Source organism: Chionomys nivalis, chromosome 5 (genome assembly GCF_950005125.1).
Source record: "Chionomys nivalis chromosome 5, mChiNiv1.1, whole genome shotgun sequence".
Taxonomy (NCBI): Eukaryota; Metazoa; Chordata; class Mammalia; order Rodentia; family Cricetidae; genus Chionomys; species Chionomys nivalis.
This window is the reverse complement of record NC_080090.1, coordinates 10,351,170-10,421,391: the sequence shown is the minus strand read 5'-3', so window position 1 is coordinate 10,421,391 and position 70,222 is coordinate 10,351,170. Positions and strand designations below refer to the sequence as shown.

The 70,222-nt window shown below is 46.9% G+C and overlaps 4 protein-coding genes across 7 annotated transcripts in view; 1 reads left to right on the top strand and 3 right to left on the bottom strand.

Moving 5' to 3' along the window:
- The window catches only part of Batf3 (basic leucine zipper ATF-like transcription factor 3), an 11,621-nt gene extending 8,565 nt beyond the window's left edge, over nt 1-3,056 (bottom strand). Inside the window, exons 1-2 of the mRNA XM_057770705.1 lie at nt 2,911-3,056; nt 581-685 (exon numbers count right to left, since the gene is read on the bottom strand). Coding sequence (XP_057626688.1) covers nt 581-685; nt 2,911-2,979 — 174 coding nt within the window. The 5' untranslated portion in view covers nt 2,980-3,056. The remainder of the gene's footprint in view (nt 1-580; nt 686-2,910) is intronic.
- Nucleotides 3,057-17,644: 14,588 nt separating this feature from the next.
- Nucleotides 17,645-35,379, bottom strand: Nsl1 (NSL1 component of MIS12 kinetochore complex). The gene is made up of 6 exons (XM_057769880.1): nt 35,141-35,379; nt 33,132-33,210; nt 29,915-30,045; nt 27,925-27,979; nt 20,644-20,711; nt 17,645-19,668 (listed from the first exon to the last, which is right to left on the bottom strand). Exons 1-6 carry the CDS (start codon nt 35,372-35,374, stop codon nt 19,387-19,389), a joined length of 849 nt encoding a protein of 282 aa, XP_057625863.1. The 5' UTR covers nt 35,375-35,379; the 3' UTR covers nt 17,645-19,386.
- A 106-nt stretch (nt 35,380-35,485) lies between these two features.
- Nucleotides 35,486-55,917, top strand: Tatdn3 (TatD DNase domain containing 3). Of its 4 annotated transcripts, XR_009057140.1 has the most exons (13): nt 35,486-35,593; nt 37,594-37,626; nt 38,636-38,709; nt 38,973-38,993; nt 39,662-39,746; nt 42,711-42,773; nt 43,871-43,980; nt 44,335-44,390; nt 45,983-46,095; nt 47,786-47,866; nt 49,776-49,945; nt 53,624-53,719; nt 54,819-55,917. XR_009057140.1 is itself a non-coding variant. In XM_057769796.1 (11 exons), exons 1-11 carry the CDS (start codon nt 35,531-35,533, stop codon nt 49,917-49,919), a joined length of 843 nt encoding a protein of 280 aa, XP_057625779.1. In that variant the 5' UTR covers nt 35,486-35,530; the 3' UTR covers nt 49,920-54,241. The 4 variants fall into 4 exon arrangements, 3 of the variants coding, with proteins under 3 accessions (XP_057625779.1, XP_057625781.1, XP_057625780.1); XM_057769796.1 differs by lacking the exon at nt 54,819-55,917 and having other exon boundaries at nt 49,776-54,241; XM_057769798.1 differs by lacking the exons at nt 38,973-38,993; nt 54,819-55,917 and having other exon boundaries at nt 47,789-47,866; nt 49,776-54,241.
- On the bottom strand, nt 53,813-60,094 carry Spata45 (spermatogenesis associated 45). Its single transcript, XM_057769799.1, has 3 exons — nt 60,014-60,094; nt 56,463-56,771; nt 53,813-53,832 (listed from the first exon to the last, which is right to left on the bottom strand). The coding sequence occupies exons 2-3, from the start codon at nt 56,731-56,733 to the stop codon at nt 53,813-53,815; spliced, it is 291 nt and encodes a 96-aa protein (XP_057625782.1). The 5' UTR covers nt 56,734-56,771; nt 60,014-60,094.
- Between the last annotated feature and the right edge of the window lie 10,128 nt (nt 60,095-70,222).

Sequence of the window (70,222 nt, the reverse complement as noted above, 5' to 3'; positions counted from 1 at the left end):
CATCACTGCCCCCAATAATTTTTCCTTTCTTCCTTCCTTCCTTTCTTTTTCTTTCTTTCTCTTCTTTTTCTTTTGCCAAAATCACTATAAAGCCAAGGCTGACCTCGAACTTGTGGCTCTCCGCCTCTACACCTGAGAGCTGAGATTACAGGCATGCACCACCATGCCTGACTTATGTGGTGCCGAGACTCAGACCCAGGGCATCCTTGTGCAGGCCAGCGCTCCACGGAACTGCTTCCCCAGCACTTTAACTATTGTTATTGTCATTTATTGAGACAGTGTTTCTGTAGTTCAAACTGGGTATCCTCCTGCCTCTACCCCCTCCCTCAGTGCCAAGTATAGGCGTGTGCCACCATATTCGGCTTCTGTTTGGTTCTATAGTTAGAGAAAATGGAGTGTGGGAAGCACCCAGAGCCTGGGATTGAAGGGAGGAGGCCCGGGAATAAAGAAGCAAGACAGTGGGCTGGAAAGACCTAGCAGATGGGCAGAACCCGTGACGGACACTGTGATGCCATCCCTGGGACCCTCCCCAGGGCACAGGATGGCTGTCTCTGTGGTCCTGCCCTGATCACAGCCTCACCTCATGGAGTTTGTCAGCTTTCTGGGTCTGCTTCTTCCGGCTTCTCTGAGCAGCAACCCGGTTTTTCTCTCTCCTTCGAACCTTCCTGTCATCGTCCTCGGGGCTCTGGGGAGGACACGTGGCAAAGAGACATGCTCAGTCCGCTTGGCTTTGTTCCCTGGGCTCTGCCTTTTCACCTGCTGCTGTGGACAGTACCCCTGCGGCCCCTCATCAAGGGGCCACCCACTCAGTGCTGGCAGTGCTGGGGCTTTGCTGTATGTCAGGCTCAGCCCCCATCCCAAGACACGTACAATGAGACTGTCATTTTTCAAAAGGTACCACGTTCGTGCAGGATATGTGAGGCTCTGTGTTCTATACCCAGGACCAAAAAAAAAAAAAAAATGTACGAAGAGATGAGGAATAAGAAACTCAGGTTAGGGAAGTTCTCCAGGTATCATGGCCAGCATGGCGGTGAGTGGGAAGTGGAACTCAGGTCTGCTGGTCTCCAAACCAACGTTCACAAACCTCTACCCCACAGGGCGTTTGCCTGGAAGAGCTGTTGAGGCACTGCTCATCTGAGAGTGGGAAAGACCGGGGTACCTGCTCTCTAGAATATTCTGCACAGCTTTTATACTGCCATACACCGGCAAGTCCTTTTTGAAACTGTGCAGACCAGAACCATGCATTTATTACTAATTGTAACCACTCAACTCTACCAGGGCTCAGAGTTCTGGACCACCAAGGACGATATGCTGCCTTGAACATCGGCTGACATTTTCTTTCAGAGGTCAGGGTTATTCCAAATGCAAATTTGTGATGTATCTTGGAAGTTATTACCAAATATCCAAAAATTCTTCGTGAGGTGGCATAAAATGGTGCAGGCAGAAAAATGCACCTACCACAGTGAGAGCTCACTCAGTGGAAAGGGTTTGCCTTCCAGAACTGCCTCGGAACCAACAGGGGAGAGAAAAAAAAATATCCTTCAAGACTGGCTCCAAAAGGTGTCTAGAGGGGAAGTAACTGGGTGATAGGGCTCATGTCCAACCTGTGTGAGGCCAGGGTGTAATCCCCGGCACAGGTAAGAAGAGAGAGCACACACACAAGGGGAGTGGCCGCATGGAGATACTGTTCAGGAGAACACGGAAGGGTCTTGAATTTTGTCTTCTAGAAGTAGTCTCTTTTTTCTTTTTTGAACAGAATTTCATATAGCCCAGATTGGCCCTTAACACCCCACCTTCCCTGTGCCTCCCTAGCTCTGGGATCATAGGCCTGCATCTCTGCATCCAGCAATCCAAAGAGCCTCGGTACATCAAGGGGACAGGCTGCATAAACAACAGAGTTTCAGCTCTGCACCCTCGCAGATCCTACCATAAACCCAACTCACCCACTCTTCCAACGTATTATCTAGGAAACTGCCACATACTCAGAACCCTGCTAGGCCCCGGGGACAGCTGACCCCAACAGTGGCAGGTGAGGCTGGCCTGAGATACACTGACCTCACTCGTGCTTGACAGGAAATAATACCTCGGTATTCTCCAAAGCCAACAGGTCTCGGGGCAGGGGACAGCCTGCCTTCTGTCCTCAGGATCTGTCACTGCAAACTGGACGTATCACCTCTCCCAGGTGACCACACCTGCCCACTCAGCAGAAATCTTGAATGGAGACACAAATCCTCCTTGGCTCACCTAATCCGTGCAAACACCCTCAGGAGTTGATGCTATAGGGTTCAACTTATAGATAGGAAAACTGAGGCTCGGAGAGGCGAAGCAAATGGTACAAGGCGACTCCACCTAGGTGGCTCAGACTTCAGGGTCACCCTGGGACACTACGTGTGAAGCATAGAATTGGGAGGCGGGGGACTAGGAAAGATAAGACCAACTGTTGCTAACGCAACTAGCTGGCTAAGAAGTGTCCCAATAGCTGTCTCAACTTCTTGTGGTGTAGCTGTGAGAGCTGGGGACAACACAGGGGGCTGACCGAATGGGATCAAGGAGTTTCCACCCGTGCTGGGGGTGGAGTCTGCCCACTAGAGGCACAACCTCACACCCGCAGGCTGACCGGTCCCACGGTCCCTCGTTCCCCATGCGAACCTTAGCCGGTGGGTTGGATACAGGGACGAACCGCCCCTTTGGGCTGAATTCCCAGTATCGGAGCTCCGGCCCCCTTCCTCCAGCGCGGGCAGCGGGCAAGAACGCAGTGGCCCCTGGCAGCGCGGACCCACGTGTCTGGCGCCGGCGAGTCGGGAGGGACTGCAGTCTTCCCAGGCGCCCGGGGCGCACGGCGGGGACGCACGCCAAGGGGTACCCTCACCCTCCACTCCCCTCCCCGTACCCGGCCCCCGTGTCCACTACCTGCGGCTGGTTCCCAGGAGCTGCCACATTCCTCTGCAGGACGCTGCCCGCCGGGGGCCCTTGCGACATGCCGCGCGCTCACCACACGGGGCGCCCTGAACGCGGGACTCTGCTACCCGCGCTTCGCCCGCATCCCCGCACCTGCCGCCCCGCCCCGCCGCTTCCCGCTCTCCGGGCTCCGCCGCGCCCGCCTCCCCACCCCGCGCGTCCCGTCCTGTCCCGTCTCCGCCCCCTGCTCCTACCCCGCCCCCATTTCCTCCTCTCCCCGCCCCCTCGCCGCACCTCGGGGTCCAGGATCCCACCCAAGTTGCTGTTTTCCGCTAAGGGCCCCCGCGCTTCGTGGAAATCACGTGGCAGCTCCGAAGCCCACCCAAGGGAGGGGACGCCGGGTGGGTGGGGACGGGGTGCTGGCGAGGCACAGCCCCCGGGGTCCTCCGGCCGCTCTCGGGGAGTTCGGGTGAGAAGCACGAGTGAGTGGCTTCCCTGTCCCAGCGCGGGTCACCGGCGATGGGGGACTTTCTTCCGGGCGACGCGGCACCTGGACCACTCTCACTCCCTTCGCAATACCCGAGCAACGGGCGCCCTAGGGCTTCTCTACCGCAGCCTCGCCGCCTCGTCCCGTCCACTAGGAGGGAGGGGGCGGGGTGACTCGGAAGGTGAATTCTCATGGGGGGGTAGGGAGGAGGAAGAGGAGGGCGTGAGCCAAAACCAATGAAAGACGTCCCAAGAATGTATCTGCCACGCTAGACGGCTCTCCTCGCTCATTCGGGGATCTGGGCAGACCATACTGAGGTTTCATGGACCAGCTACTATTGCTTCTTCATTAAGGAGGCACCTGGCAAAGGACTACGATACATGGTTGCTATGTTCATGCCAGACCAGGTACAGAGGCATAGCGCATCCCCCTTCACCTGCCTGCCAGTTTTAAAACTGCGAAGTCAAGATGATTGTGCCCAGCAAAGAAAAACAAAACAAACAACAACAAAAAACCCCTAGCGGTTGCAGGTTTGTGGTCTGCGCCTAGGGGAGGAAAGCTAACCGCGAGCTGGTGGTGGGTGGGAACCAGACTAGAGGGGTCTTCCTAGGGTGTTCATTTTGGCCTTCTGATTTCTGGGCAGTAGGAGAGGTAATCTTTCTGAGTCCCAACCCAGTGTGCATGGGTCTCTGCCAGGATATAAGAGGAGCTCGCTAGAACCTGGCTGCCTGGCTTCCGGCACCAGAGATGTGTTAGTATGTCGGAGGGTGGATAGTGTCCACCTACCTCACCTGACCAGCAGAGCCACACTCCATGCTGGGTGTCCTGCCAAGATTTCAGCTTTGACTCCCTTCCATCAACAACATTGTGTGTGGGGGGGGGGGGGGGGAGACAGAGACAGAGAGACACACACAGAGACAGTTACCACACAGCATCCCGCGCATTGTGTAAGGGGCAGCCCAGGTCCCTGAAAATGTAAAGTGACTCTATTGAGTGTTGGTGGCTCAAGCCTACAGGTCCTCCACTCAGAAGGCTGAGGCAGGGTTTCCGTGAGTTCAAAGCTAGCCTGGGCTAAACTTTAGGCTAGCTAACGATACATATCAAGACAAAATCTCAAAACAACTGCAAAAGACTAGTAAAATAAGCAATTTTTTGGGCAAATGGTCGTAACTTTCAGAAGCTTCATTCTCACACGTTTAAAAATGGGGGAAATTCCTGGACATATTGCCCGCCCCCCAGGCCTTCATTCTAGCATGGCCCCTTTCCTGTTCTTGCTAAACTACACCACATTCTAAGTCCTCTGGGGGTGCTCCTCACAGAGCCTGGGGCTTGTATCCGGAGAGTCTACTGATGCGAGTGCTCTTTGTAGCCAGGCTGGCCTCGAACTCACAGAGATGCGCCTGCCTCTGCCTCCCGAGTGCTGGGATTAAAGGCGTGCGCCACCACTGCCCAGCATTTTTATCTATTTATTTATTCTCATAATCCTATTATAGTGCTAAGCTCATTTGCCAGAACGCCAACCCTTTTCTGACCAGACCTATGATATACATCAAGTTCCAGGTCAATCAGAGCTACCTAGTGAGACCCTTAAAAAAAAATCTGGGTGTGGTAGCACAGGCCTTTATTCCTCATACTTGGGAGGCAGAAGCAGGTGGATCTCTGTGAGTTTGAGACCAGCCTGGTCTACATAGTGAGTTCAAGGACAGCCAGGGCTACAAAATAGACAGACCCTGTCTCAGAAAACCTAAAATAAATAAAGAAATAAATAAATAAATAAATAAAGAAATAGGAGAGAAGGAGGAAAAGCAAATTAATGTCTCAAATATCTGTTTTAAAAAATGTATTTTTCCCTTGAACTGGGAAGACACATGGCAAGATGTGTCCACATTCTAGTTATGTTAAGGTGACCCTGATTCCGTCCCTGGGGGTGAGGGTGCCGGAGGTCAGAGCTGGGTGAGGGGGTGCTGGAGGTCAGAGCTGGGTGAGGGGATGCCGGAGGTCCCAGCTGGGAGGGGGTGCTGTAGGTCTGAGCTGGGTGTTTTGGTGATTCACTTCAAAAGAAGACAGCTCTGTCCAATACCAAGCAGCTTAGCTGCCTGAAAGTCCCGTGAGCCAGTCCCTCCTGCTGTTCTCTTTGGGAACCACACCTTCTGCTAAATGTCCTCTCATGGCTTTTCTCAGAAGACAATCCTGTGGGCTTCTGGGGAGACTCCAAGAGAACCCCAGGGGTAGAGAGACCTGCTACATTCACCAGAGACTAGCCACTGTGTGTCAGCCACACCTTGGGGAACGCACCGTCCAGCTAGTCGGACATAAACACCATGGAGTACTTTAGATGTGGTCTGCCCCATGATGATGCAGAAAAGCAAGGGCTGGCAGAGAGGGTGCACTGGAAGTAGTTTTAAAACAGGGATCTCAAGCAAGGCTCCTGTGCAGGGCTGTGGGGACACCTGGAGGACATGGTCCAGGCTGCACCGACACATAAATAAGCAAAGGCCTTGTGGAAGAGCCTGACCATTGAAGAAACTGCAGAGACTCCTGGGTCTGGAGTGGCTAGGGAGAGGTGAGCGCCTGGCCCTGACAAGGTCAGAAAGGCAGTGAAAGCCCTTCACCCAGGGTGGCTTTGTATTTGGAGTAAGGTGGAAAGCTCGGGGCGTCTGAGCAGAGGTATGACAGGAACAGACTTCAGATGTTATGGGGTCAGGTTGGTCACCTCACAAAATAGTGCCACCAAGTGGAGATCAGGCATCTGAAACAGGAGCCTGTGGGTGTCCTTCCAAACCGGAACAGTGACACTTGCAATGGGATTTTTAAGTCCTAGGAACAAACAGAAGACAATAAGGTGAGGACCAGGATCTGAGAAAGCTGGGGTAGGGTTGGGAAGACAGTGGAGGCCAAGGCTGGGCTGCAGGGAGTGTGTTGAATGGGAGGCTCCTGGTGCCTAACTACCACAGGCCCATGCTGACCCTGTGTGGGCCGTACCTGTGTGTTTGCCTGATGACATGTGTTCATGAATGCATTGGTCACTTTTGCCACACAGCAAACAAAATATCCATCAGGACAACCTAAGGGGCCTCGGGAGATGGCACAGTGGTTCAAGCGAGAGGCAAACCATGGTGTTGTGGGAATTTGACTATTGGATCTAATGACCAATGGAATGACCAATGGGCAGGGTCTTCTCTGAGGATACATGACCCTCTGAGAAGGGAGGAGGGTCGTTCTTAGATTCCCAGAATCCTTGTAAATTGGGAATGAGTGTGGTGGTCTGCCTGAGGTCCAGCCTTCTGAGGCAGAGATGGAGAACAAGCAGGCTAGTGAGACTATCCATCTCACTCAGGGAAAGAGTAACCAAGATTAATTCTCTACATCAGCCTCAGGCCTTCACATGCACCCACACACGTGTGCCCCACACATGCAAACATGTATACAAACACATACACGTGTACACCACAAACACTGACCAGAAAATGGAATAAGGAAAGGAAAAAACAGTAAGGAGGGTAGACTTGTTTTGGTCTCTGAGTTCCAGAGGCCCCAGTCAGCCATGCCTCAGAAGATATAGAACAGTTCCTGCCACAGACTGGTCACATCACTGCAGAGAACACTAACTTGAACCTAGGGTGGGCACAGCTTTCAATGGTCTGGCCCTAGAGACTCAGTCTCACCAGTGTGACCCAACCTTCTAAGTTCCATAGCATCTCAACGTAGCGCCACCTACTGGGAAAATCATTCATAGCAGGAGCCTGTGGGGGATCATTTCCAATGGTTAACATAGCTGTAAAATGAGATCTTTAAACCACAGATAGGTAAGACCATTGTTTTTTTTTTTGTTTGTTTGTTTGTTTGTTTTCCAAGACAGGGTTTCTCCGTAGCTTTTGGTTCCTGTCCTGGAACTAGCTCTTGTAGACCAGGCTGGCCTCGAACTCACAGAGATCCGCCTGTCTCTGCCTCCCGAGTGCTGGGATTAAAGGCCTGCGCCACCACTGCCCGGTCCATTGTTTCTTTTCAACTCACTATTCTTTAGCCTCCTAGAGTCTACCGGTGTTGAGGTGACTGCAAGCATCTGAGGGACCCCAGAAAAGAAAGGTTTAACCAGGGGAGTCTACACATGGAGATCTATGAATGTGATTTACAGACACTTTCGTGTAGAGACAGGGTTTTGTTTTTTTTTTTTTTGTATGACCTCCAGGAATATTTCCACTGTCTTCTGTGCTAAACCATGCAATAGCATACATTCTGCTAAGACAAAAACACCTCCCACACATCCCAGCACCAGAATTATGTGGGTGGTAGAGGGGAAGTCAGATTTGAACCAAATGCCCCAAGCATCCAGTCTGAAATTCTGTGTCATCAAACAGAAATCTTAGTTAAGTGTCAGAGTCTTTCTTGTTTACAGAGATTGCTCTTGCAGAGCTTTAACACAAAAAGCACACACGAGCATGAAGCCCCTCCTGGTGTTCTCATGTGTTTCTTGTTAACACAAGTGATACTTCACCAAGTTTGAATATGACTTAACCTTTTTATTATGATTTAAAGTGAATGAGTGTTTTGCTTGAATGTGTGTCTGTGCCTGGTGTTCATGAAGACCAGAACAGGCCATTGGATCCTCTGAACCTGGAGTTACAGGTGGTTGGTTGTGAGGCCACCACATGGTTGCTGGGAATCAAACCTGCCCCTCGGGAAAATCAGCCAGTGATCTTGGCTGCTGAGTCATCTCTCCAGCCTCTTAAACATGATATTTTAACTGTGATTTGGAAATACATTAGACTATTTCAGAAAACAAGTTAACAGAGGTAGACTCCTGATCTGTCTGTCCATTTCTGACGGACATAACATGTGTCCTTAAATTGTTTATATATTAAAGAACTGGAAAATTTTAAATTTGTGAAACCAAGGAAATGTAAAACAGAGACAACCAGAGGGAACTACAATCAGTAGACATGTCAGTCATACCCATAGACCAGTTATGAGAAATCTCAGATTATGCAAGAGCAAACTGTTCATTTAGAGAAGATCAAAGATGATCGGCTGTTGGATGGTCCAGTTGCAAGGAAGAGTGGGCTGTAAAAACACAAAGGCACTCACAGTTCTCCCTGCTGTCACCCGAAGCCCTCTCGGGTGAGGAAAACACCCTGCCTGAAAACCTCTGTCCCGGAGACACCAGTGACTAAACACCAGTTCTAAGAACGTCAACATGAGTCACAGGAAAAGAAACCATGAAATGTCCTGAAAATTACAACTTAGATATTTAAAAAAAAAAAAAAATGAACATGGACTTTTCCAAGTCTGCCAACTCTTACAAATTACACGATGTTCCCTACACACACACATTATTCCACACACACACACACACACAGTCTTACCACACACACGACATTACTACACACACACAGTCTTACCACACACACATGACATTGCTCCACACACACACACACACACACACACACAGTCTTACCACACACACATGACATTGCTCCACACACACACACACACAGTCTTACCACACACACATGACATTGCTCCACACACACACAGTCTTACCACACACACATGACATTACTCTACACACACACAGACACACACAGTCTTATGGAGTATAAAAATTATCTAGATAGTTATTAAATTATCATGCAATTATATGGGCTGAATTATCTTTTTAGTCTCTGTGGAATGAACCTGTTGTACTTAGAAACAAAGCAACTAGTTAGAAATGGATAAGAAGCCACCGCAGAAATACCATGAAGTTATTAAATACACAGGGTTTTCTTGATTTTTCATCTCTTTAAATTTATGATGAGCTGTGCCTTTACTTTTAGACTTATTTCTCTTGTACATGTACATGTGCCTGGTGGTTGGAAGAGGCATCAGATCCCGGGAGCTGGAGTTACAGACGGTTGTGAGCCCGCGTGGACCCAGGTCCTCCAGGAGAGCAGCGAGTGCTCCTAGCCTCTGAGCCAGCTCCGCAGCAATCCCGCCAGCTGGTTCCACACCCTTGCTGACTTTCCTGTCCTGTTAATCCTGTTTATTTTTCTGGTTTGGCAAACTCACATTTCACTCCCCAGTCGTCTTAATTTGCTTTTCCATGCATTTTTAGCAAAACTGATCATGGAATTTAACATTCTCTCCCTTCTTGATTTTACCTCTCCAAACATGCAGCTGAAGGTTTTCCCAGTATCCAAGGCTATGTGAACATGTCCATATGTTCATGTTCTGTGTTCACATGTGTGCACTTGCATGTGGAAGCCAGAGAGGTAAACCTCAGATGTCATTTCTCAGGTACCTTCGACTTTTTTTTTTTTTTTAAGACAGAATTCTCAGTTTCCTGGAATTCACCAAGTAGGCCAGACTGTCTGGCCATTGAGCCCCTGGTATCCTCCTGTCTCAACCTCCTTAGTGATGGGATTACAGATTTAAGTCATCCTGGCTCTTTAAGGTAGGTGCTGGGGATTAGACTCTTTCTTGCAAGGTGAGCACTTATTCAACGAAGGAGCCTCTCCAGCCATTGTTAGTCAGGCTTAATCCTTTGAGTGAACTCTGCTCCAGTTCACCTTTGGGCTTGTTTCCGCAGGGGCCTCGCGGATGCAGCCCAGCTTAGAGGACCAGACCGTGTCTCACCCTGGCATAGTGCAGTGACACACAGGTAAAAAGTCCTCATTTCCTGATCTGTAGATTTGTAACTAACTGTCTAAGGCCTCTCTTTGCGGTGTACTTCGGGTCTACCTAATTCATATGTGCCTATGCCCCACCATGCTGCAGTCCACAGTGCTGGTGCTGCAGTTTTTCACGATTATTTTTGGCCCCACATGCTCTTCAAATGTATTTCCTCTTACTCTCCCTTCAGTGGAGGCAGCAAGGTACCAGCCCCTCTATCTGCCAAGAACCGTCAGAGAACTGCCCAGTCTTGGGCGCTCCACCGAGCTCTCGGTATTTGAGCCCAATTTTCCAGGTTGGCTGTTTCTGTCACTCAGGCGTTGCATCTGTAGAAACTGGCCTCTCTGAAAGCCAGACGCTCACCCTCTCTGACCTGGTTTAGGATTATCCTGTGACTTCCTATAAGAGCCGCAGAACAGGCCAGTTTCTCAGTGAATGGGGGATCAAGAAGGCAAAGCAGTATAGATTTCCTGTTTCCAGCCGTCCTGGAAAGCCTGGTTACAAAGGACAGGCCAGGACCCACGGGCTCCTAGGATGGGTGCCTAACAAGGGACATGTCTGGGGACCATGTTCTTAGAGAGCTCTGGCCACCAGCTGGGGTCGTAGCTCAGTTGGGAAAAGGCTTGTCTAGTGTCCTAATTTCCTTCCTGTTGCTCTGATAAACACTGACCAAAAATAACTTGGGGAGGAGAGGCTTTAGTTCATCTTATTCGGTTCATCACCGAGGGAAGCCAAGGCAGGAACCTGGGGGTGGGAAGTGAAGCAGAGGCCATGAGGAACACTGCTTACCGCTTACCGGCCTGCTCAGCCTGCTTTCTTTTTTTTTTTTTTTTTGGATTTTTCGAGACAGGGTTTCTCCGTAGCTTTTGGTTCCTGTCCTGGAACTAGCTCTTGTAGACCAGGCTGGCCTCGAACTCACAGAGATCCACCTGTCTCTGCCTCCCGAGTGCTGGGATTAAAGGCGTGCGCCACCACTGCCCGGCCCTCAGCCTGCTTTCTTACCTCCTGCCCCGGGTGGTACCACCCACAGGGAGCTGGTCCTGCCCACATCAATCATTAATTGAGAAAATGCCCTGCAGGTTTGCCCACTGGCCAATCTGATGGGGGCGATTCCTTAACTGAGGGGCTCCCCTTCATGACCCTAGTTTGTGTCAGACTGACAAGGATCAAGCAGCCCAGCTGACATGCTCTCATCCCTGGGTTCCATCTCCATCACAGCATAAGCCAATTGCAGCGCATCCCTGCCTGCTGAGGACAGTCATGACAAGGGCGTCAGGGTCATTCTCAGCTAAGCCACCCCTACTCCCCTCCCCCAAAAGAAGCTCTGGTTTCTTAGGGGCAGCTTGGAAGCTCCAGGAAGCTGAAGTTCATTTGCTCCCTCCTGCTTCCTCATTTCTTTGCGAGCCACTTCTAAATGTAGCGCCACTGGGTACCAGAGAACTAAGGGATACAGCAGTGGCTACTGGGGCCTCAAACTGAATCCTGCCGTAGCAGCTGGGAGGCTGTGTGCACAGAACCCCAGCAGTGCTGACAGTGTGGATGGGACACCTGGTGGGAACCCAGCCTTTGTCCCAAGTGGCCTTCCAGATTTTGTGGAGGGGTTCCTTCATCTCTATCATTGTCTGGCTCCTGGGTCTCTGGGTTCTATTCTACTTCCTTATTTTACGCTACCTAGCTCACACCTCCTTCCCAAAACCCACAGCGAGCTTTTTGTGTCCTCCCACTATTCAAGAGGATCTTGAAACCACCTCTTCTAGGAGGTCCTCCTTGACCAGCCTGAATAGGAGACCCTCTAGGCATCGTAGGCATGGCCAAGCCCTCCTAGAGCGTCTTGTTTCCACAGGATGTACATCCTGCAGTTTCCCGATGAGCTCATTGTGCGTCTCAAATGGATTACAAAAAGGCCCTGATCATAGAGACGGCCTTCTGAGAGGCATGATGGTGCATGACTGGGTATGCATATCAGACTGGCAAGGCTGCTACTGCAGACGTGACTGCACAGATATCTGCCGACATTTTGCCCATGGAACACAAACTGCATTTCCAGCAAGCTGCTGCTCATGTGTGCAGCATGTGTGCTTACCTCGTGTTTGTTCAACGGCGTCTGGGTAGGGATCAATGGGAGTCAGGCGTTAAGTGCGGGGGATGGAGTCTCAGTGAAACTTGGGGGCTTTATTTGTTGTTTGTTATTTTGAGACAGTCTCACTAAGCAGCACAGTCTGGCTTCAAACTTCTGACCTCTCTGCCTTAGTCTCCTGAGTGCTGGGAGTCAGGCGACTGTGGCTTTTTCAAATTTTATTTTACACACATAGGTGTTTTGCCTGCATGTATGTGTGTGTATCACATGCATGTCTGGTGCCTGCAGAGGCCAGAAGAGGGTGTTGGATTCTGTGGCATTTCAGACAGTTGTGAACCACCATACAGATGCTGGGAATTGAACCCAGGCCCTCTGAAAGAGCAGCCAATGCTTTAGCCACTGGTACTACTCTCCAGGTGTAGTTTTTGAGGCTGTGGCAGAGGGCTGTGAATCTGGTGGGCACAGTAAGTCACTCTTCAGTATCCATGCCTTTGTGGGTTTCCCTGCGTGTCGTGGAATATTAGCTTCAGATGTGCTGTATTTGTTTATGCTGCTGGATATTTGTTTAATGATGCAAAGATGTGTTGCATTCTTTTATGTTGCATTTGTTTAATTCCATAAAGCTGTGTTACTTTACCTGTCTAAAACACCTGACTGGTCTAATAAAGAGCTGAACGGCCAATAGCTAGGCAGGAGAAAGGACAGCGGGGCTGGCAGCCAGAGAGAATAAAAAGGAGGAAAATGCTAGGGAAGAAGAGCGAGGAGCCAGAAAAGGAGGAGAGAGAAGAGGACACTAGGGGCCAGCCACACAGCCAGTTGTGGAGTAAGAAGGAAAGAAAGACATACAGAATAAAGAAAGGTAAAAAGCCCAGAGGCAAAACGTAAAGAGAAACGGGATAATTTAAGTCAGATAGAAGCAAGCTAAGTAAGGAAGTGGCATTCATAAGTAAGAATAAGTCTCTGTGTAATTTTTGGGGGGAGCTTGTGGGGCCCCCAAAGAGTTAAAAACAAACAAAAAACCACAAAACTACACCTGCCTGGCCCAATTCTGAGTCTGGGTGGGCCTGTGGTCTTTTACTAACAGAACCGAGTGGGGCTGGAGAAATGCTCAGTGGTAAGCTGCTACTGCATAGGACCTGCATTCCATTCCCAGCCCCATATGGAAGCTCATAACCACCTGTAACTCCTGCTCCAGGGGCTGTGACCCACTCTTCTGGTTCTGTGGACACTGCACACACATGCTGCACATACATGCATGTGAGCAAGACACGTAAAAATAAAATTTTACAAGTAGACTTGAAGTGAGGAGTCATGAGAAGGCCACCAGGCCTGGGTCTTCGGTGTCAGACCGGGTGAGAGGTGGGATGCGGGGCTCATATTGCATCTGTCAGGGCCCGTACCAGCCAGCCTTCACAGTTCCCGAGACTGCCCCGGCAGGCTTAACCCAGGAAGTGAACGGAAGTCGGCATGATGTTCTCAAGGCAATGTACTTGGAAGACTGGTAACAATGGTCAGCAGTCCGCTAAAATGATGGTTAGAAATTTAGTTTCTCTGAAGAGAAAGGATAATTGCTGTGAGCCACAAGCATTGTACAGTAAAGGACAGCTGCCGATCACGAGACAGACTCACGGGGGTAGTGAGGAACCGATTTGCAGAGCTCGGGAGCACCTGTCTTTTGGATAGTCACTGTCAATTCTGTAGAGATCTTATGAAGCCATGGCTCTTCTCCCTTCCATAATGGGATTCATGCCGAAATACCCCAGCAGTGTATAAGTATAGGAGAAATCATTGAGATTTCACCCTATACAGGCAACTGGATGGCTTTCCCCTCACCGTGGGGCTCCGGTGTGAAAGCATTCACTCAGCCAAACCTTTGTTCTCGTAGTCAAATCTACACAAAGTTAGTCAGCCACAGTTATCCTTATTGACAGGAAAGGAGCCCTGAGCAGGAGCACTGAACGGGAAAGACAGTATGTCTGCACTTACCGATAGAAAGGTCTAGGTGACCCTGAATTCTCTAACAGTCAGCCCAGGAGAGTGTAACCCACTGGCCTTTGCTCTACCCTAACAAGCTATCAATATTCTGCACTTACCTTCACCTCTCATGTGACGCAAGGTCTTAGTTGAGGAAATTAACTCTTTGTAACTTTACTCATAAAATATACAGAAAAAAAAGTTGGGTCGCTAAACCAGCCCCAGAGAAAGAAATTCCTTCTTACCTGGGTGCCAGTGGATATAGCACTCTGATGCTTAGCCTGGGGGACTGGGCGGAGAGGGGAGGCAAGCTCTATCCTAGTCCTCCCAGTGTCTGCTGGGGAGCTCCACAGCCACCCCCCTTCTGAGACACAAGGCGCCTACTTTGTCAGTCTTATCCATCCTGTTAATCCTAAGGAATGCATGCTTGGTATCACTGTTATTTACCAGAGAATTGTTACCTATGTCTGTGTGGGTATATAAACTGGAAACCTTGTGTGATGGGAAAAACAGCGAGGAACATCAAAAGAGGAACATTGAGGAGAAGCATCGAAAGGGGACACTGAGAGCATGGGAAGAATAAACGTGGTATAGACTTCTGTGAGCTAACTTGTTTACCCTCGGTTCTCGTCTGCTATAGCGATCCTTCTGAATTCTGAGGCTTCGTGGGACTTAACCGCAGCATAAACCTCGATAGACAACGGATTAAATGGGAGGCTTGTTCTGTTCCTAAAGTGTGATGGCCCAGTTGTCTGGAAATTACTTCGAAACCTTCAATCAGTTCAGTGATTCAGAGTTTCTTGTAATGGGTGACTCCTCACATCCTGCAATGCAGCCAGCCTGGCTTTGGTGGCTGGTAGACCCCGAGCCACAGACAGCAAAACACACACGACCTGCTTTTAAACAACCGTTTCCTTTCACAGATGCCTCTACTGCTTTATATGAGCCATGCCTGAGGCCCAGGAAACTCAGAACTTTTATGTTGCTCTGTATTGCTGAAAAACAAAACAGTCCCGTGATGCATCACTGGGGATATCTGAGACCTGACTAGGCCAGACCTCTCTGGGCCTGCTCAGCCGCCTGCCGGACAGCGGCAAGGGGCTTAGCCTCTCTCAGCTCTATCTCCTCGCCATCACAGTGCGGGTGATGCTGCCAACCCCAGGAGGTTCTGAGGATGAGAGATCTCAGCACATGGGGGAAGAAAACTGTGTGGGAACCACTGGCATCTTGCTGTCCCCTTCAGTGAATAAACTGGTAGCACAAACTGGAAATGAACTCAGAGGCAGGTGCCCACTCACTGTGCCCAAGGCCTTGGCTTTGATCCCTAATACCACAAAATTGAAAACAGGTCTTCAGGTGTGGTGGTGAGGGACTAGGAGTTGGAAAGATCCCTGGTAGGAGTTAGGTAGAAAGAGGGGCCACAAAGCTATCAAGATGGCAAATGCCTGGCCCCTTCCTCACATTCCTGACCAGAGGCCTAGTGGGCTCTCTCCCCCATCAGTGGGCTGCCCCTGCCGTAGACTGGTCAGAAAGATCGGGACATGTTTGCTTCGAAGTCTTGGGCCTATCAGCTCCGTCTTTGTTCATATTGGCCGGCCCTAAATTAGGGGCTGAAGGCCCCTCAAAGGCCCTTAGAACCCCTCAAGGGAAGACTGGGTTTGGGGCCCAGGAATCCCCTTCTACAAAGCAGAGTGTCTTTGTGTGCCTCGCTGTGTGGGCCCTCACCTCTCTCTAATAAAGAGCCTTTCTCCACTGACTGACTCTACCTGCCGTGTCTGAGTTTCCCTGCTGCTACCAGCCATGTTCTGTGCCTTTTAATTCTTTACCTGGCAGGGAACACTAACCCAGGCTAGACCCGTAAACAGTGAGTGACACACACCTCCAGTTCTCAGCATTCAGGGGACTACATAAAAGCATCACCAAAGATCTGAGGCCAGCCTCGGCTATATAGTGAGCTCCAGGCCTGCTCAGGCTGCAGAATGAGACTTTGTCTCCTCATAAAATCAACAAAAACAAAAACACAAACTGAAATGGTTATAAAAAAAAATCTATTTTTGTACAATGGGTCCAGAGGATTCTAGCTAGATGCAGCGACCATGCCTGTGTTCCCAGATACTTGGGAGGCTGAGGCAGGAGGATAACTAGAGTCCAGGAGACTGAGATCATCCTTAGGCTAGAGTGAGGCTAGCACATGCATGTAACAACCCCTCAGGAGGCTGACAGGAAGATGTCGAGTTTGAGGCCAGCCTGAGCTACACAGCAAGACCCTGTCTCAAGAATAACAAAAACACCAAAAGATCAGCAATGAACAACATAACAAGACCGATAAAAATAATCATTATTATTCACATGCTGCTTTAAACAATGCTATTGTCTGAGCTCAGCGCCCTGAGCGGTCAGGCAAGCCCTGTACCACTGAGCTGCATCCCCAGCCCACCTCATGCTGTCTGTTAAGCCCCTCCCCGACGTGGCACTGCTTGCATTTTTGAGCCATCCTTTGTTTTGAACAAACAAGACTAGAATCAGCAGGAGACCTAGTGGCTAGAGCAAATCTGTTCACATAACATTTTCATCGGATTTCAGGGAGGCATGAAAGAGAAAGGGAATTTCATTATGAAGTTCATATTTTCTGAGGATTCAGATACTGGGCTGCCATATTGAGCAGTCTTATGCAGCACTGGGTGAGATCTCTGTCAGGGGAGCCATTTTCACAGATGACACCAGGTGAAGCTGGTTATGGGCCCCTGGCTACCTCACTTCGACATCCCGTTTCACTCCACTGGAGACCCCAGCACAGGCCCCCAGCTCGAAGCCACTGGTATCCCAAGGAGGGCAAGCCCAGGGGTGCTGGGATTGGGCTGGGGACAGAGTCGTCACCCCAGGCAGGGGGTGTTTGTTTACGAATTTCTTCATGCTCTAGAAACAGATGAAGCCATTTCTTGCAAACATTTGATTCTACAGAAATTGCCAAAGCCCCAGTTTCAACGCCCACGTTCCCTCAGAAGGTCAAAGGGCAGGGAACTGTCTCCGAGATCCTACTACCCCACTAAGGGGTCCTCAGCTACCACTGATGTCCTGTGGTGTTGGGGACTGCAGACCCTCAGACCCTGAATTTTCTGTGACCCCTTGCCTGCCAGAGTAAACAACTTGTTTTCCTATGCTTGCAGCTGCTCTGAGCACGAGACCATCATGAGTTCCTGATGGCAGGGGAGTGGTTTTTGATGGGCTTGCAGCTGAAAAATCCTGAGAGCTAGGGCGTGGCCATTAGTCAAGGAAAGCCCCTATGTAAGCTGCCCTGGAACACAGCAAAAGGGGCATTCTTGTTTCAAGGATGACTCGTGTGTCTGTTTTGTGTGTGTGTGTTTCAATCTCCAGCCCCTTGCCTGACTCGCACACTGTCCCGTGGTAGACAGGCGGGACTGTACACTGTGGAAGGGGCACACCAGACAGGTGCAGAGTGGCTGCACGCACAGGCGGAAGATCCCCACCCAGCCCCTAGTACTGCAGAGTCACTGAGTATGTGTGGTACAAAGGAACACACATGAGAATGACCACTGAATTCAAACTTTACTGTAAAACCTTCTAGCATTAGAAGCAAATTCTAGACTCAACAACTAAGACTTTGTCACATTAGTCTTATCTATTGGGCGGGGGCACAAACAGTATTGCCAGGTAGCCCAGGCTGATGGATGGACACACACACACACACACACACACACACGGTATTGTCAGGATGACTGGTCTGGGGCATCTGCCATCCAGGGCATGTGCAGCGTCAGCTCACTGATGACAGCAGTATCCCCTCTCCCAACACACACACTCAAACATCCTAAGTTACCGTAGGCAGAAGCACCTTGGCCTTGACAAATGCTCCTTTGGAAGATAACCCTCCATTGAGAACTGTTGTTCTCGGGGGCCCCAGTCACCTCTCCAAGGTCAAGTCACAGTCATGCCAGACATTTGTGAATCACTCAAAACTCCTCTTGGCACCGCCTCAGATCCTGAGAACCACCCAGCGGGACGCCTCCAAGCTCATGCTTCCATTGGGTCCTACAGCACTCGTCCAACAGGAAACCCACCGCATTGCCTCACAGTCTGGTGGCCAGGCCTTGCCTGCTTGGGAAGTGAGATCAATCACAGAACAGCAGCCACCTCTTGAAGTCGCCAAGTGATTCTCAGGCAAAGGTCAGTTCACTAAGAACGCGGAGTGCCGACCTGCTGTCCAGCGCAGGCTGGCACTAAGAATGCTTTGTTAGCTGGAGAGAGCACGAGCCAGGAATTTGGTCTTTATATGTTATTTTAAAACACAAAACAAAAACATTGCTCTGTAGGAACATTAAAACAGAATCTAAAGATTCCATAAATGGCCTCACCATAAGGCTTTTGCAAATGAGAAAACCAGACAAACCTAGATGTGTATGATCATGGGGACATACCAAGCAAGAGTAATACAGAATTTCCAAGCCCTTAGTACATTCCTCTGGAAATGGACAAAAGTGTATAATTGCCAAAAAGGAAACAGGTGGTAAGCTAGAGGCCCTATCTACAATGCACCATGTGAGACACAATGCAGGCTCTGAGAGGCTGTGGCTAAATCTCAGAGTGTAAGTTTGCTGAGACCCTTTTAAGTCTGACACTATGTCAGATATCAACGCCCTTAACAGGGTTAGCTCGCTCTGCCTAGATCTGCTGTACATGGCATGACAAACAACCCTAATGTATGTTTTGAACTGGAAGAATCTATTTGGAAATGAGGACTTTAAAAAAAACTATCACTTCCCAGTCAAGTTATATTAAAAAAAACCTACGGACATGAAAGTGTAGGCAAGAAACAGAGGCTCCAGCCTCAGGTTTGCTTTTTAAGAATATCCCCTGCATAAATAATAGCCTTCTCCTTTCTCTCACAAAACAAAACCCTAAAACTGTAAATTAACTGCCCATGGAACAGAGCCAAGGCCAGGCCCGTCTTCAGCGTGCTCGCCTATGAACTGAACTAGCCGTGCACACACTGCCGAGCAGAGCCACCCCAGGGCATCGGCGCACACCCCTGTGAGGCCTCAGCAGCTGCAAGGCTACAAGGACCGATGGCATCTGAGGACACGGGCAGGGCTGTGCAATTCTCAAAAGGCTTTTACCTAGCGCAGGAGATCAAGGGCGCAGAGAACCCGCCACAGCCCAGGACAAGCAGAGTGGAGCACTGTGCCTGCAGAGAGTCACAGGCAGTTGAAGTGACATCCCCCGCGCAGCAGACTGTGACCCAAACGCTGAGAGCACTGACTTCAATTCCCCAACCCACAGCTTATCCGTCGAGATTGATTCTCTTTAGCCGCAGCGGGTAGTGCTTTCTCTGAGAGCAGTCTGACGGGGCGTGCTTTCTCTTTAGCACAATGTTCGAGGCTTTCCTGGCTGCAGTCTCGGTCGGCGTGGTTTCTATTTGTGTTACAGACTTGTCGGGCTTGGCATCTGCTCTCCTGAAACAGCTGGAAAAGACTTCCTGATTGATCCTCTGTAGCTGGATGACAGGCTGCATCTTCAAGACCTGGGAAAAGCCGTCTCCTTGTTCAATTAACGCAGGCAAAGCCTTGGGAAGGAAAATATCAGGTTCAAAGGTGAACACGAGACAAAGACACGGAATACACAGACACGAACATGCTGCACTGCAATTTTTTAGGTCAAGTCTATTTAGAACATAAAAGAAACAACACACAGGAAGTAAATGAATGATTCCATCTCTGTTCCAATAAAGTTTGGTTTATAAAAATGAGGCAAGCTGAATACACGGCCCACCAACTCTGGATCAAGAATAGGATGAAAGCAATAGATGATCAATTATCAGAAGACCATGGAATCCACACAAGCCAAAAATAATGCCACAGAACATGGACATCAGAACTAGTGAGGCATTGAAGTTTAAAAATCATTTCCATGTACAAGGAATTTATTTTTATGTTTAGGTAAAATAAATGTCCCAGTAGAAACCATGTTAGGATGACCTTGAGGTGACCTAGCTGTAGTGTAATAACTAGAGTGATGAAGAGCAAATCCCATGTCTAGAACACAGCTCGGGCACCGTGTGATGAGCGTGTGCCAGACCTGGGTCCGAGCCTGACACGAAAGCAGAGACGACAACAGACAAGCTCTGAAGCCAAAGCCTGGTTCAGGAACCTGGTTGGGCAAATGATCAAGGCTCGTAGTGCCTCGGTTTCCCTGTCTATAATTCAGGGGTTAAAATACTTATCCTATGGGGTTAGTGTGACAGCAGACGTAGAGCATACACCACATGCTCCGTAAATGTCACCAACAGTCACCCCGGCACAGCTCAGAAAGTATAATCTCACTAAAGAAACCAGGGGTACATGGCTTACGGTAAGCACCCACCAGGTAGAGTACGTGGCACACAGTAGGCACCTGATAAATGGAACTCTGAATGTTATTGCTGCTTAACACACTCTGAGCCACGGAACAGACTCCTGAGCACCCCCCTGCAGCCCAGACACGCCCGGCACCGACAGCAAGCACCGTCTTTTCCACTCTACATATACAGCACAGCTTTTACCTTCATGGCGTCACTGATTTTCTTAGCTATGGCGTCCCCTCGGCATTTCAAACTTTCCACATGAGAAGCTGGAAGAAACCACCAAACAGTATTTTAGGTTCTTTATCTAATTAGCCAATCATAAAGACACTAAGGTGCAATCCAGGCTGGAATCTGTCAGGACCGTTCCCCTTAGTCTCATTTTTCTTACAGTACTTTGTAATCTACTGAAGTCAACATCTTATCCAATTTATCAAGACGAATAAGAGGACCAGGAGAAGAGCAGAGTGCAATTCAAAGGTGTGCACACAGGCTGGATGCAGGGCAGTCCCCGCTGTGCCCCAAGAGCACCTGACATCCGTTCTATACACATTCCTGCAGCTGACCCCTCTGTACATCAAGACAACTGCAGGCTAAGACTTTAAATGATTCTGAACTTTATAAAAGCAAAACATGGGCCAGTGAGCTGACTAGGCAAATGTTCGATCCAGAACCGAGGCAAGGTTGCAAGGCCGTGCTCTGCTCCTGCTGCTGAGGCTTCCCTTCACTGCTTGAACCCATGTCTCTAGGGCTTCAGTGTAGACTGAAGACCAACAGTGCAACCGGAATTCCCTGGGACCCCAGCACCAGACTGGAAACTGAGTCAATGGCTAGCCTGGCCTCTTGGTCAGGAGACAGCCATAGAACTACCCAGACTGTAGCCTGTAGGCCACCCTGGTAATACCGTCTCTCTCTCTCTCAGATTCAGAGAACCCTAACACCACAACAACACGTTAGCATCTTTGTGCGCATGAGCCACCTTCACAATGGTCCCCTTTCCCTCTGCATGACTCGTACCTGACCGCTCTAACAGCGTTTCCAGTCAAGGTGTTTTAGGGCTTCCGCATGGGGGGGGGGCACTCTCTGTCATGACATTGGGAGAAGCAAGTTGAGAGGTGGCAGGAGGCTTAGAGGCCCATGCTGGGAGGAACTAAAGTCACTTCTACCAGGTTAACGACCCAGAAATCACAGGGATAGTTTACTGTTTTAGCTGTCAGGTAACCAATCCAACATGCGAGTAGTATGTTTTCAAATCAACACATTTAGTCATAAGAGTACATTAAAATTCTCAGTAAGGGACCATCTAGAACATTCCAGCAGATCTAGAAGGCCAATGTGTTAAATGCTTGGTTGCCAGGCAAGCATATCAGGTCTTCAGGTTTCTGATACATCTTATTCCTCATTTCACTTTCTCCCAGATAAAATACTTCTAAATTTAAAGAAAAAGGTTCAATAGTTGACATGAAGAAATAAAGTGGACTATTTTCATCATGATTCCAGGATTTATGGAAACTGTTGTATTCCCTGTATACATGAAAACATAATGGGCACAGATGAACACGGTTTAAAATATTTGCCATGTTTCTGGCCACCAGACACTCATATCTAGATGGTGGTGGTTATATACACATGTACGGATACATAACTTCATCAAGTTGTATACTCCGTCATTCTATAACAAACATATATGCAACAATGACTCTTAGTTCTGTGTGAACAAAGCAGCCACAGTCTTTACTGTTGCTGCAGCTTTTGTTAGCAGCAGCAGCCACTGTCCTTGGCCTGAGCAAAACTTTCTCTCTAGGCTCCTTAAGTAAGAACTTAGCTTACAGACTGAGTTCTATCAGCTCCCAAATACCCCATGCCACCTTTTCTTTGTCTTTGTCTTCCCAATGCCAAACAACACCTGTTTTTCATCTGTTGTACAAGCAATGAAAACATAAAAGCCCAAGAGGGGTTTGGGCTTGAGTGTAAAATGGAGCTAGGCTCTAGGCTTGCATACTTAGATTATCACACCCAAGTATATGATGGGGTATCCTAAATCTGGGCCTGACACATAAGGCATTTAGTATTTCTGGCATGACTACATATCCCTTTTACAAATTTTACAAATTACACCATCCCTTACCCACAAACATCCTCCAACTTTTTCAGAAGGGCCACTAGAGGGCAGTATGTACACCAATGAGAAGCCTGGCCTCTCCTGGGAGGAGGACTGTTCTCTAAGGGTGGGATCTAGTGGTGACCCCAGCACCTGAGAGCAGGTACTCAAAAGCTATAACAGCGCACAGCCATGGCACCGGGCACTTCCTTAATCAAAGAGGGTGACACCAACTCACAGGGTCCTGGTGCCAAACGGACTGACGACAACAGGGTCAGAGAACAGGACACACTTTACCCAAATAAGGAAATATATCAGAACCAGGAGAAAACAGGAACCAGGAAAGACCATCCGCAACAGGAGAGAAGTGAGGAAATTCCAGGAAAATGAGAAAAGGACAGACAGGATGAAGGTTTGCAGCAGGAGAGGGCAGCTGGTGAAGGCTGGAATAGGAAGATGGAGAACCTCGTGTTTGCCACACCCACGGATTCACAGTTCTAGAAGGAAGCCAGAGAGATGGGACGGAACGCAGGGAGAAGCACCTGTCACGTCAGAAGGGCTGCAGTGACAGCTCACACTGAAGGATGTCATAGCGTAAGAGGTGAGAAACCAACTGATAGTTTTCTACAGCAATGAGAAGATTAAGTGAAGCTAGTGGACAGCCAGGCACGGTGGCACACCCTTAATCCCTGCACTTAGGAGGCAGGGGCAGGTGGATGTCTGTGAGTTCGAGGTCAGCTTGGTCTACAGAAGGAGTTCCAGGACAGCTGGGATTACACAGAGAGACCCTGTTTCAAAAACAAAACAAAACAAAAAGTGAAGCTGGTGTGTGTGATGAGTCTTCTGAGGAAGTTCCGATGAGAGCGGAGCGGAGAGAGACTCCCTGAAGTCTGCTCTGCTGCAGCCTCCGCACATCCTGTCAGAGCAGGCCTCATGGCCACCTCTCACAGACAACCCGAGAAGGGGAACTGCGACTGGAGAGTTAGAACTCACATCTGGAATCCAACGTGACACCCTAAATACCACCCTGCCAGAAACCACATAGTCTTCCCAAAGATGTACATTCACTACTGGGAAAGACTGAGCATCAGGAGACTGGGTTTCCTGATACCATTCTAAAACTAAATGTTTAACTATGAATTTATGGTACCTCTTCTTTTCTAGTTAAATAAACTGAATCCTTTGCCTTCAAACAAAAGGTGCCTGCAGTATGTGACGGTGCTCGCCTTTAATCCAGCACTTGGGAGGCAGGGTGGGTCATGGATCTCTCTAAATTTGAGGCTAGCCTGGTCTACATAGTGAGTTCCAGGCCAGCCAAAGACACACAGTGTTTCAAAAACAAACAAGATAAAACTCAAGATATCAATAATTCTAGGAATAGAACCAAAAAAAATGTTTTCAAAACTAAAGACAAAAAGGGAGAAAGCACACACACCTCACAATGGCCTCTAATTGAAAGGAGACAGACACCTGGGACCTGAGCACCCAGAAAGCAACAGCAAGATGTCACACATCCCAGGCCATCACAAAGCGAAGCAAAACTCATAGAAAATGTGGATCTACTGCAGAGACATAAAACTTATTTTCTGGGCTGGTAAGATGGCTAAGGAGGAAAAGGAACTTGCTGCCAATCCTGATAACTTGATTTGATTCCTGGAACCCATGTGGTAGAAGGAGAGAAAAGACTTCTGTAATTGTCCTCTGACCTCCACACACATACTACAGCACGCATATGTGTGTGTGCACAAACACACACCATAAATAAAAATTTTTAGGAAGTTAAAAACGTCATTTCCCAACATGAATACCTGAAGAAATCCCAAAGCAGGAAGCTTCTTGCTCCCTGCCCACAATGATCCTAAGTGCATCTGCCATGTTTTATAACTGGGAAGAACACAGCTGCCTGAGGAAGTCTCCTAGTCCGTGTGAGGTGTGAGAGATGGTGGGCTTCTCCAGAGCGTCCTCTACCTCCTCCCCCACAGCCTCCACAGGAACATCTCTGACCAATCCACACCTCAGAGGGAGCCTTCCAAGGCTCATGGACTTAATACAACCGGGAAAGGATAGGGTTTAAAGTCCAGAGCCAAATTATCTCAGCCATCTTTACCACCCTTCCCACCAGGTATGCCCACCTTTGTGAGTGACCTTACATCTTTGTGGCCATTAGATAAATCCTTTGAAATGTACCAACAGAGAGCAAACAACGCTGTCCAGATGGCTTCTGGACACCTGCCTGACACTTCCACCAATGCGTCAAATAGATAGCCCTGATAGTGATTCTACTCCACAAAACTGTTAGCACACTGCAACACGAAACCTGCAGTAGGGCCGGGAGGTGGTGGCGCACACCTTTAATCCTAGCACTTGGAAGGCAGAGACAAGCAGATCTCTGTGAGTTCAAGGCCAGCCTGGTCTACAAGAGCTGGTTCCAGGACAGTTACAGAGAAACCCTGTCTCGAAGAAAGAAAGGAAGGAAGGAAGGAAGGAAGGAAGGAAGGAAGGAAGGAAGGAAGGAAGGAAGGAAGGAAGGAAGGAAGGAAGGAAGGAAGGAAGGAGAGAAAGAGAGAGAGGGAGGGAGGGAGGGAGGGAGGGAGGGAGGGAGGGAGGGAGGGAGGGAGGGAGGGAGGAAAAAATTTGCAGTAACCTAAATTTGCTCTCCCCAGCCATGGTCACTCATATTATCTCCAAAATAGTCTTCTCCTCCTTAGAGTAAAAGTTCTGCAGCCCAGACAGCAATGTGAGCCCTGAAGTGTAGGTGCTTGTGAGCACTACCACAGACTGCTCCGCGGTGCCTGAGGCCAGGCAGCACTGCCAGGAAACGAGGATTGCCTGAGGGCTCTGCTCGCAGGGCCAGCCTAGACCTCAGGTTTCGACTACAGAACTCTGAACATCTCTGCCACCACTCTGTGTGTAAGGCAGGGTAATGGGGAAAGAACCTCTTCATTTCAGGGGCTTTTCAAGGCTGCTCCTGACGAAATCTTATTGGAAAAAAATTGCCCTTACAAAATGTGGAAGTTCAGAACCTCTGAGAACAGTCTTCCCTGGCTGCTGGCTTTCTAAAACACGGGGAAATGAAAATGTGGAAATGAAAGATTGAGCAATGAGCGCAGTTTTGCTTCCGGGTCACTGCTTGACTAACAAGGGAACGTGAACCTCCCAAGCCTGCAGATTCAGCAGAAATGCACCAGCTGGCAGCCTCACATCTACTGCCAGTGTACTTCCTGAGCACAGATAAGCAAGCGTGCTCAGAGAACGCCAGGCTTGGATCAGTTTCTGAGGAGGTGACCAATGCCACCAATGCCATGAGTCAGAAGGATGGAAGTCAGCATTTCTGCAGAAAATACAAGCAGGCTACAAAGCTGTGCGCCCAATGCACCTCGCCCTTCTACAGCACTGTGGTGCCAATCTTGCTGTGGAACAGGATTTTTTTGAGAGTTGTTACATTTGTTATGCCGTGGGACATTTGTTTTCATGATGCAAAGATGTGTTACATTCTTTTATGTTACATTTGTTTAACTTTATGAAGCTGTGTTACTCTGCCTGCCTGAAACACCTGATTGGTCTAATAAAGAGCTGAACAGCCAATAGCTAGGCAGGAGAAAGAATAGGTGGGGCTGGCAGGCAGAGAGGATAAATAGAGGGAGAAAAAGAGGGACTGAGGAACAAGAGAACAAGGAGAAGAGGACACCAGGGGCCACCCAGCCAGTCACAGAGTAAGACTGAAAGCAAGATAAACAGAACTAAGAAAAGGAAAAAGCCCAGGGGCACAAAAGGTAGGAAATTTAAGGAAAGCTGGCTAGAAATAAGCCAAGCTAAAGTTGGACATTTACAAACAATAGTAAGTGCTTGTGTGTGATTATGTGTGATTGTGTGTGCCTGTGTGTGCCAGTGTGTGCCTGTGTGTGATTTATTTGGGAGCTGAGTGGTAGGCCCCCAAGAGTCAAAGAGCCAAAAAAGTTAAAACAAGCAAACAAACAAAACCCAACTACACAGTCTCCCTTGGGCCTGTCAAAGTCTTAACCCAGGGGTTTTATCTGGCCTCAGCCAAGTATCTGATCTTATTTGTCAATTCTTTTGTCCCATGGACTCGAGTTCATTCCTCAGAGTTCTTCCTTTTGACAGTAACCATAAAAATTCCCATCTAACATTGCCACAGCAGCTTCCTCTCACCCAAGCACCCTGGTGCAGGCTCATGTTCCCCTACTCAGAGCATGGTGCTGTTGTAGACTAGATGCTGCTTCTGGAGTCGGGAGGAGGAGACTGGCCCTCAGCCATGGTGATGCTGGCAGGAAGGACTTCTTTGGAGTACCGACCCGTACAACCTGGCCAGGACTGCTTCATTATGCAGACCCTGGCAAGGGAACAGTAGCTGGGAACAGTAGCTGCAAATCTGATTCTCTGTAAAATGGAAGGAACCAATGTGCTCCAGCAGGGCAGAAAGTGGGAATTGTCAGCTTCCCTGGTTTAAACCCAGGGCTGAGATGAGCCTTCCTACTCTAAACAGAGACTGGAAAAACACAGTATGCCTCTTCCAAACTGGGAAACAAGAGTAAGAAAGTAAGGAACACTGCATCCACACAGCAGGAGGAGCAAAGCGGGCCTGTAAGAGAGAACTGGGGGGCTGGAGAGATGGCTCAGAGGTTAAGAGCATTGCCTGCTCTTCCAAAGGTCCTGAGTTCAATTCCCAGCAACCACATGGTGGCTCACAACCATCTGTAATGAGGTCTGGTGCCCTCTTCTGGCCTTCAGGCATACACACAGACAGAATATTGTATACAGAATAAATAAATAAATATTTAAAAAAAAAAAAGAGAGAACTGGGATTGGAAACTGGAAAACATGCAAGAATCTGAATATAAAGCAGGGCTCATCCACTGTGACCTTCACTGCATTTATTAAACTGTATCTGAGCCAACTCAAGAAGTTAAACATAGGGCTGGAGAGATGGCTCAGTGGTTAAGAGCATTGCCTGCTCTTCCAAAGGTCCTGAGTTCAATTCCCAGCAACCACATGGTGGGTCACAACCATCTGTAAAGAGGTCTGGCGCCCTCTTCTGGCCTTCAGGCATACACACAGATAGAATATTGTATGTATAATAAATAAATAAATAAATATTAAAAAAAAAGAAGTTAAACATAACAAAAATGGAGAAAACCAGGAGGACCACATTAAAGATAAAATCTGAAATCATGAAAACAGAAAACTAAGACAACAAAAGAAACCTACGGCAAAACTGAAAGAGAACTGAGTTCCTGTTAGTACAGTCAACAGCTGTGCAGCCGCACTCAGGAGCACCTACCATTTGTGTGTGACACTGGAGGGTCACACAGCTGGGGACCAGTGCAGGGACCCTTCACTGTCAACACACTCAGCTGGCTTACCTGGGTCAGGGTCACATCGCAGGTCCAAGGGATGTACAACAGGCCGATACTGCTTCTAAACACAGCACAGATCCAAACATTAATTTAGACAGGTGATGGCCAGATAAATAGGCACATCTTTCAGCTAGAGTCAGCAAGTACACCAGTACAGTCAACAGTGTCAGCCCCAAGGCTCTTCTCTTTTTAGATCCTGAACTACGTATGGGAAATATCCTTAGTTTTTAATAACTTTTTGTTTCCTTTCTTTCTCTCTCTCTCTCTCTCTCTCTCTCTCTCTCTCTTTTTCGAGACAAGGTTTCTCTGTATATTGGTCCTGGCTGTCCTGGAACCAGCTTTGTAGACTAGGCTGGTCTCGAACTCACAGAGATCCATCTGCCTCTGCCTCCTGAGTGCTGGAATTAAAAGCATGTGCCACCAGCGCCTACCTGTTTGCTTTCTGAGACAGGGTTTTTCTGTGTAACAGTCCTGGCTGTCTTGGTAACTCCCTTTTGTAGACCAGGCTGGCCTTGAACTCAGAGATCTGCCCACCTCTACCTCCCGAGTGCTGGGATTAAAGGTGTGCGCCACCACTGCCTGGCTCTGAATACCTTTTACGTACTGCCTCCTGCTGCATACAGAGGAAATAGCACGATGAAGATTATAATCAGAAAAGACAAAGTGGAGGCATGGTGGTGTCTAAACTACAGGGCGGTGACCAGAGTGTGACGGAAGGTTCACTCAAGACAAAAGTCTGAGACTCAGAATTCCAATTTCCTCGGAAACTTTTTAAAAGCAGCCAGACTGTCCCACAGTTCATTACTGTCCACACCTGCAGCACACAGGGCAGCTGGCCGTCCCGTTCATTACTGTCCACACCTGCAGCACACAGGGCAGCTGGCCGTCCCAGAGCCGGGCAAATGGAGAAGGGAAATGTCTGTCCTACTTTCGCTCAATGGTAACCAGAGCCAAAGGGTGAAAGGAAGGAGGGGCCAACCAATGCTCTCAGTTCTCTCTCCACCGCCACCCACTGTTGCAGGGTTTTTTTCAGCGAGGAGGCACAGCAGTCAACACACATCATGCGGTTCCCTGAAGTCTAGCAAGGGCTGTGTTTAAAGCCAAATGCTGCGAGCTGGATGGAATGTTCTTGTAGAGGTTTTCCCATCGTCATGTGACTCGGATGTTGAGAGCAACTGCAGACCTCTCATGCCCTGAAACACTACAGGAGGGACGACTGGAAGGCTCACATTTAAAAAGCTCGCTGATTTAAGAAAAACTGAAGGTATAGAGGATTGCACAATCTACAGCCCGCATATAGTCATTAAGATGGGCAGTGCCAGCCCAGTAAATCTCAACAGCCAGGAGACTCAGGTCTAATCTGCCAGCGCTTGCCTCATTTGCATTTTCCTAGTCTGAAACTGAGAAGACAAACATGTGACTGGCACCTACAGGAAAAAGCAGGCCTACGGCTTTGCCCACCTGGAAAGATGAGCCAGCCAGGTGTGTTAGTGCACACTGTAACCCCAGCCAGGTGTGTTAGTGCACACTGTAACCCCAGTCAGGTGTAGTAGTGCACGTTGCAACCCCAGCCAGGTGTGGCAGTGCATGCTGTAACCCCAGCCAGGTGCGGTAGTGCACGCTGTAACCCCAGCATTCCAGGTGTGGTAGTGCACGCTGTAACCCCAGCATTCCAGGTGCGGTAGTGCACGCTGTAACCCCAGCATTCCAGGTGCGGTAGTGCACGCTGTAACCCCAGCATTCCAGGTGTGGTAGTGCACGCTGTAACCCCAGCATTCCAGGTGCGGTAGTGCACGCTGTAACCCCAGCATTCCAGGTGCGGTAGTGCACGCTGTAATCCCAGCATTCCAGGTGCGGTAGTGCACGCTGTAATCCCAGCACTTGGGCTGGGGGTTGGAAGATCAGGAGTTCACGGCCAGCCTGTACTATATGAAAGGTAATCTAATTTTTTATTGAGGTAAAACACTGTGTGAGGATTTCAATGTGAACATCTCACCAGACTCCCGTGCTGTGCTTTCAAGGTCTTGATGACACTCTCGAGGATCCTTCTAGGGTACTGCCTACGTTTTGTTGCCACATCTACTATGAGCTCATCAAATTCATCTTCAAGCACTTTGATGTCAGCATCTATTTCAGAAAAGTCCATATTAGTATAGAAACATTATATACACTCAATTCACAAAATAATTAAAGAAAACAAACATGGCAAACTAATAAGCCCCCTCATTTCTGTACTGCTCACTTATTGAGTACCTACAGGAAATGAAAAGATGAATGTAGTATGACTCCAAGAGACAGACATCTGAAACCTGATAAATGCAACAGGTTTATAAAGACACAGGATAGAGAACAACGAAACACCACCAGCAGGAGTTAATGACTGAAAAGAAACAACATTTAAGTTGAAATCTAGGTGTAAACAAAGACATTGAGTGAAGAAGAGCCAGGGAGAAACATCTTTGGGACAGGAAACTGAAAGGTCATGGAGCCTTAGCAAACAGCAGTGCTCTCCGTGGATAAACCAGGGACTGTGTGTGATGGGCGAGAGCACACGCGCCACAGCATGCGTGCTGAGGTCAAAGAACAAATCTGGAGTCACTTCTCTCCTTCCACCTCTGCCCAGGTTTGCATAGCAAGCACCTTTCTGGGATCAGCCATCAGGGACATCTTCTGTGCAGGAAAACGGTTTCTTAGCGCCACCAAGGGGTAGAATTTGTAAAAGCACCATGTATAAGCAAATGGCAAATGCTTGATGTGTATCTATTTCTAAAAGCAGAGCTCTGCTCTCAAGGAACTGCCCTTCTAAGTTTGTCTGACCACACGTCCTGTGACCAGAACCATCCGGGGCAGTCTCAATGGGAGGGAAGAGGTCGCCTCACATATATGGTCTACGTTAATTCCAGAGCGGTCCTGGGGTAGGAGCTCGTCGGAAACCTCAATAAAAACAACAACAACAAAAAAAAAAAACCAGATTCAACCTCTGTCCCCGTGAAGCCTGCATTTGCTTCCTACATCTGCCCTGAGCAAAGCCTGTCAAACCTGTCCACATAAGTCTCCTTACAGTTCTCCCCTAAGACAGATAGAGTGCTTGCTTGACATGAGTCTGTAGACTCCTTCACCAGCACTAAACACCCCCACACACACACACGCACACACCCCCACTCCTGTGATTCCTCCAAGACCACGTGATAAAGTACAAATCCCTTACAAAGCCTCTGAGGTGGGGGCTGGAGAGATGGCTCAGAGGTTAAGAGCATTGCCTGCTCTTCCAAAGGTCCTGAGTTCAATTCCCAGCAACCACATGGTGGCTCACAACCATCTGTAATGAGGTCTGGTGCCCTTTTCTGGCCTGCAGACATACACACAGACAGAATATTATATACATAATAATAATAATAATAATAATAATAATAATAATAATAATAATAATAATAATAAAGCCTCTGAGGCGTGTGGCAATCTCAGCTCACCTTAGCTTTCTTGACACATCTGCTCTTACTTCCCCAGCTCACTGTGGCTTCCATTCACTCCATCATGCCTTTCTGGGTGACGTTTTGTTTCAAAAACCCACTGAAAAGCTACGTGGTATAGAAATTACTTCTGGCTACTTTTTAATATATTCCCTACTAATCAGCAATTATTGTGTTAATATTTCACAAAACAGATGCTGTTGGTTTTATCCTTTTAATGTGTAAACCCCAAATCTGTTTTGGTAATTGTAAAAGACAACTAATATAGTCCCAGGTAACAGACAAACTCTGGGCAGAGCCCTCTCTGACGGTTGAGAAGTTACAGTCACAGAGAGTTGCTGGGAGGCCTGTAATCAGCTCAAATGACCAGACAACGTGAACACAAAGCAGTGACTGTCATCAACAATGACAGCCCTGAGTGATGTTAACAGACACACAGACGGCACACATGGCTCTTGTCAAGGCAGCCCTTCTCTGGACAGTACTGCAGATACAGGGATGCCTCTCTCTTCTCAAACTGATCACTCCTTTCTACTCTGACCTTTCTTTCTCTTTCTGTTAACACTTTTTTTGGCATGTCAGCGCCATTAGTAAGGTATGATCAAGTCTAAGGCAGGCTTGGTGGCGCATGCCTTTGATCCCAGCACTTGGAAGGCAGAGGCAGGTGGGTCTCTGAGTTTGAGGCCAGCCTGGTCTACAGAGTTCGAAGACAGTCAGGGCTACACAGAAAAGCCCTGTCTCAAAAAAAAACAAAGGTACAATCAAGTCTTAGGACGCTGCCTACAAATTTGTAACGTCCTCTGCACACCACTCACACGGGTTAACTTGACACATCAGAACACACCACTGTCCATTCTAAGTATCATCTAAGCACTGCAAAAACAAAAGCCTGGCTTATGAGGAAATACAGGTATTCTCTGGGCCTCTTTAAGTGAGGACAATTCTACAACAACTCCCAACAGTCTACTGACAGAAGCATCTGAAGATGAAAGACCTTTCAGGATGCCAGACAGGACACATCAAGGTACCCCTGAGCTTCTCTTGGGCTATGACATCAGTAATCACGTTAGTTTCTTCTTTTCGTTCCACAGTAATTCAGATGTATTTTAAAATAAATGATACTGAAGCCAGTAAGACGCTCAGCAGGTAAAAACACTTGCCACCAAGCCTGAACGAGGACCCGAGTTTGCTCCTGGAGCCACAACTGTTGAAAGCTGCCCTCTGACCCCCACAGGGTGCCATGGCTGCACGACTCCATCCAATAGATGAAATGTTGATAGAAGGAGAGTGTGTCTTAGTCACTGTTCTGCTGCTGAGAAGAGACACCATGACCAAGGCAACCCTTATAAAGGGAAGCTTTAATTGGGACTTGCTTACAGTTTCAAAGGCTTAGTCCATTATCGCGGCAGGGAGCATGGTGGCATGCAAGCAGGCACTGAAGTAGCTGAGAGCTACAAGCAGAGAGAGAGAGAGAGAGACTGGGCTTGGCATGAGCCTTTAAAACCTCTAAGCCCACTCCCAGTGACACACTTCCTCCAACAAGGCCACACCTCCTAATCCTACTCTAACAGTTCCACTCCCTGGTGACTATGAGTTCAAACATATAAGCCCATGGAGGCCATTATTATTCAAAACAACCACGGAGACACAATGAAAACAGAAATTACAAAATAGCATTCAAAATAAAGTTAGCTGCAAAAACAACTTGAGAAATTAACGACAGAGGAAGAGTTAAGCACATACCCATAAGATAGTGATCCGTAGCTTCCTGCCAGGCTTGTCCCTTGATGCTGACATTCTCCTGCACAGCGGACTCAAAAGTCTGCAATAAATTTACAGCGGCCAAGTCAGCAAAAGTGACTCTAAATACTGAATTCAAACATTTTAGCAAGACAATAAAGGAATCTCTGTGGAACAAAGTGAAAATTGAGAAAAAATAAAATCCAAGTTAACACAGTGGGGACTGCGTCAGCTCTATCAGTGACCACTCAGCAGCGTGGCCACATAAAAAACGAACAAGAACACAGTGGCAAATTGTGAAGAAGAACAGAAGGCTGAGGCTCCACGTGTTCTCCAAAACAGTAAGTTATTTCCAGAAGGGGTTCAGATAGATGGGCAATTCAAACAGGACTTAATAAATGCTATGGTTTGAAAAATTTTAATGAGCATGTTTTTGTATCACTTATATAATAAGTGACTGATAATTATGAGTCATAGTTCATGCCCTATTCTATTCTCTTATAAAAAGGGCTACAATACAGCTCTGCGAACAGCACTTTGATGGTGTGAACAAGGCTCTGCATCCAATCCCAAGCACTAAAGGAGAGAAAAAAGATCTCATAGAAGAGTCTTACTTTGTTAAACTCTCAAAGAGTAAATGCGAGTACAAATTGTCTTTGAAACACTCACCGCAGCTACAGCAATCATTAAGAATGTGCCGCTATATTATTCATTTCTACCTCGAGGCATATCATCATAGTCAAAACTCCGCTACAAAGTGTTACTTCCCATTCTAAGAGCTCATCCTCTAGGATGTAAGAAGTTAAGGCGCAGTTGTCTTCTGTATGTAGATGTTCTGAATATCTTAGCAATTTTCTAGAATGAGACAAACCAGTTCTCTTATTTACAGTTGTCTCCCAGAAGAACTACTAAAAATGTTATGAAATGTTTCTCTTTCTGCCTTGATTACAAAAAGGGAATAACATAGAAAACTGGAATACAGAATTACAATCCAAAGAGGGTTTTCTCCTTATTCTTTCACTTAACCTGTCTCATGCATGGCACAAGAACACTTCCCACCAAGTACAACTCCAGCCCCTCCTCATTTTTGCTTTTTGTGAGTGATAACCTCTATTTTTACCCTGCACTGCTGTCATCTGGTCACAAATGTGCTGCAGTCCCAGCCTGAAAGTTTCCCCTACATATAGACTGTGTATCTGTTCGAGAGGCAGCAGTCTCTCAACTTCTAGTGTTCTTCCTCTGAAACCATCATCTTCAAGGTTTTGCAAAACATAGGTGAAAGAGGAAGTGGGTTATAAGGGTCAATGGAGTACAGGGCATAGGGTCTCTCTATGTAGTCCTGGTTGGTCTGCAATTCACCATGCGGACCAGACTGGTCTTGAACTCCAAGATTTGTGTGCCTCTGCCTTCCAAGTGCTGGGCGTGCACTGCCATGTCCAGCTCAATTAGTGATCTTAGGAAAATTCCATCAAGACAGCTTCATCTATTTTCAACTTAAAGTAAAAGGCTTTTGCTGCTCCATTCACACGATGTTATAAAGCAACAAGCAAGAGCAAAGACCCAAAACCTAGCCAGGTGACTGACTTCGAGGATTACCGGATCCTGGAGAATTCCTGCTACCAGAGAGTAAACCTGCGCTAGTCCATACAAGAGCCACTTTGTATTTAAGTGAGCACTTAAGCAACGGCTAATACCAAACGGAATGTTTTGTAGACATAAGCCATCAGATTTGAAAGCTTAGTATGAAAACAAAACGTTGAAGCCTTATTTATACGTAGAGCGCTGTCCATATTAAAATATTTGGGTGCACTAATACAGCCTGTCTTTTAAGATTACACACGCGCTCGCTTGCCCTGTATGTCCAGCGGACAGGAAGCACCGGGCGGCACTGGCATCTAGCTGCCTTCCCTGACATGTCCCAGCCCAGTTCGGACAGTATTCGGTTTGTGGGGTCGGATCCGGAGCCGGGCTGAGCAGGGTGAGGGTCGGGAAGGAACGGGGCCGGGCCCTACCCACTGCGCGTCCCGCAGCGCGAGGTCTCGGACGTCCTCCGGCAGCGCGGCCCCGAGCTCCTGCACGAAGCGACCGCATTGCTCCATCACTTCCGCCACGGCCCTTTTCAAGGTGCAGCGCACTCGAAAGTCCTCCGCGGGAGAGGCGGGCACCGAGGCTTGGGAGTCTGAGGGGGTCCGGGCGTCCTGATCCTGCGAGCCGGAGACCGGCACCGCTTCGGAATTGCCCGCCATCTCCCCGGTTTGAATTGAGGCGGTGACTCTGAGACCGGAAGGACGTTTCCCTCAGTGGGACGCCACTGTACGCGTCCGGCCGGAAACTCAATCCGGCGCCTATGATTCCGCCAGGACTTCCGTGGCCCCAGACTTTTCCTTCGGCTTCCTGCAGAAATGGCAGTGGGTTCGGGGCTAGTGGACTGTCATTGCCATCTCTCCGCCCCGGACTTTAACAGCGTATGTGAGGGCTAGTTGGGGGCCTGCGGGAGTCGGGAGGGCCGCGTCCTTTCCCGAAAGTTATCTTTCCTCTCTCCAAATCCTCAAGCCCTACCTAGTCTATGGCGACCTGACCGGTTTCCCTTTGCACCTCCGTCGTCGTCCTGGTTGTTCTTTCTGATCTTAGTTAGCGGCAAACTATCTCCACGAAGCTTGTGTTTGTTCTTTCGACAGTCCTTTCTCTTATCATTCCTGAGATGTACTGATCCGTCCCCGCCCTTAGCAGAAGTCCCAGTTCTGGACCGGCAGAGGGACAAACAAGAATAACACGTGTGTGTAGGGGTGGAAATAGGTTTTACCTGCTACGTTGGGAAGATGGAGGAGCAGCTGGTGTCTGTCTCTCAGGAGATGACGCTTATGGTGTGAGACCGCCGGCAGGTTATAGACACCCATACAGTTTGGAATTCAGCCTGTTTTAGTTAACCAACAACTGGAAGCGATTAATAGAATTTTCAAAGATTGGAGAGATTTCCAGGGTATGGGAGAGGTAGGTTAGTCAGACATTCGGATTGCATTGAGTTTGCACTTTTCACCCATTGAAGTTTTAAGACAACTCATTTTAAAAAAGAAAAACAGAATATTCTGAACACAAATTTGCTGCTTTGTGGCAATGTTACGCCCAAATCCGCAATCCCCAACAAGCCCACAAGGAAACCAAGAGTCCAGTATGTAAAAGCAAAGAGCCTTTAATTAAGTTTGCAAACTCGGTCTCCCCGCGTGTCCAACATATTGGAATAACCGGAGAGCCCCGAGCTCAATTAGAATAAGGTTTTATAGTAGTAAAGGTGGGGGTGAGGGGTTTATGAGGTTTTAAGACCCCTGATTGGCTGACATTCATCTAGGGTTTCCTGGTGATTGTGAGCTGATGTTTCAATCTACAGTGCTTAGGATAACAGGAATTCCCTTTGAATGGTCTGTTCTTGGGTGGGGGTCGGGTGATCTCAGCTTGTGGTTCCTCCTGCAGCCTGGCTTCCTCTCAGGATAAACAACTGAGACTCCAGCCTCCACTGAAATTCATGGATGGCCAGAGTCCCAGGTGATAATGGTTGGAAGTAAAGACTTAGATTATCATGGCTGGCCTTTACAGCAAAAAGGTAAAGGAGAGAAAGCTAGGCCTCTTAAGAAGTCTCAGTACAGACAGGAGATGGAAGAAGCTAGGATGATATTGTATCAGAGTAAAAGTACTCAAGGTGTTTTAGAAATAGCTCCAACAATACATGCCGGGGACTTGGATGTGAAGTCCAAGGGGAAAGGAGGACTCGAATGTGCTTACATTTCTGGTTTGTGGTGTAAGGTGGTGATGCCCTTTGCTGAGATGAAGACCATGGTGTGGGATGGGAATGGAGAGGCAGGCAGATAGAATCCCTAGTGGGGACATATTGGTAAATTTGATCTCATCCAGATGGAAAGATTATATAGGGATTAGAATGTGAGTCATGGGTTCAGGAGAGAGTAAAAACTGAGGTGAATTGGAGATTCAGTGTGCTACCTAAAACCACGAGAGGCTGAGGATGTAGCTCAGTGGTAGAGAAATGGCATGGCGTGGCCAAGGGTGCTAAATAAGTAGACAAGACAGATGAGATCTCTTACAGGTGCAGAGAGAACGGAAGAGCTTGAAGTCACAGAGGACAGTCAGTCAAGGAGACTGGCGAGCAACCACCAGCAAGACAGTGAAACTGTAAAAGCAAAGTGTGTGTGTGTGTGTGTGTGTGTGTGTGTGTGTGTAGAAGTTGCTGAGGGGTAAAGAGGGGCAGAACTTCCTGTGTATTCGGCAGCAGAAGTTCCTGTTGTACAGTGATACATGTCACTGAGGATAAGAGAAAGCAGGAAGCCGGTCTGTGGAGACATTTCACCTGCCACCCTGTGGCAGTGTTGTCCCTTATGGTGTCCCAGCTGCGTATATGACCAAAGAGCAGTAACTACTCATGTAAAGTAAGCGTGGTTGTTTATGTTCCTTGTAGGATCTGGATGATGTGTTGGAGAAAGCCAAGAAGGTAAGTTAGCATCCATTATTGCCCCTCTTTTGTTCCCGTCCTATTTCATTTGACATATTATGTTCAGGTACTGTTTAGACATGTTCTATGTGTCCATGGTCTATGCGAGCCACAGAGCTAAGCCGTTCCTAATGTCAGCTCGTTTAAAGTCTCAGCACCTTCTGAGGAAGTTGCTTTTTATAATCATATATTCTCCATTTGACAGACGGGGGTTCTAATGTCTAAAAGTTAGTAGCAGGGCCAAGACACAGTAGTCTGGTTTGAAAACATGTTCCTATAGCCACTAAGCACTATAGAATGGGGCAGTCAGTCTCTCACTTCCTAAGCTCACATTGCTTTGGAGATCCAGGATTTAGTACAACAGTCTTCTGAAACATTTTGATTTGTTAGGGAAAAGTTAGCAAGGGCAGGAAAGATGGCTGAGAGGATAGAAGCACTCTCAGAGCTAGTGTTCTGAGCTCAGCCCTTGGGGCCACGGTGGAAGGGCAGAATGGACTCCAGCAAGGTGTCTTCCAATTTCCACGTGCTTCTGTGGCTTACATATGCCTGCACATGCTCGCGTGCCTGTCACGTACACACAGAGAGAGGCTAAATAAAATTGAAAATAAAAAATTATGAAATCTTGGAAGTATTTATGAAATTAGTTGCACACTGTCATTAGCAGCTTACTTGACGAATGGGCCTTAGAGTCACATGAGCCTAAGGGCCTTGATTTTCGACGAATGGGCCTTAGAGTCACATGAGCCTAAGGGCCTTGATTTTCTTCCAAAATGCCGTCTCTGTCCAGCGAATTAAAGCAATGCCTACGTTTGGTCTGTGTAGGTTAATGAGGTGGCATTTGTATTCACTGAGCATAGGGCCTGAGATAAATACTCAGTGGTAGTCATTTGGATTATATTATTGGGGCCTGGTAAAGAAAAATAAAATGTATGGAAAACTTTAACATTTTCCTCAATTTATATTAAATGTGCATATTGTTTGGAATTCTGTTCTTTTTTTTTTTTTTTAGGCTAATGTTATAGCCCTTGTGGCAGTGGCTGAACATGCAGGAGAATTTGAAAGAATTATGCAACTTTCCGAGAGGTGTTGTTTTTCTTCTTCTTGATGTGTGTGTGAGTGTGTGGTGCGTATATGTGTGAGTGTGTGTGTGATGAATATGTGTGAGTGTGTGGTGCGTATGAGTGTGTGTGAGTGTGTGGTGTGTATATGTGGTGTGTGTGATGAGTGTGGTGTGTGTGTGTGTGTGGTAAGTATGTATGTTATATGTGTGTGGTGTTCACATCTGTGTGCATGCATGTATGGGCATATGGACTTCCAAGGTTGACATTAAGTGTCTTCTTTGACAGATTTCCTCTTTATTTATTGAGGTAAGGTTCCGTACTAAACCCAGAGCTCACTGGTTCTGGCTACTCTAACTATAGTGGCTCGCTCCTGAGATCCCCTGCCCCTGCCTCCCAAGTGCTGAGTCATCGGAAGCCACCATGCCTGCCCAGCTGTGGAGCTGAACTCCAGTCTCTAAGCTTTACCTGCTGAGCCACCTCTCCACCTCTGGTGCTACTTCTAATTAAAATTTGTAATTTATGCTGCCAAGGCCAGTCTTGAACTCATGAACTCAAGCAGTTCTCCCACCTTAGCCTTCTTAGTGCTGAGACCAAAGTGTACACCCTACACTTGCTCCAATGAAGATTTTAAAGAGTTGCTAAGAAAGATAGTTATGTCCAATTTAAATAATATCAAGGAATTGTTTTTTTAAAGAACGAGGAGAGCCAGGCATGATAGCATATGCTTTTAACCTGGCACTTAGGAGGCAGGGACAGGAGAATCCCTGTGAGGTTATCCCAGTCTGGGCTACATGGTGGGTTCCAAGCCAGCCAGTGCTGCACAGGGAGACTCTGTCTCAAGGGAAATAGAAAGATCAAGGAGGAAAGGGCATGTGACCATAGCCTGAAAAGCAGAGCACTTCCTTTCTGTCCTCAGGGAGACACTGTGGTCTCCTGGCCTACTCTTGCTTCCTTAACTTGTTCTACATTTTTAGATACCCTGGATTCATCCTGCCATGTCTGGGAGTTCACCCAGTTCAAGAACTTTCACCAGAAAAATCAAGAAGTGTGACATTAAAGGTAAAAGTCATGTAAAATGTAAGAGCCATAAAAATTGTCACTGCTGTCTCGGTGGCCACCCCCACACCACTCTCTAATTTATAGGCTTTGTGATGTGGGAGGGGAGTGCCAGGGGTTAGACCGAGGGCCTCAGACATTCCAAGCAAGCATTCTCTCACTGAGCTGTAACCTCAGCTACGTTTTTTTTTATTCCGAGACAGGGTTGCCCTGAATTTCCCAGCCTGACCTTGAACTCATGATCCTCTTGGTTTAGCCTCCTGATTTCTATTAATAATCCCACAACAAGCTGGGTGGTGGTGGTACACACCTTTAATCTCAGCACTTGGAAGGCAGAGAGGTAGGTGGATCTCTGTGAATTTGAGGCCAGCCTGGTCTATAAGAGCAAATTCCAGGAGAGCTAGGGCTTTTCCACAGAGAAGCCCTATCTCACAAAAACAAAACAAAACAAAACAACCCCAAACCCCTCAAAGAAACAACACCTTCCATCAAGTCAAGATTCTATGACATGAAGCCGGGCGGTGGTGGCGCACGCCTTTAATCCCAGCACTTGGGAGGCAGAGGCAGGCGGATCTCTGTCAGTTCGAGACCAGCCTGGTCTACAAGAGCTAGTTCCAGGACAGGCTCCAAAACCACAGAGAAACCCTGTCTCGAAAAACAAACAAACAAAAAAAAGATTCTATGACATGATGATACAGTGGGATTAAGGATTCCTTTTTTTCATATTTTTTAACCACGTCATGCTGCTCGTCCATTAAAAAAGGTGATAGAGGGCTGGGGAGGTGGCTCAGTCAGTAGAGCCGCTTGCTGTGCAGGTGTGAGGACCTGAGATGACTCCTGGACACGTGTAAGATAACCATGGCTGAGCATACACCTGTCTTCTTGTGCTGGGGAGGTGGAGACAGGGCAACGTCTGAGACCCAGGTCCCAGGGAGAGACCTTGTCTTAAAGTAAGACTACCTTAAACTGAGAAAGCACAAAGATGGACAAACTCTGACTCAGTGGAAGGGGATTTGCCCACCATGTATGGAGTCCTAGGTTCAATGCCCAGCTAAAATAGTGGAAGTCCAGGGGCCAGGGAGACATCTCAGTGGCTAAGGAAACAGAGGGCTTTGCAGAGCACCCAGGTTCGATTCCCTTCGCTCTCGCTGGGCAGCTTATAACCACCTGTAACTTCACCCCCGGGAGACCCAGTGTCTCTGGCCTCTGAAGGCACCTGCATACACACAATTTAAAATAATAAAAGCCCATAAAATACACTTGTATGCATTAAATAAAGGTGGGGGTTTGAAAGAAAATGGCCTTCACAGGGAATGGCACTATTAGGAGAAGAGGATTGAAGGAGGAAGTCTGTCATTGTGGAGGTGGGCTTCGAGGTCTCAAGCTTCCTTCAGTGTGACTTTTAGCTGGCTTCCTGTTGCCTCTGAGTCAAGATGTGAGACTCTCGGCTCCTTCTCCCGCACATCTGCTAGCATGCTGCCTTGCTTCCCGCCATGACAATAACGCTGAGTGAGCTACCCCAGTTAAATGCTTTCCTTTGTAGGAGCTGCCGTGGTCACGGTGTCTCTTCACAGCGCAGAAACCCTGACTGAGACAGCAGGTAGTGTGAATCAGGTCATATAGTCTCAGTCTTGCGTCTACCTCTTGGCTTGCCAGAAACCTCCCAGCTCTTTCACTGGGTTTGAACTGGAGTCCCCTGCGGGTCTTTGCTGCTTTTCTTATAACTCCACACTGTAAAGAGCTGCAAATCTCTGCATCTGACCTTCAGCCTCATCTTCAGCCTCCTTCTGAATCAGACTTTCTGAGTGAGCGATTTCTCCCTCTTCTCCAGGGCCCCTGGTCCCAGAGGTAGATAGTGTGGATGCCCGCTAAGGATGGGGCCTTGTCTGTCAGCCATCCAGATGTTGCCACCAGCTTGTCCGCTATGCGGGGTCCAACACTTCTGGCTCTCCCGGGGAATGTGCATTCTTCTTGACCAAGTCTGCTTGATATCTTCCCAGGCCTTAATTTACTCCTCTTGGCCTCCGCCTCCCTCTCTTCATGAGCACACACCTCTTTTACCTCCGTCCTCTCTTCACCTCCTTCCCTTGGTTCTCTCATTCTGATTTACTTCAGTAGAAGACCTTTACATATTCTGAAAACAATCTACAGAGTGATTTAAAGAGTTCTACGGGGACTTGAAGAGATGGCTCAGCAGTAAGAGCACACACTGTACTTGTAGAGGTCACAGGCTGGGTTCCCAACACCAGCATCGGGGTGACAACCACCTGAGGTATCCAGTTCCCATGCCCTCTGACTTCCTCAGGCACCTGCACACACATGGTGCATGTAACTCACTGAGACATGCACACACACACACACATACAATAAGCCAATCTTTTGAAAATTATCTACAAGTGATTTCTAAATTTTGTCTTTGCCTTAGAAGGACACCATCATAGGTCAGATTCTCTTGAATGCAAAAGGCAGTACCACTGAAATTAAGGGTCTGCCACTACTTCAGTAGTTCCCTGACAAGATTATATGTGACATGCATTGTTTATCTTGCTGAACTCATATTACAGATAGAACAAGCAGGATCATAAAGACAAATCAATGAAAGAAAGAACAAAGGGAAAATATGGAACTACCGCTATTATAAACCGAGACCACTGCTTAGGAGGGGGCAGAGCCATGTGCGTGAGGACCGCCCACGTCTTCTCACCCCTCCAGGAACTTAATCAGCTTCCTCCCCAGGTTCCTCCAAGCCTGTGAGGAAACGTCTCCTAGCAGAAGGTCAGTTGTAAGTGGGACCTTTGTGGGCCTGCAGCCAGAACTATGTGGTTAGAGACAATGATTCCTGTGTCATGGGTTGGTTAAATGGATTCACTTGTGTGCAGTATCATGTGGCACAGAACCTGGCACATAATCCAAAACGAGGAACTATTATTCCTACTCCCAGCATTAACACATTTCTTTTCCTCGCAGGATTTGGATGCAGCTTTGCCTATTATTGAGAAATACAAGGATCGGTTGTTGGCAATTGGAGAGGTAAAGCCCTTTGCTGATCAGATGGTGTCTAATCCGGATCTCCATGGGATAGATGCAGTAACCAATACTAGTGATTATAGCCAACTTGGATAGTTATTTTCACCCCATTCAGTATGCTAATAACTTGGTACTATTGGGAATGAAGCAATAGAAAGCCTTACTCTAGACTTACTTTAATAGGAGAAGATGATGAAATAATATTTCTAAAGACTTTACTTTTGCTCAAGTGTGGCCATTACTCTAAGAAGCTAACACAGTCTGTAGAGGGAGGGCTGGTGAAATGGTTCAGCAGGTGGAAGCCTTCGCCAACAGCTTGAGGACCTGAACCCACATGGGGAGGAGATAACTGACTCCTGAAAGCTGACCTCTGACCTCACGTGTGCGCCGTGGCATCCATGTGTCCCTCCGCCCAACAAGAACAGTGCCCAGTGGTGGTGGCGCACACCTTTAATCCCAGCACTGCTCAGCGGTGGTGGCGCACGCCTTTAATCCCAGCACTGGAGAGGCAGAGACAGGCAGATCTCCGTGAGTTCAGGGCCAGCCTGATCTACAGAGTAAGTTCCAAGGCTGCCAGGTGGTTATACAGAGAAACCCTGTGTCAAAAAAGCAAAACAACAACCAGCCTTCAGAAGGCATACTTTAATCTTGAGTTTGTAGTGAAAGACCATGTTACTTAAACTATTAATAATGGTAAAGAATTTTTATCACAGTAAAAAAAAATACTACTTCCTACTAATATAGAAGATAAGAAAATGCTTTCTGAATAAACGTCATAGAATACATGCCCAGGTAGCATCAATGGGAGGTGGTCACCTGTAGTTTGTGCTGCCCAGTGCAGTGACCATGTGTGACTTTGGAATACTAGCAGTGTTACCGCACCAAACTGAGGTGTGTGACATACACAATGAGTCTTAGAGTTGGAGTACCCCACAAGAAGAATATAAAACAACTTAGACGTTAGGGTACGTCAAGTATACTTTTAAGTTAATTATATCACTGTGGCTAATATTTTAATGTGGCTGTATATGGTCTGTGTGCTGACCAATAGTCTTTTCGGGCTCATGGAGATGCGGTTATCTTCTGTCTTTCTGTTACAGGTGGGGCTAGACTTCACCCCCAAATTTGCAGGCACTGATGAAGAGAAGGAAGAACAAAGGCAGGTCCTGATCAGACAGGTCCAGTTGGCCAAAAGACTGAATGTGCCTTTGTAGGTGAACTGCCCTTCTGCTCAGAACTGCAGGGCAAATTTCCTAACAGCTGGGCCTCTTAAAATGAGTTCTGTATCTCCTTTCATCTGAGTTATCTTAGGGTGTTCGCTTGCATGTATGTCTGTGGACCTGTGTGCGCAGTGCCTGTGGAGGCCAGCAAAGGGCACTGGACCCCCCGGGACTGGGGTTACAGTTAATAGACAGCTGCTGCCGTGTGGGTGCTGGGACCCAAACCTTGTCCTCTGCAAGAGTAGCTGAGCCATCTCTGCAGCCTCCTGAATTAGTTTTAAAACAATAAAAACAGTATTTTCCTATTTAAAAGACTTCAAAAGAATTTTGCTGTTGTCAAACAGAAACGTGCACTCACGCTCAGCAGGAAGGCCCACCATCAACCTCTTGCGTGAACAAGGTACTTGTGTTCCTACTTCTCACGTTCACAATTCCAGCTGAGGGCGGAAGGAGAAAGTATGTTCCATCTGATTCCATCAAGAGGAGAGATAGGGTCCCACTGGGATGAGTTTATATGCCAGGCTAATATCTACAAGGTTGTTTTGTGCAATTATGTATTTATCAGGCTCAACTCTAACAAATGGAGGCTTGATGCTCCAATTTTTTATTTCTTTTAGATTTATTTGTTTTTCTTTTATGTGTATGAGTGTTTTGCCCACGTGTATGTATGTTCACTGCATGTGTGCCAAGTGTCCTCAGTCGCCTGAAGAGGGCATCAGGTCCCCTGGAGCGAGAGTTACAGACAGGTGTGCCATGTGGATTTTGGGAACCAAACCCAGGTCCTCTGCAAGATTAGCAAGTGCTCTTGACCACGTAGCCATCTCTCCAGCCCCTGGCTCTGATAAGAAAGAGAAAATTATTGATTACTGTGTTCTTTTACACGTTTTCTGTCTGTTCCTTTTGGGACCATGTAATAGAGAGGCTTGTCACAGCCCTGATGACCAGAGCTCAGTTGTCCTCTGACTTCTGCCTTGCACACGGGTGCTTGCACAGGCACATACATAATAAATATATGAACTAATAAGTGACTGACAACAGAAAGCAGTACTGTGCAGACGGTGGCCCTCGTGTGACTTTCCGGACACGAACATAGCTTACAGCATTCTTCTCTGAAGTTTAAAATGCCATCCACAATAAGAAATACAACTTGTTTTTAGACTCCTATTTGCATAAAAAAACCTATCAGACGTTTAACAGTACATGTATGTGTATGTATACAAGTGTGTTCAGTCTACGGTTGTGTATATACAAAAAAACCCACATTGGTTGATTATGACTTATCAAATTTCACAACATTTTTATGATCATAATGAAGATTCACACTATTTGAAAAAATAGCTACTAAAGTAACGGAGCCACCTGCCAGTAGCGGTGTGGTCGCTGACGAGTTCGTCAGCAGTGAGTACTGAGGCCTGGAGTCACCAAACACACGATTTTATCCAGGCTGAGCAACTCCCCTTTAAGGGCTAGAGTTTGTGTGGAAGAATGTACCTTAGTGCTAGGGGGATTGCCTGATATGAGTAAGAGTCTGGATTTAGTCCTCAGCAACACACATGAACACACACACACAACACAACACAAGTACAAAAAGAACAGGGATTGGTTTTATGAGCAAGATCTGTTTGACTTGGGAGTCCATTTTTTTCTACCAGCATGTCTGTTAAGAAAACAGTTTACCTAAACCCTCCTATTAGAACCAATAATTTGACAATTCATAGATGTATAGGAAGATCTAGTATAGATAGTTCTGATGATTGTTTTTAAAAATTGCATTAATATTATCCATTTTATTCTGAAGATTAAAAATGTATTTTCCCCCCTTTGAACACTGTATGTTTATTGAAACTTCAGAGGTTATGGAATCTGATCTTTATATCATGTTGATAAATATTTACTTAAAATTCAGATCTGTTTAATTTCACTAATGGGAAAACCCTTTGTTATGGGACAAACCCTCTGTAATGGAACTCTGATTTCTCTTTCATTGGAAAGGCGCTGAACAGGTCCTACTGCATGCCTTTGACGGTCGGCCGTCGGTGGCCATGGAAGGAGTAAGGGCAGGTTACTACTTCTCGATCCCACCGTCCATTGTAAGAAGCGGGCAGGTAAAGGCCTTTCGTTGTGACTCACTGAACACGTGTGACACACTTAAAACCTAAGCTTTGGGACAAAATGGTGATGCTTCTATTTCAAAGTTAATCTTAACTCTCTACCAAAACAAAAGCCTTAACTCAGTGAAGGATCTGAGGCTGGGCAGGGGTGGCGCACGCCTTTAATTCCAGCACTCGGGAGGCAGAGGCAGGCGGATCTTTGTGAGTTTGAAGCCAGCCTGGCCTACAGAGTGAATTCCAGGACAGACTCCAAAGCTATACAGAGAAACGCTGTCTCAAAAAACAAAACAGAAGGATCTGAGAGGGACTGGAGAGACAGCTCAGTAAGAAAGAGCGCTAGTCTGATGCTGGACATGGTGGCACACCTGTAATTCCAACACTGCTGAGGCAGGGGCAGGCAGATCTCTGAGTTCGAGGCCAGCCTGGTCTACATAGCGATTATAGGAGAGCTAGAGCTACATGGTGAGACCCTGTCTCAATAAAATAAAATAAAATAACAAAAAGAGTCAGAGGACTTGAATTCTGTCCCCAGCACCCATGTCAGGTGGCTTAAAACCAACTGTAACTCAGCTTCAGATAAACTGAGGCCCTCTTCTGTATACACATGCACAAGCTCTGTCTCTCTCTGTCTCTTCCCCCCTATACACACACAAATAAAATCAATCTTTAAAAAAGAATGAATCAAGACCTAAATGTAAGAGCCAGTATTTTTGTTATTGTTGTTCTTGTTCTTGCTTTTCAAGACAGGGTTCTCTGTGTAACAGCCCTGGTTGTCCTGGAACTTGCTTTGTAAATCAGGCTGGTCTCAAACTCACAGAGATCCACCTGCCTCTGCCTCCCGAGTGCTGGGATTAAAGGCGTGCACCACCACTGCCCAGCAAGAGCCAATGTTTTTAAATTCTTGACTTTTTGATCCTGGATTAAACAGTGGTTTCCTAGAGATAACACCAAAACCACAAGCGATCAAATTAAAAATGGTGAAATTAGGCATCATTAAAATACTAAATTTCTACAGAAAAAGAAAATAAGACTATTATATTTCAAAATATACTATCAATAAAATGAAAAGACAACCCACAGGAGGAAAAACTACTTCCAAATTGTGTCCAGTGAGGCCGTGGTGTCCAGGACATGTAAGTGCTGCTACATTTCAGTGGTAAGAACTGGGCCTGACCACAAAGCCGGAAAGGATGCTGTGTAACCTTGGCTGTCCTGGAATTTCATCTGTAGACCAGGCTAGCCTCAAAGTCAGAGATCTGCCTGCCTCTGCCTCCTGAGTGCTGGGATTAAAGGTGTCCATCACCGCCTGGTGCATGAAAGGGGTTAAGTAGGTACTTCTCCAAAGAAAACTTTGAATAATTTTTGTAATTTTATGCAATTTTTTTTTGAGACATGGTTTCTCTGCCCTGGAACTCTCTCTATAGACCAGGATGGCCACTTCCAGCTTACAACGATCACCTGCCTCTGCACCCACCCTGCATGCTGGTATCAAAGGTGTACCCCACAACTGCTAGGCTGACTATGCTTATCTGAAGTAGAACGCTGAGAGCATGGTAGCTGTCCAGATAGCACGGCAACTTAGCAGTAACAATGGGTGTTAGAACCCTGCAGACCAAGACTTGTCCACCTATAAGTTAATGCTGTCCCATCCCCCGTTTAATGCTCGCTCTCTCTTCTCTCTAAGAAGCAGAAGCTTGTGAAACAGTTGCCTTTAAGCTCTATCTGCTTAGAGACAGACTCCCCTGCACTGGGACCAGAAAAACTGGTAAGTGGACCTCTGGTTTATGGGTACAGATGCTTCCTATGGATACAGGGCCGTCGTGGCTTAGCTGGGACTCGCTGTGATACACAGATGCTAAGTTGAGACCATGTGAGGGCTGTGCTGGCTTAGCTGGGGCTTGCTGTGATATGCAGATGCTAAGGCCAGGACTTGCTGTGATACGCGGATGCTAAGTGGAGACCTTTTTGGTTTGGTTTTGGTTTTTCTTTTCTTTTTTTTTTTTTTTTTGGTTTTGGTTTTTCAAGACAGGGTTTCTCTGTGTAACAGTCCTGGCTGTCCTGGAAATCACTTTGTAGACCAGGCTGGCCTTGAACTCACTGAAATCTGCCTGCCTCTGCTTCCTGGGCACTGGGGGTAAAGGTGTGCACCACCACCGCCTGGCTGGAGAGTCTCTTCTTAATACTGCTCTGGTTCAGAGAATATCATTTTGACAAGAAGTTTGCTTTCAGTTCTGTAGTAGTGGGCGTCTAGACATGTCGGGAAATATTGAGACTTCATTCAGATCCTTCTTGACAGTTCAGGACGTGATTGCCTGGCTTTGGAAAAGCTACTTCATTTCTCCAAAGCTATATTTACCTGTTTATTATCCATCCGTTCATCCATTCTTTCATTGAAGCTGAGACGTATATAATACAGGCTGGCCTCAGACTCACACTGTATAGCTGAGGCTGGCCTCCAGCTCCTTTATGTTTGATTCCTGAGAACTGGATTATTGGTATGTACCACTTTTCAGTTATAAAACATGGGTAAAATAGTAAAATATTTTATAAGGTTTACATGAAGAAATTTATATGAAAGTACCTGGCAGTAAATGAACAGTCTTTGTTATATAGTCCAGGCTGTTCTGGAACTCACTCTATAGACCAGACCGTCCTGGAACTCACTGTGTAGACCAGGTTGGCCTCAAGCTCACAGAGATCTACCCACCTCTGCCTCTTAAGTGCTGGTTTGTTTTTTGCTTTGTTTTGTTTTGTTTTTCCAAGACAGGATTTGTGTAGCCTGACTGACCTGGAATCATTTTGTAGACCAAACTGGCCTCGAACTCACAGAGGTCTGCCTTTCTCTGCCTCCCAAGTGCTGGGCTTAAAGTCATGCACCACAATACCCATCTTCAAGTGCTGTTGTCAAAGCCACCGTTATCTTTTTAGGATATCATATTTCCTGTATACTACCTCATAGATATTAAATGAGATATTCCAGGAAGGGAATGAAGCCTTATTTGTGGAAAAAATCTCTAGGTTTAAGGTCTCTTGTCCTTCCAGATCATTCTATTCATATACAGGTAAATATATATAATTTTATTCCTCTAGTTATTATCACAAGTATTCACTTATTAATAATTATAAAAATGTTTTTCACTAAGTCTAGATGTGATTGCTTGCAGAAATACTGTTTTTTCTGGAGAAGGTCATTAAGCAAAATGCCTGTTTATTTCATGGGTATTAAGAGTCAGTCAGTCAGATGGCAGAACCTAATCGAGCAGTCTTTCCAGTCCTTGGGCATTTTAAATCATACTGGGCAGTTAGCCTGTGAAGGGAGAGGCCAAGGAGAGTGCAGTGACGTTTCCCAGCACTTGTGTTTTCAAAAGCACAAAGGCCAGCTAACCTTGAGACAAGCTGCCCTCGCCAGATGGTAGACTGCTTCACACACTGGGGGCTCAGGGCTGCACTGCGGATATCACTAGGCTCTCTTCTGAACAGCATAGATAGAGTCAGCATGTAGCACGCCCTGCCAAACTCATTCCCCCATTTAAAAAGCATTAATAAAGAAATGTCGGTTCCTTCGGAGTAGCAAAGGTGTCACCAGGTGTTTGACCTGCTCATTCTCGTGTGTGTGTCCTGCTACAGTCTCCAGGATCTGTAGACACTGAGTGTTCCGCTTTGTTCTCTCTCAGACCCGGAATGAGCCCTGCAACATTTCCATCTCAGCAGAATTCATTGCCCAGGTGAAAGGGATCTCAGTGGAAGAAGTTCAAGAAGTGACGACACAGAATGCCTTAAAACTGTTTCCCAAGCTTCAGGACCTGCTCCAGAAATAGCTTCAAAACCTCCTGCCCACGGCCAGGTCAGCTCAGGACAGCAGGGGGGGACAAGTGTTTGCTTGAATGGTCTCAAGTGAAGAAGCCACTTATGTGGGCAGCAGTCAGTTTTACAGAAATGTTTCTCTTAAAAACAAACTCTGGGCTGGTGAGATGGCTCAACTATTAGGTGTGCTCTGGAAGAGAGGACTCCCGCGGTTCCCTGCACCCACACTGGGTGGCTTACAACTGCCTGCAACTCCATCCAACTCCAGAAGATGCAACCCCCTCTTCTGGCCTCCTCTGCCACTAGCACACGTGTGGCATACCCCTAAACAGACACACATAAACATAAATAAAATAATAATAATAATGATAATTTCTGGGGCTGGAAAGATGGCTCAGCGGTTAAGAGCATTGCCTGCTCTTCCAAAGGTCCTGAGTTCAATTCCCAGCAACCACATGGTGGCTTACAACCATCTGTAATGAGGTCTGGTGCCCTCTTCTGGCCTTCAGGCATACATACATTTAGACAAAATATTGCATACATAATAGATAAAATAAAAATAAATAAATTTTTTTAAAAAGACCATTTGCCTAACATGTCTGTAGAGAACAGCAAAAGCAAACACTTTGAAAGATTTGTGAAATTAAAAAAAAAATAATTTCTGAAAACTTTTTTTTTTTTTTTCTTTAAAAATAGAGGAGTTTGGCATGGCTACTGAAACTCTGGGTTCCAACTTTCAATCAGCTGATCCAGGAGTAGACTGGGAAAACCTCACATACACACTAACTTCTGGACTGACTGCCCACTTAACGGGAGAAAGCCTCAAGGAGCCACTTTCTCCCGGTTAACAATAAGCTTGTAGAGGATCCATGGATTTTTTACTTTGAATATGTAATAATTAGCGTGTGCATGGAGAATTTGATACACTTCAGATGTGGTCACTATGCCTCTGGCGTGATTCCTAGCTGAGGCGCCCATGCAGGAGGGAACCAGGTCTGAGTTGTGCAGGGAAGGGGGCCTTTTCCAGAAGAAAGAGCAGTTGTGAGAGCCCTGAGATACCCACCCTTTAAAGAGACAAGCTTCACTGTGTGGCCTAGGCTGACCCAGCTTCCCAAGCAGCTGCACCTGAGCCCCACACCGCAGCACCTGGCTAAGTAGTAAAAGCTTACCTTCGAGGAGGTGAGCAGACCTCTGTGATGCAGGCTGGAGATATTGGCTGTTGATGGAGAAGATTACAGGAGAAAAGAGACTGACCCAGCTTGTGCATACACCTGTTAATTGATCCTGGAATCGGGAAGCCTGTCATCTGTGCTTAAGCACTGAAGTTAGGGCACCTTGATTTGGCCCAGGATGATGGGCTGGAATGGGGTGATGGTAGCCATTGTGATAGGGTACTAGTCCTGGCATCTGGGTGAAGATATTTTTAAGACTGTAATGTTTACTTCATCTGCTGCTTGGTCACAGTGCCTGTGGCAGTTGTTCTCACAGATGCTGACAGGCATCCCACAGAGAACACCGTGAACCTCTAGGTAACACGCTTCCAAGTTCCAGGACTTCTCATCTGGGGGAGTGAGTTTACATCAAAGGCTATTGGTAGCCACTCATCCCGCTCCCTCCCCTCCCCTGCCTCCTGCCTGTGAATCGGAGCCTGACTACGGTCTTGTATGGTCTTGTACTGTGAAACCTCCACTTCTGCGGGTCCTAGTTCCTCCTTCAGAGCCCCCACCATGTTATCTGAACTTTCCTCAGAATCCCTGCCATGCTGTTGTCTGTCCTGACATTAATACCCCTTTTATTAACAGCACCAGTCTGTCCCAGTGTCCCCGGGAACCCCCATTCAAGACCTTTCGTTATTCTAGAGACACTTGTACTTTCTCCTTTTGGTTGGCTGTCAGAAATTAAAACAAGGAACTAGAATTTCCCCAGAAATCACAAGCTTATAGAAAGGAGACTTTAATCTGGTGCCAGCTAAAGGAGGACCTTGTCTCGCAAGAAGAGACTATACAGGTCTGACAACTTACCAGGTCGCCTTCCGGGACAGATCAGAACCTGGACACTGATGTGCCAACCATGGCTGACAGTACCTCTTGACATACACTCCCTCTGTTTAAATCTGAACCCCGTGCACATATCCTGATGATGGCCTCTTGACTTCCTCCCAATGTGGCCACAGCAAATTGTTTTTCATTTCTGTCCCCCACCCCCAACCCCCTGAAAGCCTGGCAAGCCTGAAACTCACTATGTACACCACCCAGGCTAGCCTTTGAACTAACAGACATCCGTCTGCCCCTGCCTGCTGAGTGCTGAGATTAAAGATGTGTGCCAGCACCCAGCCTGGAACAACGGTTGAGGTCCAGACTGCTCTGTAACTGGTCTCACAGGCTCCTGGAGAAGGAAGAGCCTACAAAGGGGGTTATAATTCCAAAATTCAGCAAAATCTCTAAGAGAAATGTGCATATTCTCTGGTCTCTGCTCCTGAGTAGAGTCTTTTCTACTCAAGGAAAAGTACAAACGAGTAAGGGCTTTTATGTCTGAGTATCCTCACACAGCCCATTCATGCTGAGGAATCAAGCCAGGCCTTGTTTTGACCCGGGCCCTTCTTGTCCAGAGGCCTCCTTAGCTGGTCACTATCTAGTTGGTTTTGTTTGGCCTCTGGCTCTGCCATCCCGTCTCTCTGAGCACACTGCGGTGCTGAGAAAGGACACGTAAGTCTGTCGGAGCTTAGAGAGGAAGTTCCCACTGTCCACGGCTCTAGTTACAATGCTGCAACCACTAATGTTCATCCCAGAGAACTGGGGAAGCAGCAGGAATCCTGCGTGCATGTTAGTAGGCTGAACTGAGGGCCCGCAGGAAGCCAGGGCAGAAAAGAAACGCCTGTTACCACATGCTGACTGAGGGAACACTGACCTAAAGGGAGCACTCCCAGGAGGTGAGAATGTCTGCTGTTTCAGGTAGGGTCAGAGTTCAAATACAACTGTACTTCTGAGTTTCTGGCTTTACCTCAAGACTGCTATAGGGTACACAGGGCAAAGTAGAAGTATGTAATGGGAAGGGCTGAGGGAAGGTATTAGGAAGGAGGTAGGATTTAAACCACAGGAAGGCGAGGGAGCCAGAGAATTGCAGCCAGTTTTAAGAAGGCAGAACCACACCTACAGGAAAGGCGGGATGGGGCCAGGGAAGGGAGGCTGTGTGTAACCTGGCATTCGTGGCTCTGTGCTGACGCCTAAAGAATATTGAGCCTTGTCATCTCTAATGGGGCTGCTTAGGGTACAAACTGTAGGTATGGCCTCTCGTTCCTGTCCAGGCAGGGAACAGAAGCTCTGATAGTCTTAGTACCAGGTGACCACCTCAGAAGACAGAGATAAGGTCTCCCTCTGGACCTGAGGTAGGCCTCGTTACCTGGTACAATAAAGATAAAGTCTCCTTATCAGCAAAGGCTGGGCTGTTTATGCTCAGCGGGATCCTCTACTGTGCAACCCAAACCTGTGTGTCTCTACCTGGAGCTTTGCCTAGCCCTGAGGGTCCTGAGGCAGTGGGCTGGAGGTCAGAGAATTAGCTAGAGCCAGAGTTGTCTTGCTGTGAACCAAGAGTTTCATCTCTTCTGTCGGTACCCAGGTTCATCAAAGTAGGAGGCCAGCCTTCAAGGTTCTTGAAACCAGCTATTTACTGTTGGGAAGGGAAAGGTTAGCTTTAGTCTTATTTTGTTACATGTCTCCAGCCCTTTTAGGGACAAGGACATGAGACATGACCCCAGCTGGCCTGAAATTCACTGTCTTCCTGATGTTGAGGTTACAGGCGTTCACCATGACACCAGGTCAGTTTCTTTTATGGTTAGTATTTCTAAGTAATTCACAGACATTGAAGACTGATGGAAGAGAATTTATTTGTGTGTCTCTGGGCATGTACTTTATCCAAATATGGCATTATCTGAAAGATAAAAAATACATTTATTGGGCTAGTGAGATGGCTCAACCACTAAAGGCTAGCCTAGCAAAACATCAAAAAGATACATTTCAGTAATCTAATCTATTGCAGTTTTTAGAATAACCTGAAGGGCAGAGACGATCATTACTCTTTCACTTCTTCATTCTCATGTTGGGATTAACAGTGGACACACACATACGCAGAGAGACAGACAGACACACATGTACACACACAGAGGGACAGACAAACACACATACATGCACACATACACACAGAAAGAGAGACACACACACATGCACACACAGAGAGAGACAGACAGAGACAGAAAGGCAGGAAGAGGAGCTTGTGCCAAGTCCCTGAGGCGGGAGCCAGCTCTGCATGTCCCAGAAGAGAAAAAAAAGCAAAGCGAAGATACCAGGCGAGCACGGAGATGTGCACCTGGGACTGTTCGGGAGAGTCAGGCCGGGGGGGGGGGGGAGGGGGGGAGGTGTGTGGATTTTATCCTCAGCATGGTAGGGAACACAGGAGTTCTGTGCGGCAGGTGGCCCATTCTAAACAGTTCGCTCGGGCTGTCCTGGGAGCAGAAAGGGTGCAAGCTGGGTAGCCAGAGGGCCAGCGTGCTGGCAGGGTTCAGATTCAGCATTGATTCTGGAGAGGAGACAGATAGGACTCGCTCACACACTGAGTGTGAGGGCAGAGCTCCACTCTGGCAGCTTTCCCAGATGAGGAAGGTAAGGCTGGTGATCACAGGAGTTTGTCTCAGCAATACTAAACTGCAGTTTAGTATTAAACTGACCTCATGTAGAGCAGCAGTGTGAGGATGGACAGCATCTATAGCTGAAGGTCAGAAGAGGTCAGAAATGAAGAAACGGGTTATCAGAAAAGAGATGGAACAGAAGGCCTCTGCAGCGGTTTGAATGGGAATGTGCCCACAGGCTCATGCATTGGAACATGTCTCCCTTCAGATAGTTCTCAATGTTGTGGTCCAGGTTCAAGATGTAAGCTGTCAGCATCCTGCTCCTTGCCTGCCGCCTCCACCTGACATGTGGACTCACCCTCTGGAGCTGTAACCCACAGTGAGCGCTTCCTTCTATAGCCTGCCTTGGTGACAGTGACCTATCACGGTGACAGAAAGTAACTCACACAGTCTGCCAGCTGCTTGCATCTGCCAGCTGCTTGCATGAGGCTCCCTGAGAGGACCACAGGGCCAGCCTTGTCCCTCCTCACCCTTCAACACTCATGATGGGGAACACTGTCTTCCAAAGAGAGGCTCTCACTATGCAGCCAGTGATGTGTATAACTTAGTATTTGCTGAAACCTACCAAATTAATACCTTTAGCAAACCATAGTCCCAGCTCCCGATTTAGCAAATGATTTTCTCTGCACCTGCTGCCCCCCAGGCTTGCTCTCTCTCTCTCTCTCATTTGCCCCTCTCTCAACCGAGGGCAGCAGCCCTCAAGTTCCGCTCTGGGAATGGCCACTTGACTTCTTTTTAGCGAGCTTCTTCAGTAAAGGTTTTCTCAATAAGCCAACATTTTATCTCCATCCCATTTCTCAGTTGATCAAAACTCAAAGCAATTTCTAAATATGAAAGAGTTAATGTTTGGCAGTTATTAGTTTATGGTTTTGACATGAAAGTTATGGGATAAGATGTGTGGCTCTGTGTTGTATGAAATCATGCGTGGTGGGACGAGATGTGTCAGACTCTGTTGTATGAAATCATGCATGTTCCTCTAAGGTGCATTTTCTCTCCACCCCCAAAGTGAGAACCACACACTGTTGTTCTGAGCAATTCCAGCAGAATGAAGAACTGTACTTTTATCATTAGGAATGCCAAGGCATTCTTTTGTAAAGATGATTGAATTTTGTTTGTTTTTAGAAAAGAAACACTTGTTAGAGATTAGCCTCGAATCACAGCACAGTGTTTGGGCTTTCCGTGCCACCCTGTCCCACCACCCTGTACTACTCCCTAAGGACACTGGTAAAATGCAAAGTCATGGCCACAAATGGCTAATGGGGACCATTCTTTGTGAACCAAATTAATAATGTATTGGCTATATTGAATATATATGTATGCACACTTTCTCCAAATAAATGAGAAAACATTGCCAGTTGCCTGCCTTGCCTACACAACAGAATCACAATTCCCATTTGTAACAATACTAAAATAGTCCCCCACCCAGCTTCCCTCCATAGGTTTATGACCGCTTCTTATGGCATTGTATGTCACATTTGTTAATAAAACTCCGTTTTATTTCAATTTTGAACGTAAAATTCTGTACACAACAGAAATTGGTGGCACAGGAAGTCTCTGAAGGGACTGCAACTTTTCTCAAATGCCAGCCATCCGTAGTTAAGAGCCACGTGGGTCTGCTGGGAATGCAGACTGCAAGGCCCAAACACCAAACCACAGAGCGAACTGGCCGTGGTGGGGTCTGGGGTCCTACAGACACAAGAAAGTGACTCTCTGGTCTGTGGTGGGTCTTACACCTGAGAATCTGTTTTGCCTTCAGACCCATCACCTTCAGAGACTCCCAGGGCAATCCCTAGAACCTCTTTTAACCGGAAGTTCTATGGAGTCTCAGTATTTAACGCTCCTGCAGGTTGGGCGGAGTCCCACCAGACTATCTTACTTTTGGGTGTGAAGTGCTTTCTCTCCCTGTGAACAAAGAGAGGCCCTTTGACCCAGGAGGCCCTGCTGCTTTCAGGAACAGACTCTTTGACTTGCGCACTCGCTAAGGACTGGTAGGCCTGGCTGAAGTGACGCTTCTGGACCCGCAGGAAGCTGACTTGATTGCTCCTCTCCACCAGACAGTAGGACTCACGCTTCTCGTTGATCTCTTCCAGGAGCTTTTTGCTCACTCTGGTTTTTTTCACATCAATGCTCTTGTTCACAGATGCCATTTTGTTAAGACACCAGTTGTCAGCTGACTCTTGCCGTCCTGCAAACATGTTGAGAATGCTTACTTGTTTTCTGTCCAACTCAGAAGCCAGATTCACTGTCATATCCACATTTACCAGTACTTTCTTCTTCTGCAAGACCATGTTTTGAAACATGCTACAGAGTGTAACTACAATTACTCTCCATTCTGCTGGTCCCCCGGATCAATTTCTCTCCACCCAGTGGGTCCACTCACTGGCTGCTGCATCCACTTATGCAATAACCATTCTGATGCTTAATATTAATTGCATAATCTTTGGTCTATTAGCTCAAGATTTTTATTAACTAAGTCTTACATATTAATTCACCCATTTCTATTATTTTATATTTTACCACAAGGCTCTGGTTTGTTACCTCTTGCATCTTCGGCGGCTACATGGTATCTGCCTGACTCCCGCCTTCTTTCTTCCTCTATCTCTGCTTGGATGTCCTGCCTTGCTATATTCTGCCTTGCCATAGGCCAAAGCAGCTTCTTTATTAACCAATGGTAATAAAACATATTCACAGCATACAGATGGAAATCCCACATCAACAGAACCAACTCAGGTCATTATTACCCCTCGAATACTGCCAAGTCCAGCAATGCCCAGCAATTCATGTTATTTTCCTGCCACTGCAGCCTGTGACAGGTCTCAGATGGGCTCACCTGCAGTTCATGTTTTCATCTCTGACTTATGCACTTTTCCATTTTATCTCCCTGCTTTGGGAAATCTGCGAGCTTAGAGCCGTATCTTTTACAATATCAGCCACAGTTTGGAACAGTAAAATTATAATAGAGAAGCCCATTAAGAAGCAGTTAAACCTGGGTGTGGTGCTCATATCTGTAACCTCAGCATTTAGGAGGCTAAGGTAAAAGGATTGCACTGAGTTCATAGCCAGGCAGCGTTGAAAATAAGTTCTGGGTCAGCCTGGCCTGGAGTGAGTCCCTGCTTCAGAAAAACAAAACAGCAATAAAAACACATATAAATGATAATGTATAAACTACTTAAAATAGTCTGCTGGTATTCAAGTGATTCAAATGGATCTCTTTAGACATCTATGGAAGAAGTAAGAAAAAAAAACCTCTCAAAAATTGCCAAGCCAGGGGCTGGAGAGATAACTCAGTGGTTAAGAGCACTGGTTGCTCTTCCAGAGGTCCTGAGTTCAATTCCCAGCAACCACATGGTGGCTCACCCATCTGTAATGAGGTCTGGCGCCCTTTTCTGGTGTGCAGGCATACATGGAGGCAGAATGTTGTATACATAATAAATAAATAAATCTTAAAAAAAAAAGCCAATCCTCTCAAAAAAAAAATCTACACCTTAGGCTGTTGGGAATGCAGACTGCAGGGCCTGGTGTTTGGAACTGGCAATTTTTAATTAAATGCATTTAAAATGCTTTATAAAACAATTAACATCAAATTATTTGAGTTGCTTTAGTAAAACTGATCATTCTAAGTACCAATTAATATTATGACAAAATTATTAAAAATAATTTGCTTGGGTGTAATGGCACACACCTTTAATCCCAGCACTTGGGAGACAGAGGCAGGTGCATCTCTGTAAGTTCAAGGCCAGCCTGGTCTACAGAGCAAATTCCAGGATAGGCATGGTTATGATAGAGACCTTAATCAAAAACAAAACAAACAAAAAAACCCCACAAAACTAAACAAACAAGATTACAGATAAAACTAGTTAGCTCAAATACCTCAATTAATCATTAAATAGTCTCTTACTAAAGATACAAATTTATCAGAAATTAAACTCTAAGTTCTATCTCTTTTGATACTTTTGGGGGATACTGGAAATTGCATATTTGAGACAAAAACTCTTATCACTGACACCTCAGCCTAACTTCTAATAGTATCATTATCCTCTGGCTGCTGTACACATGAAGAACAAATGGGGATCGGCTCCCCGAGATTACAAAATTAACCCTGTATATTAATTACAAATTTGAGCCAGCACTCAGCTATAGAGTCTAGTGGTAGAACCATGGACTTCTGGTTGTGTGGGTTCAGGTGCTAGCTGTGCTGCCTGCCACACACACACACCTTCTCTGTGCCTCATTTTCCTGACAAGTCAGTGCAGATAACCAGCTCCGAGTACCACATACACTAAATGAGCTAACACCAAGAGTCTATTGCCCATCAACAAAGGGTCATGTAATTTATCACATAATTCAGCTCCTTGAGAAAAAGGTTATTTTATCTGATAAGTAAACAATATATCTTGGTCTCCCTGATTACTTATCTGTTTACATGTGTTGTGAAAAAAATTGGTGGGATCCATTGAAGCTGAAACTACCGGGTCCTTATTTAAAAATAAATTGAGATGTTCAGGAAGTCAAAAGCAGAACTCCTGCCTACTCTGAGGCTCTGATGAGCACCAGCCTGCCGAGGCTGCGAGCCTAGAAACGTGGCCCTTCGTGTGACTGGCACAGGAACAGGTCAGTCTCCACCCTTGTTCTCCTTCTAGATGAGAGAAGCTGTGTGTGACCTATGGCATTGAAGGTGGTTGAAAATATGAAGCATAAGCACAGCAGACTTCATTTATATGGGTTGTATTAAGCTTTCCTATCACAAAAATCTGTAGCCTCGGTCAGTACTTGTGGCTCCCACCGTCCATGGAAGGCAGCTCAGAGCAGCAAGAAGTTCCCTGCCACCACAGCCCCTCGGGGAGGAGTGTGGCCATTCTGCCTTCTTCCCTCGCTCTCTGACTCGACTTTCTGAGGTCTACTTAGCACCCTATTCTTCACATTTGTGAGGCTTTGTTTCTCTCAGCGTTTAAGATGACCCAAGTGCTGCGATCCGATATTCTTACCCACGCAAAGGTGTGACATACCTTGTAGAGGAATGTGTTAGAGTAGCTTTGTATAGACCTGAGATATTAGCTGGGAATACAGGGAATCAAATTTGAGTTCTCAATATAGATCAAGTAAGGTGTTTCTAAACAGAAACAGGCTTCACTGGTACATACCGATAGTCCCAGTTACCCAGGAGGCTGAGGCAGAAGGATCATTCGAGCCCAGCAGTTCAAGAACAGAAAGGCAATATAGTAAGATCCCATATCAAAATAACAACACTCTACAAACATACACTAAGTAAGGGTTTACCAAAGCTTATAGGAACTTAATAATAGGAGACTGGTATTTGCTAGTTCAGAGTTCACAGTGATTTTGCAGAGACAACTACCAGAACAAAGAGAACAGATGATACACAGAGAAATAGTGTGACTATTTCTACAGGATGCCAACGTAGATTACCTTTAACAACACGGAGCCTTTGAAGCCCGAAGCCTTGGAGGTCCACAGTGGGAATCAGCCCACTGGACTGTCCCCTGGTGATAGAACATTCTGAGCTTTGCCACTTCAGCTCTCTTCTGTTCTCGGAACCCTGCTTAACAGAGGAAGTCTCCTCAGAGACCACGTCCTTCCTAACCATGTGCCCTTGGATGAATGACCTGACCTGTGTTTGCTGTCAGTGAGATAGTAAATCACCTGTCAAATGGGAACAAAGACACTCATTGAGTTGTATAGCAGATGACAGGGAAGAGGCTGGGATTATGTAAGACACACATGGAAACTGTGCTGTGTGTGCTTCTGTCTGTTGTGTACTGAATTTCTTGAGCGCCCATTCTGTGCCCGGTGGCAAACAAGAGTGTGCGTCCATGAGGAGAAGTGCTAAGAGCTCGCTGAAATCTTGAGCCCAAGGTGTTGGCATGATCCTTAGCTACACAGAGATTGAGGAACAGAGACCAGGAATTTGGGCCCACCTGACTAATGTCACATGATCTCATCTCCAAAAGAAAAGAAATACCTTCATATTTTGCACAAAGGACTATCAGATATCTTTTTTTGTTTGTTTTTGTTTTTTTAGACAGAGTCTCACTGTGTAGCTCTGGCTGTCCTGGAACTCACTATGTAGACCAGGCTGCTTCAAACACACTGAGATCCGCCTGCCTCTGCCTCTGAGTCCTAGGACCAAAGGCATGTGTGTCATTACACTAGATCAGGTATCTTTCTTCAGAAGAGATCTCCTGCTTTTTTTGTTGTTTTTTATTTTTGTTTTTCAAGACAGGGTTTCTTTATGTAACAGCGCTGGCTGTCCTGGAACTTGCTTCATATACCAAGCTAACCTTGAACTCACAGAGATCTGTCTTCCCCTGCTTCCCATGAGCCGGGATTAAAGATGTGCACCACCACTGCCAGGCCTCCTCCTGTTTTTTTTTTTGTTTTGTTTTGTTTTGTTTTTTTGGTTTTTCGAGACAGGGTTTCTCTGTGGCTTTGGAGCCTGTCCTGGAACTAGCTCTGTAGACCAGGCTGGTCTCGAACTCACAGAGATCCGCCTGCCTCTGCCTCCCAAGTGCTGGGATTAAAGGCGTGCGCCACCACCGCCCGGCGCTTCTCCTGTTTTTAAAGAAAATCTTAAGAAGTAAACTTTAAAAATATTCAAGTCAGAATTTATTTTATCTCCTTGCAGGAATTAGTGATAGGGCAAGACTGGTGGTGTATACATGCGTCCACTGAGGAGGTGTGTGACCGTCAGCAAACACACGTTAGATCACGCAAGTCTAGTCATAAGTTGTGGTAACTAAGGAGACCAATGCAGAATGGTTGGGGGGATGGGAACCGCTTTGTTTTGTTTAGGATGCCACAGATAATGTAAAGGGTTATCAAGAGAACACACATCCATTGGGCATGATCTTGGCATTTTAAACCCAGGGCTATATCTGGATTCTCTTGCTTCCAGGGCAGCTGGAGGAAGGATTTTACCCTGTCAGCTTCAGCTTATCTAGCATGGAGTTAACCACTATAGGTCTTCGGAATTTGATAACAAATTAAAGTGCCCAATGGAATTAGGTCAGAAAGCTGAAAAAGATGTTCAACATCAGTTTTTCTAAAATATATTTGAGATTAGGTTATTAATTCAAACAGTTATGCATGCTGTGCCCAAATACCATTATTTTACAATGTGATAATTTGTCATATATGTAACCTACCCTGGATTTTTCTCAAGCAACAAATTTTCCTTTCTCAGAGACTATTTTCCATGCAGGTTGCATTTTAAAGCTGCCTTGATCCCCATGCTCCAATGTGTTGATTTACTAACCACCTACACATCACTCTCCATTCTAGTCCAATGTGAGCACTGAGCCCCACACCAGATCTTTCACCCATCTGACCAAAGGGATGGTGTGCTAGCATTCTCCTTGGTGTGCTAGCATCCTCCTTGGTGTGTTAGCATCCTCCCTGGTGTGTTAGCATCCTCCCTGGTGTGTTAGCATCCTCCTTGATGTGTTAGAATCCTCCCTGGTGTGCTAGCAACCTCCTTGGTGTGCTAGCATCCCCCTTGGTGTGCTAGCATCCCCCTTGGTGTGCTAGCATCCCTCTTGGTGTGCTAGCATCCTTCTTGGTGTGTCAGCATCCCCCTTGGTGTGTTAGCATCCTCCTTGGTATGCTAGCATCCTCCTTGGTGTGTCAGCATCCCCCCTGGTGTGCTAGCATCCCCCTTGGTGTGCTAGCATCCTTCTTGGTGTGTCAGCATCCCCCTTGCTGTGTTAGCATCCTCCTTGGTGTGCTAGCATCGTCATAGTCTCAGGTCTGGATCTGAGGAATTTGTTTGCTATAGTGGTGTCTTAGGGTTCCTATTGCTGTGATGAAACACCATGACCAAAGCAATTTGGGGAGGAGAGGGTTTATTTCATTCACAGTTCCATATGACAGTTCACCATCAAAAGCAGTGAGGTCAGGAACTCAAACAGGGTAGGCACCTGGAAACAGGAGATGATGCAGGGGCCATGGAGTACTGCCTTACTGGCTTGCTCCTCGGTGCTTGTTCAACTCTTGAAGACTAGGCTGGCCTCGAACTCACAGAGATCCGCCTGCCTCTGCCCTCTGAGTGCTGGGATTAAAGGTGTGCACCACTATCTGGTTAAGAATTCCAGTGGTTCTTTAATGTAAGAGAATGAAGCTGAGACTGAAGTTCAAGGTCTTACCCAGCTCGGCCCCAGACCATATTCTTTACTTTGTAACCATCCCAGTCTTGCTGAGATGCCACCTATACTCTTCCTGTCTGGAGAGCTCTTCAGAGGGAAGGTGCAGCGGTGTCACTAAGTCTGCTCTACATTGCTCCCCACCACATTCCTTCCTGAGGCTACAGAGGCCTTATCACCCCTTCTTCGTAATCTTCGTCATGGAAAGATTGTGTCCAGCACACACGTGTGTGCCCACACCCATGCCTTGCCAAGACTGGTTCCATTCCACTCTGTCTTCATCTCAGAACTGCTGGCTTCCCCAGCTGATTTCTGAACTTCATCCTTGTTCTCTCCTTTGCCTAGACCTCTTCTGATTAGGTGACTGACTTCTTGTGGCCGAGCTCCATCTGGTAGTCCCTCTAAATACAACTTATAAGCCTTAGGATCCCTCTGGAGTCGTGCTTTGGACTGGCCAGGAGTAGGGAAGGAGCCTGAAAGCCTATTTTTGTCTGACTAATTCCTTCTCCAAGGTTTCAGCAGATTAGTTCAGTGTAGTGAACTCTAAAGCAGAGAATGAAGAGGTTGCACAAGTGTTTTAGCGTGAACTTGGCACAAAGATATCAACTGCCAGGTAGGAGGGTGAGCAGTAGATTTACCGTAATATTCAGGATGCCTTCGAATGCTATGTATGGTATTTTGTATTTAACTACTCCCCCTAAGACAAACTTCAAGCAAGAACAACAACAACAACCCTGTGAATAAGGCTGCAGAGGTGGCCCAGGGGTCAGGAGGAAAAACTGCTCTTGCAGAAGATCTGAGTTCAGTTCCCAACACCAATTAGATACCTGGTGATCACCTAAAATTGTAGTGACATTTTGTTTATAATATAACAAATAAAGCTTGCCTGAAGATCAGAGTGCAGAGCTAAGCCCACTAGAGGCCAGGCAGTGGTGGCACACGCCTTTAGTCCCAGCACTCGGGAGACAAAGGTAGATGGATCTCTGTGAGTTCAAAGCCACCCTAGGCTACACAAGATTGATCCTGTTTGAAGGGGAAACAGAGCTCACACAAAGGTAATCCCAGCACTTGGTATCCCACGCCTTTTTAATCCCAGCACTAAGGAGGTGGAGACAGGAGTGATATGGCTGGGCAGAGAGAGGAATCTAAGGTGGGAGCAGAGGAGTTCAGATGCAGTCCGAGGGTACAATCTGAAGTTTCATAGAGACAGAATCACCCTTTTCGTCTAAAGTAGAGGTCAGAGCTAGTGGCTGGCTGTTCTGCTTCTCTGATCTTCAGCATTAACCCATATACCTGACTCCAAGTTTTGATTTTTTTTTTTTTTTTTTTTTTTTTTTTTTTGGTTTTTTCGAGACAGAGTTTCTCTGTGGTTTTGGAGCCTGTCCTGGAATTAGCTCTTGTAGACCAGGCTGGTCTCGAACTCACAGAGATCCGCCTGCCTCTGCCTCCCGAGTGCTGGGATTAAAGGCGTGCGCCACCACCACCCGGCCCAAGTTTTGATTATTAAAAACAGTTAGAATTTGTACTATGTGAAACTCCACTCCAGGGCCTCCCACACCCTGGTCTGGCATCCTTGAGTGCCTGCATCCATATACAGAAACCCACACACAGACACAATTAAAAATAAATCTTTTTAAAAATACCTTCAACAGCTGAGTAGTGGTGGTGCAAGCTTTTAATCTCACCACCCGGGAGGCAAAAGCAAGTGATCTCTGAGTTCAAGGCCAGCCTGGTCTACAGAGAGAGTTCCAGGACAGCCACACAGAGAAACCCTATATCAAACCCCACCTCCCCTGAAAAAAAGAACACATTTTGATATACATTTGAACTTACTAAATTTGTAAATACTATTTTAAATAATTTAGATAGTAAGATAGTCAGGTTTTCCATGTCTGGGAAAATACCTGAGAAAATCAGCTCCAAGGGGAAAAGGGTTTAGCTTGCTAATTTTAGAGGTTCAGGCCCTGTGTTGCCTCCATTACTCTGGAACTACGGTGGGGTGGGATAAGGTAGGGGGCGTGAGGCAGGGCAAAGCTGTTCAACTTCCTGGTAACAGAGAAGAAAAGAGAAAGAAAGGGGCTGAAGTCCCTAACGGCTCCACCACCTCCCGACACAACCATCACCTGAGGATCATGCCTCCAACACACAAGACTTTGGGAATATTTAGGATTCAAACCATAAGAGATTATCTGTTTTCTTAGTAGTGTTTAACAGCTAAATGTAGCGTTTTCCCTCTTCCATTATATAACTACCACCATTATGAATAATTAAAACATTTTAGATTTATTTTATTTTGCCATAGGCTTGCTTGGTGCCTGCATAAGCCAGAAAAGGACTTCAGATCCTCCTATGGAACCAGAATTACAGATGGTTGTGAGACACCATGTTTGTCAAACCCAGGTCCTCTTCAAGAGCAAGTAGCTGTTGAGCCATCTCTCTAGCCCCATGATGGACAATTTCAATCTACCAACAGTGATCTCACTAGAGGCAAAGTCAGTTAGTTCTCCTGTGCCTGTGCAAGCAGAGTACAGTATAACACTGCTTGAGTTCATCTCTTTATAAATCAGACATTATATTTAACAATCTCTAGGGGAATACAGATCCCATATTTAACCTTAAATAGAACTAAATGTTTAAAGGAATTTGAAGTTGATAATCACAGAGCTTGAACAATTCCTGTCACCTTCACAGTGAGGTTAAGGTGGAATGGCTGGCCCTAGATTTGACGTACAGCTCTAAGATCTAGAAGAATGGTGTCTTCTCACCCACCAATTTGGTTTCATTTCACTGACAACTTCAACTTCACTTCAATTGCTGTAAAGGACAAAGAGGAAGAAAACCAAAAACACAGGAGGGAAAATCCTAAAATTTTCATTCTAGGAATTCAATATGTGCACACAGCTAAAATGTCTCAGTGAGGTGGGGAAGTGTACACACAGGAGGATTTTAATTTCTGGACTTCCCCACCTCTTGCTGCTGCTCAGGCAGATGGAACATGGTCACAGCGGCGTAAAAGTCAATCTGTCCATTCCCCATATGTTGTAATAAGAGCGGCGGGGCTGCGTCCCCGGCACCCAGCCGCCCACATGGCTAGCTTATGCCCCGAAATAATTACACGGAAACTGTATTCTTTTAATCACTGCCTGGCCCATTAGTTCCAGCCTCTTATTGGCTAGCTCTTACATATTGATCTAACCCATTTCTAATATTCTGTGTAGTACCACGAGCTGGCTTACCAGGAAAGATCTTAACCTGCGTCTGTCTGGAGTGGGAGAATCATGGCGACTCCTGACTCGGCTTCTTTCTCCCAGCATTCTCTTCTGTTTACTCCACCCACCTAAGGATTGGCCTATCAAATGGGCCTAGGCAGTTTCTTTATTATTTAACCAATGACCTTCCTCCATCACCCATAAAGCACAACAAACCATATTAGCATTGGTCCCCGTCCTCTGGGTTTCTTGGACTGTAGAAAACCTTTGCTCAAGAACAGCCACATCACTTCTGATGGTGTCTTGGACCTTGACTCCCAGGTGCTGATCAGGTTCCATATTACCAAACTGTTACTATTCAAACTTCTACGGGTTGGTATTTAACACTAATGATACAGCTCCATCTGATCTTGACTCCTGGCCAAATGATGCTTGCGGTGGTGTCCTTTCCAACAGAGTAAGGTTCATGTCATAGTCTACACCCTAACACATGGTACAGAGCATGACTCATGCCTACACTGGTTAATAAGTACCTACCTCAAGACAGAAAAGTCAGCTACAAAGAGACATTGCTGAATTTTCTTTTTCTATATTCCATTCTTCATGGAGCTTTGTTGAAAGAGGCACATGAATTTCATCTAATTATTCCAGGAGACGCATCTTCCTTTACTTTGCATATAGCAATAATGTCGGAAGAAATCTCAGACATACACAGCTCAGTTTTCTGAGAATTCTGTGGAATTCAGGAATTGTATCCCTAACATACCTGTTCAGACAAGTTTTTAATGCTCGTGGGGGGGTGATGTCGGTAGTCACGTGGTCACCCAGGTAAGGAAAATGGTGGGTCGTCCAACTGTTGACTGCCTCTGATGAAAGAAAGGTGTCCTTGTCAGGCAGTGAGCTTGCGAGATGAGCCGCCCAGTGTTTTGCTTCAGGAGAAACAGGAGCACCCTGAGAGCACCCACTGGGGACGGACCCTACCACTATATATTCAGTCTGAAAGTGCTTGGCGTGAACAATTGCACGACAATCTGTTGGGGAATATTATTTTAAGGTGTGTTGTTTCTGTTTATGCTGCATTTGTTTAACGCTGTGAAGCTGCGAATCCTTGTCTGTCTGAAACTCCTGATGGTCTACTAAAGGCTGAACGACCAGTGGTGAGGCAGGAGCGAGGATAGGCGGGGCTGGCAGGCAGAGTATAATAGGAGAAAAAGAGGAAGAGGAGGAACAAGAGGACTGGGGTTGAAGGACATCAGGGGTCAGCCACCCAGCCAGCCCTGGAGTAAGTGAAAATGAGATACAGTCGAGATAATTTAAGCTAAGAAAAGTTGACAAGAAACAAGACAAAGACCGGACATTCCTAACTAAGAATAAGCCTTTTGTGTGATTTATTTGGGTGCTGGGTGGTGGGCCCCTTACCGCCTGCCTGTACTACGTGACAGTACGGCACTACTCTTGTATTGCGGTGCCTGCACTACAGGACCGTTCGCGAGCCAGGCAAGGGCCTGGAGACTTAAACACAAAAAGACACACAGAGACACGGGTCATCCTTGAAACAGGAATGCCCCAAGAATGCCCCCTTTATTGTGTTCAGGGGCCGCTTATATAGGGATAGCCACGCCCCAGCCAAACCCACCAGAAATCACTCCCCTGCCATCAGGAACTCCTGAGGGTCTCGTGCTGAGAGCAGCTGCAAGCATAACACATTGTTTACAAGAAATTCAGGATCTGGGGGTTCACAGCTCCCAACAGGCCCCCCCAAAAGCCAAAAGAGTAAAACATCACACAACAACAATCCAAGCAGGCTTAGACCAACTGGGGTATAACCTAAATTAATGAAAAAGAATAAGATATGAGAAACACAAAGATATGAGCAGATAATAATGGTGGTAGTAGTTACTGAATATTAAAATAGGAAAAATCAGGGTTTCCTAGAAGGTGTAGTATTAACTAACCATTTATTTTTCACAACAATGCCATCAACAGTGACCTCATTTTACAGCTGCACATACAGACACGTGTACACATGGGAGAGGGGAGACTATTCCAAGGCCATGTAGTCAAACAGTGAAGGAGCAAGGATCGGAACCCTCGCCTCTGAAGCCTGACGTCCCCCCACCACACTGGATCACTCACCCGCTGACCCGAGAAAGCCTGGCACATACCAAGTCTTGTTCAACCTCTTACTCATCATAGTTGCCCCACAGAGGATTCTGCCATCCTATTACAGAGCAGGTCACACACCCAGTGGAAACTAAAGGTGGGGTTTACATCTACATAGCCAGCTGTGGTGTCCTATACCTTTAATCCCAGCACTCAGGGGGCAGAGGCAGGAGGATCTCTGTGAGTTCAAGGCCAGCCTGATTTATGTAGTGGGTTTTAGGACAGTCAGTACTATGTAGAGAGACCCGGCCTCAAAAGTGTATGTATAGATAACCCTAACCATACACATGTGTGTATTCTGTGTGTGTGTTTTGTGTGTGCGTTGTGTGTGTATTGTATGTGTGTACCTATGTAGCCTGTCCTTAGTTATGATATGCTTTCCCATTTCTACAGACTCCCCTAGATAGTAGAGTCCATGTACGAATATAGTGTTATAAACAGAACTTTTTCATGTGCAGGGAAGGCCGTGAGAAAGAACAAGAGTGACAAATATCTGTGGAGGAAAATTAAAGCTGATTCCTATGCCAGAAACCTAGGCAGTTGTCAACCAATCCTCGTCAGCCATGGAGAAGACAAATGACCTTGAAGCGCAGCATCCAGTGCCTGGATCCCCTTCCTGAAAACTTTTGTTTTGGGGCTGGGATGAAGCTCAACCCATAGAGTGGCTGCCTGTTTTGCACAAAGCCCCAGGGTAGCTCCTCAGCACTGCATAAAACTGAACACGGTAGCACATGGCTGCAATCTCAGTCCTTGGGAGGCTGAGGCAGCGAATTCAAGGCCTGCCTAGGCTGCGTGAGACTCCGTATAAAAAACAAAACAAAAAACTCAAGTAAAATTTCCACATGTGGTCCCTGCTATGTTGTCTAGGCTGCCACACTAGCTTTAAATCTGTGGGGTTGAGTGACTCTTCTGTCTTAGCCTCCAGGTAACTGGGACAACAGGCCTGTGCCACTGTGCCCAACTCGAATAGGTTTCTTCTGAGCCTTCACAGAACATTCCATGGTACCTGAGAATATTAGCAAGACACTGATGAGTACTTAATATCAATTATGTTGAGTATTAAAAACACAATCAACTCGTGTTTTGTTTTGTTTTGAGACAGGGTTTCTCTGTGTAATAGTCCTGGCTGTCCTGGAACTTGCAGTGTAGACCAGGCTGACCTCAAACTAAGAGACCTGCCTGCCTCTGTCTCCCGAGTGCTGGGATTAAAGGTGTGCGCCACCACCCAGCTAACTCACATTTTTATATATTCACAAAATATTTTTTATGTAAAGATGAATTAATTAGATCCTACATTTATATTTTTTTCAGTCAAGAGACCATTACTCTGTAATGTAAAATGTCCAAATCAACATTTACAAAATCATATTGTGAAAAATTTATAAGTTTTCTCTCTTTCTTAATCATAGACTCTGTGTGTGTGTGTGTGTGTGTGTGTGTGTGTGTGCACGCACCCGCGTGGGCTGCTCCTGTGTGGAGGTCAGAGGACTATAACTCACAGGAGCCTGTTCTCTCCCTCATCGTGTGGGTGCTGAGGAATAAACTCAGGTTGGTAGACTTGGCAAAAGGAGACTTTACCCATTGAGCAGTCTTGCTCTATACACGCTTTTTCGTAAAATGAACTCATTTACAAAGTGCTTTGTGGAGCTATTCTCCGGAGCATGGGCAATTCCCAGCAGCTGCATCACCATCTACAAAGACTTACTATTAATTCCCCTCCTATTTCCCAATGACCGAAGGTGAAAGCTCAGTCTGGCTCAGGCCTTGTGCAGGCATCTGCAGCCACTGGGAGTTCATTAGTGCCACAGCCATGCCTTGCCCATTAGACAGATTTCATCCAGGCGTGGGGGCGTGCATCTTTAATCCCAACACTCAGGAAGCAGAGACAGGTGGATCTCTTTGAATTCCGGGTCGACCTGTCTCCACAGAGTCCCGAGCCAGCCAGGGCAACAAAGTGAGACCCGGTCTAAAAAAAAAGAGCGGAAAGGAAAGGGAGGGGGGGTCTGTCAAAGTCTGGCACCCCGTGTTTCCACACACAGCTTCCCAAAGGGATGCAGGCTGACTTTGTCGGTGGTCCAGAAAGCTCCTGAGACTTCTGGAGCTCTGTC

Excerpts from the sequence above, each read along its gene's own strand:
- Nsl1 (XM_057769880.1), bottom strand. The coding sequence starts at position 35,374 with ATGGCGGGCAATTCCGAAGCGGTGCCGGTCTCCGGCTCGCAGGATCAG. Across the intron at positions 30,046-33,131 it reads TACGGATCACTATCTTATGG|ATGCTGACATCAAAGTGCTT; the intron begins GTATGTGCTTAA and ends TTTCTGAAATAG. Across the intron at positions 27,980-29,914 it reads AAGCACAGCACGGGAGTCTG|AAGCAGTATCGGCCTGTTGT; the intron begins GTGAGATGTTCA and ends TGCTGTGTTTAG.
- Tatdn3 (XM_057769796.1), top strand. The coding sequence starts at position 35,531 with ATGGCAGTGGGTTCGGGGCTAGTGGACTGTCATTGCCATCTCTCCGCC. Across the intron at positions 39,747-42,710 it reads CAAGAAGTGTGACATTAAAG|GATTTGGATGCAGCTTTGCC; the intron begins GTAAAAGTCATG and ends TTTTCCTCGCAG. Across the intron at positions 47,867-49,775 it reads CACTGGGACCAGAAAAACTG|ACCCGGAATGAGCCCTGCAA; the intron begins GTAAGTGGACCT and ends GTTCTCTCTCAG.
- Spata45 (XM_057769799.1), bottom strand. The coding sequence starts at position 56,733 with ATGGCATCTGTGAACAAGAGCATTGATGTGAAAAAAACCAGAGTGAGC. Across the intron at positions 53,833-56,462 it reads AAAGCACTTCACACCCAAAA|ATAATGCCATATTTGGATAA; the intron begins GTAAGATAGTCT and ends TTTATCTTTCAG.